This window comes from Ochotona princeps, chromosome 2 (genome assembly GCF_030435755.1).
Source record: "Ochotona princeps isolate mOchPri1 chromosome 2, mOchPri1.hap1, whole genome shotgun sequence".
NCBI classification, from domain to species: Eukaryota; Metazoa; Chordata; class Mammalia; order Lagomorpha; family Ochotonidae; genus Ochotona; species Ochotona princeps.
This window is the reverse complement of record NC_080833.1, coordinates 114,282,686-114,354,774: the sequence shown is the minus strand read 5'-3', so window position 1 is coordinate 114,354,774 and position 72,089 is coordinate 114,282,686. Positions and strand designations below refer to the sequence as shown.

The 72,089-nt window shown below is 40.6% G+C and overlaps 1 protein-coding gene across 1 annotated transcript; it reads left to right on the top strand.

Annotated features, from left to right (window-relative positions):
- Positions 1 to 32,260: 32,260 nt before the first annotated feature.
- Positions 32,261 to 70,882, top strand: SLAMF1 (signaling lymphocytic activation molecule family member 1). Its single transcript, XM_004589093.2, has 7 exons — positions 32,261 to 32,714; positions 41,544 to 41,882; positions 43,484 to 43,774; positions 53,621 to 53,719; positions 56,998 to 57,071; positions 68,348 to 68,440; positions 69,832 to 70,882. The coding sequence occupies exons 1-7, from the start codon at positions 32,639 to 32,641 to the stop codon at positions 69,880 to 69,882; spliced, it is 1,023 nt and encodes a 340-aa protein (XP_004589150.2). The 5' UTR covers positions 32,261 to 32,638; the 3' UTR covers positions 69,883 to 70,882.
- The last annotated feature ends 1,207 nt before the right edge of the window (positions 70,883 to 72,089 follow it).

Below are 72,089 nucleotides of genomic sequence, written 5' to 3'. Positions count from 1 at the left end.
CATTATTTCTTCTCATCAATCCATGTCTAGCTTCATCTATATCTCTGCTCTACTATGGGCAAACTAATTATTCTAAAGCTAAAGTATGAAGAGATTGCTAATCTGCTTAACATTTTCAGTGACTCCCACCAACTGAACCATTTTCCAAGAATGTGTAGAATAATTTGTAGGGAAAAAAGTTTTCATCTGATGGAGGAGAGAGTCTGACTTTTGCAGACAGGTCTTGGTTCACCAGTTTATTCTCTTTTTGGAATGAATTAAAACCAGGTAAAAAAAGAATCCAAGCAAGCGAGCAAATATTGAGTGCCCACAACATTCCAAACACTGTTTTACACACATTGTTGTTTTTATCATCAAAACCAATATGAGAGATTGTACAACAAGTTCCCCAAAGACAGAGATAGTGGGGATAATGAGGGAATTGGTTGGGGGAGGGGGTTCTCATGGAAGAAATCAATCCCTTTTGGGGTGTCAAAGAAGCAAGGCTGAGCGGAGAGGAATGGTATATGGGTGCATTTGCAATAACAGTACCCACCTGCCCTCAGGCAGAGCTCTGGAGCAAAGCTGACCTTCCAGAGCTGTTCCAACTGAAGCATGTGAGTTGGGATCTAAGCTTTCAAGCTTTTAAAACTTTTATTATGGTGAACAGCTACATATTCTTATGGAGTGCCAGACAATATTTCATCAGCCACATATAGCATAGACTCATCAATTATCATTTCCCTTTCCTTTCTTTATGTTTGGAGTCTACCAACCCTTCTCTTCTAGTTCTCTCTACAAAAATATACTGCATCATTTGTGAATTACAGTCAACCCACTGTGCTATGGATCATTAGAACCTATTGCTTCTATCTAAATGTGCTTGGCTGCCCATTATCGAATCTCCCTTCATCTTCTATCCCTCCTAAGTTTATCCTTTGCAGTCATTGACTTTTTAAACTTTGACGTATACGAGAAAACATGCAGGATTTGTTGCTCTGTGTCTGGTTTATTTCAGTTACGGAAGAGCCTCTGATTGCAGTCATTATGCTGAAAATGCCAGGGTTTACTTTCAGTGGTTGAGTACTATTTCACTGTGTGTGTGTGCATGCGCACATACACACACATGTGTTTTGCATTTGCTTTATTCAGTCATGCCTCAATATATGATTACATTACATTAAATTTTTTATATTATGAGCAGAAATGAATGTGGAGCTAAGGTACTCTTTGACAAATTAATATCATTTCTTTCACATTTATACTCAGGATTGGGATTTTTGGTTAAGTAACCTCCTTTCTCTATATAATGGCTATAATAATTTGAATTCCTATCAATAGTATGAAATGGTTCTCTTTTCTTCACGTATTTGACAGCATTTATTATTTTTATTTTGTTTCTGATAACACCCATTCTAACTAGAATAAGATAGTGTCTCATTGTAGTTTTGATCTGTTCACACATTCTAGGTGCTTTATTAAGTCTATTCTTTTGTGAAACAGCTGCTCATTTCCTCTATTTATTCTTAACCAAATTATTTTTGTTATTGCCGCTGTTATTTCTGACTTTTTTTAGTTGCTTATACATTCTAGATATTAATCCTTTGTCAGATGAATAGCTTGAACATATTTAATTTCATATTGTCTGCTGTCTCTTTGTATGTTGTTTGCTTTGTTGTACTGAAGGTTCTTACATTAGGCATAATTTCATTTGTCTAGTTTTGTTTGTTACCTATGTGTTTGGGGACTCATCTAAAACTTCATTGCCATATTGATGTCTCATTTTCTCTGTTTTCTTCTAGTCCAATGTGTAGGTTTATGATCTAACTTGAGTTGATTTTGAAGACTTACTTATTTCTTTGAAAGGCAGAGTTACAGAGCAGGGTGGGGAAACAAAGAGAGATATCTTCTCTCTGCTGCTCCACAATGACTGGAGCTAGACAAAGCCATAGCCAAGATCCTGGAACTTCCTTTGGATCCTGTACTTGAATCCAGTACTTGGATGATTTTTTTGGTGCTTTCCCAGACATATTGGCAGGAAGCTGGGTTGGAACTGGAGCAGCTAGGACATACTGGCATCACAGGTGGTGGCTTAACCGGCTGTGACTCAATGCCAATCTCAAGTTGATTTTTGTATATAAGAGGTGGAGGGGTTGCAAAGTTTAAACTTTCTGTATACTGAATCTTCAGCTTTGCTTGCACTATTTGTTAGAAACTTCCTTTTCTTCTACATATTTTTTGTCATCTCTGTTGAGAATCAGTAGATTATAAATGCATAGATTCTTCTCTGAGAACTCTTGTTGTGTTCCACTGACCCAATCATCTCTTTCTGTGGTGACAAGGTCATGTTATTCTGATTACAATACCTCTTGATTTCAGGTTTTGTGATGTCTCTTGCTTTGTTCCTTTTATTCAAGATTTCTTCAGTTATTTGTCTTCTTTTGTGATTCCATATGAACTTTAAGGTTTTTTTATATTATCTTTAGTTCATTATAGTTATAATTATCATTGCAAAGGTGTTTTGCAAATATGGCTTAATTTTCTTTTGATTTCTATTTATGAAAGAGAGACAGAGAAAGAGAGAGGGAAGCTCCCAACTGCTGATTCACTTTCCATGATGCCAGCAATGACTGGGACTGGGCTGGATTGAAGCCAGTAGATGAGCGTTCAATCCAGGCCTCCCTTGGGGATGGCAAGAGTTCAGTTACCTAGTCCATCACCACTGTCTGGCAGTGTCTTATCAGCAGGGAGCTGGAGAGAAAGGTATTGAACATAGGTAAACCCTCTTACTCTTACTGATATCACAACTGCTAAATTAAACACTAACCCTCTTATTTTAACTTATTTAACTTATTTCAGGACATCTTATTAATTCTGTAGTTACTGTGATTTAGATTTTCCTTATAGTTCCTTTTTCACTATTGGCATATAAAGTACTACTGATTTTTGTGTATTAATATTGTATCCCATAAATGTACTGAATTTATCACTTCTAATAGTGCTCCGTGAAGTCTTAATGTTGCTCTAACTATAAGTGGTATTACCTCCAAATAGGGTTAATTCGTCTTTAGCATTTATTTCTTCCCCCCTCCCCCCAATTTCTCTGGCAAGGATTTCCAGCACTTTATTGAATAAAAGTCATGAAAGTGAGCACCTTTGTTTGGTTCAGAAATTAGAGTAAACGCTTTCAACTTCTCATCGTTCAATAAGCCATGGGCTGTGGGTTTGCCATTCATAGCCTTTATTACATTGACATATATTCCTTCCTTGCTTAACTTGTTCAGGGATTTTTATTAATCATAAATGGGTTTTGAATTTTGTTGAATATTTTTCTGATTTTATTGAGCTGCTAATATGATTTTTATCTTTTATTCTGTTGATATAATTATCTTTTTATTATTTTATTTTGATAATCTTCACATAGTTTATTAGGACATAAAGGGTCAAGGGCTACAAGAAAGTGGGTAAAACCATTGTTTCTACATTATGTATCATTGTTTAAATTTTGCATATGTTAAACCATCGTTACACTTCTGTGATAAATTCTACTTGGTCATGAAGAATGATCTTTTTGATATGTTATTAAATTCAAGTTCCCATCATTTTGTTTGGAAGTTTTACATCTATATTCATCAGAAATATTGGTCTTCACTTTGTAAAACATTTATTTACGTATTTATTTACTTTTACTTACTTACATATTTGAAAGAGTTGCAGAGAAGGAGAAATGGAAACACAGAGATTTTCCATTGCTGATTCATTCCTCAAATGGCCACAACAGCCATGGCTGGACTAGGCCAATACTGGGAGCCAGGAAGTTCATCCAGGTGTCCCAGGTATGTGACAAGAGCCCAAATACTTGGGACATCTTCTGCTGATTTCCCAGGCATGTTAATAGGGAGCTGGATACGAAGTGGAGCAGTCAAAACCTGAACTGTTGCCTATTTGGGATGCTGGTGTTGCAGGCATCAGCTTAATCTGTTACACCACAGCACCAGGAGATCTATAGTTTTTGTAGTGGTTAGTGTTGTTGTGCCCTGGCTTGATTTTGGAATTAGGACAATTCAGGCATCATGGAAAGACGTTGGAATTGTTCTCTCCATTTTAGCTTTTTAGAATAACTTGAGGAAAGTAATGCTAATTCTTCTAAAGAAGTTTGGTAGAATTCAGCAGTGAAACTATCTGTTCCTGGGTTTTTCTTTATTGAGAGTTTTTGAGTATTGATTCATTCTCAGGCTTTTCTATGTCCACAGAGTGTAAGTTTGGCAAGTTATTTATTCCAGATAGCAATCCATCCCTTTTAGATTTTCAAATCTGCTGGAGTATTGTTATCCACAACAGTCCTTAATGATCCTCCGTATTTCTGTGACACCAATTTTAACAGTTCCTTGTTCATCTCTGGTTTCATTTATGTGAATCTTCTCTTTTTTTTTCTTGGTTAGTCCAGATACTGAAAGTCTTGGTTTTGTTTCTCTTTTCTGAAAAAAACCTCATCATTCTGTTGATCTTTCATGTTGTTTTTAGCACCTGTGTTATTTGCTTCTTCCATAATTTTTACTTGTTGTTCTCTTCTATTAACTTTCAATCTGATTTGTCTTCTGAATCTATTGTTCATTTGATATTTTCAATATTTTTGACATAGGCATCAGTGCTATAAATTTCTCTCTTAGTACTCATTTTGCTGTTTACCAAGTTTTGATATAGTGTTGACAGTTTTTGTTTCAAGGAATTACTTCATAAGCTTTTTGACAATCTTCAAAAATTGGATTTCTTCTGATTTCTTTGGGTTTCATCAGTAACTGCTTGTTCATTCAGAAGCAGATTGTTCAATCTCCAAGAATTTGTATTTGTATGTGTATGTATTTGTATGTGATTTCTAAAGTTTCTATCCTTGTGTATTTATATAATTGTTGGAAAATACCTATGATATAATGTTTCTTGATTTTTGGTTTGTTGAGACATTTGCAGTTTGGCCTATCAGAAGAATGTGCATCCTGTGACTTCATTTTCTGTAAATTCCTTTAAAGTCCACTTATTCTTTCTTGATTTTTTTGTCTGAACGACTTGTTCACTGATGAAGGTGAGATATCCACATCCCCACTTGTATTATACTAGGGCTTATCTTTCCCTTTAGTCTAACACTGTATCTTTTATAAATCTTGCTGTTCTAGATTAGGCACATGCAGATTTATAATACAACCTTTTGAACGGATCTCTTGATCATCACATGGTGACCTCTTTGTCTCTTTTTACACCCTTTGTCTTAAAGTCAATTTTGTCTAACATAGAGGTAGCTACACCAAATTATGTCAGGTTTCTGTTTGCATAAAATCTCTTTTTCTATCCTTTCATTTTCAGTCACTGTGAGGTGAGTTTCTTCTGGGAGTACATCACTGAAACTTTTATGAAAAATCTATTTAGCCAATCTATCTTTTTTATTGGGGAATTTAGTTTTGTTAAGGTTACTGTTCCTGTCATTTTAACAGTTTGTTCTGCTAATCTGAGCATGCTTTATGCTTTGTTCTTTTGCAGTGACCTTTATGCTTCCACATGTTTTCTGGATGTTAGCTATCTTCCTCTTTCCTCTCTGTGTAGCATCAGTTGTACGGCTGCCCTGATGGTGATGATCTCCTCAGGATCTGCTTGTCTTGCTTATTTCTGTGTCACTTCTGAAGAATAGGCTTCCTAGGCATAATTCCTTGGCATGGCTTTTTTCTTTCTGAACGTATAATCTATAATTTCATTTTATCCCAATCTGTAATGCTTCTAATAAGAAATCTGCTGTTAGGCCTGGCACAATGGTCAAGTGGATAATCCTTGCTTTGCACATGCTGGGATCACATGTTTATGCTGGTTCATGTCCCGGCTGCTCTTTTCATGCTACTCTCTGCTTATGGCCTGGGAAAGTACTGGAGGACCGCCCAATGCTTTGGGACCTCGAACCCAAATTGGAGACTGGGAAGAAGCTCCCAGCTCCTGGCTTCAAATCAGTTCAGCCCTAGCTATTGTGGCCATTTGTGGAGCAGATCAGCAGATGGAAAATCTTTCTGTCTCTCCTTTTCTCTATAAATCTGCCTTTCCAGTAAAAATGAATAAATCTTAAAAGAAGACAAATATACTGTTATTCCCATGGTGGCAGATGCAGAGAGGGGATGTTTCCTCTATTTCCTTTAGCTTGATTTAGCATTTTGTCTTACAAATTTTAGAATTTTCTGTTTGTGATGCACTTTTTTTAAGGTTTTTATTTTGAAAGTCAGATATACAGAGAAGAGACAGAGTAGAAGATCTTCCATCTGCTGACTCACTCTCCAAGTGACCACAATGGCCAGAGCTGAGCCAATTCGAAGCTAGGAGCCAGGAGCTTCTTCCAGGTCTCCCACACGGGTGCAGGGTCCCAAGGCTTTGGGCCACCCTCAACTGCTTTGCTAAGTCACAAACAGGGAGCTGAATGGGAAGTAGGGCCGCCAGAATTAGAACTGGTGCCCATATGGGATCCTGGTGCATGCAAGGAAAGGACTTCAGCCACTAGGCTACCATGCCGGACCCTGTGAAACACTTTTAGAAGTTGGATTATAGTGGTATCATAGTGAGGGTCTTTTTGTTCTTACCTGTTTGGAGGCCCATGTACTTTCTTTTTTTTTTTTTTTTAAGATTTATTTATTTGAATGGCAGAGTTACAGAAAGGAATGACAGAGAAAGCAAGAGAAACATAGAAAGATAGATCTTCCAGCCACTGTTTTTTCTCCAAAATGGCTACAATAGCCAGTGCTGGGCTGGACTGGTACAAAACCATGAGCCAAGAGCTTCTTCTGAGTCTGCCACATGGGGCCTAAGGTTGAACTATCTTTTTCTGATTTTCCTGGTGCATTATCAGGGAGCTGGATTGGAAGTGAAGCAGCCAGGATTAGAACTGACGCCCACATGGGATCCTGGTACTGCTGGCGGAAGCTTCACCTGTTATACCACAGCATTGGCTTCCTGTGTACTAACATTTTTATGACTTATTTATTTATATTGGAGAGGCAGACTTACAGAGGGGAGAAAATACAGAGACAAAAGCCATCCTTTGGTTCACTTCCCAAATGGCCACAACAGCTAGATGTGAGCCAGTCTAAAGTCAGGGGTCAGGAGGTTCTTCTGGCTCTCCCACACAGATGAAGGTTTCCAAGGATTTCCTAGGCCATAGGCAGGGAACTAGGTTGCAAGTGATGTAACTAGTACAGGAACTTGTGCTCATATGGGTTGTTGGTACTTGTAAGTGGAGGATTGACCATCTGAGCATCAAGCCAATACCACCCACGTAAACCCTTTACTAAGATACTTTTGTCTTTCTTGAAACTGAAGAAGTCTTCCTCTATTGTTTCTGTGAATAGGTTTTCTACACCTTTAATCCTCCATTCTCCCTCATGGCTCCTCACAATTGGGATCTTTTTTAATTTACTAATTTATTTTCTTATTTCATGATACAGTTCCATAAGCTCTGGGATTTCCCTACCTGCCCCCACAGTCTCTGCCTTTCCCCCAACCTCCCACCCACACTAATTTCCCCCATGTCATTTCAATAATAGACTCCTTCACAATCAGTCATAAGCCCATCATTCTATTTAAGTGTATCCTGACATTGTAGGCATGGACAATGGCAGACAGTCCAGCATCCTATTGCCAAGATTCAACAGTTTCATTGGGACTTCATCTTTGAAAGTAGAGATGCACAATGCATTGTATCTTCACATTCGTATGTGATAGTCTGTACTACACAGTTACGATACATCCCCTTGAATGAAAGTCCATAAAACAAAATCAACAACAGAGAGAAAAAATAGAAAATTTTAAATTACATAAAGTTAAATGCTACTGAATGACCAATGTGTCACTGAAGAAATGAAAAAGAAAACCAAAGACCTTCCTGAAGCAAATGATGCTATTGTGTGTCCTATGAGTCAGGGAAGAAATTAATAAGAAAAACAAAATCTTTTTTGAATGAATGAAAATAAAAACAAAAATATCAACCCCTCAGAGATGTAGCAAAAACAGTACTAAAAGGACTATTGATCTTGTGTTTTCCAAGGAGGTTGCCGTATATCAGAGAGAATATATGATAGTTGCCCTTTGGGGATTGACTTGTTTCACTCAACATAATGGTCTGTAGTTGGAATCATTTGGTTGCAAATTGTAGAATTTCACTCCTTTTAATGGCTGAGTAGTATTCTATGGAGTCAGTGTGCCACAGTTTCTTTATCCACTCTTGTTTTGATGGGCATCTGGGTTGTTTCGATGTCTTTGCTATTATAGATCGTGACACTGTAAATACAGGATTACAGGTCTCTTTCTTACATGCAGATTTCAGTTCTTTTGGATATTTCCCAAGAAGTCAGGTAGCTGGGTCATATGGCAGGTGAATTTTCAGTTCTCTTAGCACTCTCCAAACTGATTTACACAGTGGTTGTACTAACCTACACTGCCACCAGTAGTTAAGGAGGGTACTTTCTCTCCACATCCACACCAGCAGGTGTTTTTTTTTTTTTAACATATATTTTTATTGCATTTCCTTTTTGTTAAAACTAATTACATTGCATTATGTGATACATTTTTTTATGCACTGGGATTCCCCCCGCCCCTCCCCAAACCCTCCCCCCACGATGGATTGCTCCACCTTGTTGCATTTCCATAGTTCAAATTCAGTTGACATTCTTTCATTGGACGTATTTACCAAGCATAAAGTCCAGCATCTTATTGTCCTGGTAGGTTCAATGGTTTCTTGGTGAGACCATCTCTGGTCTGAAGGTAGAGCCGGCAGAGTATCATTCCAATCAATTAAAAGTCCCAACATAATATTTCCAACCATTCACAACATTATGGCATTAATTGACATGGTATTGATTAATCAATATTGTTAATAGGAAAATGCAGGTTCTCAACCACAATCTGTGACTTCTTCATAGACATTTCAATTTTGGTTTACATTCAACAGTATTCTATACACCTTAAAATGGCTTAGATTGCTATTCAGCTGTCTCATGCCTATTTTAATTTTAGTCTTTAGCAGTTTATAGCATTGAAGCATGATTTCGCTGAACCTGGCTGTTTTTCGGGTGGTCTAACTCTATAATTCTAACAGGATATATGTCAACAATTTAGGTGAGCATGTTTAGGAGGGGTGTGCAGAGAAATCTTCCATACCCAAGTTAGGAGTAACTAAACTTTGTGTCCCACCCAGTGAGGTATAAGTGCATCCCCAATGATCGTTTTCTGTCTGGTTCTAAGCTTTCCTTGTTCTCTGTCTATCTATTCTGGTTTTGTTTGTTTGTTTGTTTGTTTGTTTGTTTTGAGGGGTTTCTGGAGTGCTCCTGATGGTTATTACGAGAGCGGGTGGGGACCCAAAGTTGGAAGCAGGCAAGGACCAGAGAAAGCTCCTCTCCCTAGTCCCGAACGAAGTTTACTGTTTTTCTGTTTCTGCGGACCAGCAGGTGTTGTTAGTAGAATTCTGAATGTGGATCAATCTCACTGGAGTTGGTGGATTCTTAATATGATTTGCATTGTATTTCCCTGACAGCTAGGGAGCCAGAGCACTTTTTCATATGTCTATTAACCATTTGAATTTGTTCTTTAGAAAAATATCTATTCATTTCCTTTGCCCATTAATTCTGTTCACTTAATAGTATCCCCAAAATCTTGGGAGACAGTTTTCAGTCTTTGATACCCTTCTTTACTGTGACTCAGGCTTCAAAAGATCTGTCTTCAAGATCAGATATGTCTTCTTTATCTAGTCTTTGTTAAGGCTTTCAATTGTATTTTTTGTTTCTTTGTTGAATTTCCCATTCATAACATGAACTATTTTCCTGATTTCATCAGTTCTCTACATTGTTTTTATCTCTTTGCACATCTTCATTTTAATTTTTGAATACTTCGTCAGGACTTCCATCAGCTTCCTTTGTTTAGAGACTGTTAATAAGCATTATTTAAGACTTTTAAAGGTTCTGTTATTATACTGTCTTACTTTTTTGTGCTTCCTATCTTAACCTGCATTGATATTTGTGTGTCTTGTGTACTACTTATCATGTGTCGTTTTCACAGAAAAAAGACGTTTTCTAATGCTCTTTGTAGGTGCTCTTTTTCCAGGCTATTTTGGTGTTAGTTCAGTTTGATGCCATTGACAGTGGTATTGGGGACATGAGGTATGTCTCTCAGTCCAGGAGGGGTACATGTGTCTTGGTGGCATAGATTCTGGGATTTCAGGTGTACCAGCCCTTTTTTCTAAGTGGATGCTATCATGACATGCTGGTCCAGTGTACAAGAGGGGCAACTCAGGTATCTGCACTGACAGAATCATGTCCAAGTAGAAACTGCCAGCTTGAAACCTGGCAGAGATGTGTGAGTCGCTACAGTTCAGGCCCCAGGTTTCTATGCAACATTCTGGCACCCAGCCACCATTTCTTCCCCAAGCAGATAATTATTCTATCCCTGTTACAGTGGCTGGGATTTGTGGAGTAAGGAGGCCGACAGTCCTATGGCCACCTATGTCACAATACTGGATCACACCTGATACCAGTGCTCGCCTCTGCAGCACCACCTCATCACAGGATAGGACCAAGGCCCACTTGGTTGTGGGCTTCCTATTGCTGAGGCAGACTTGAAGGTCAAGGTAATGCTAGTCAGGATATAAAGCCAACTGTTAGACCATGTCTGTATTTTTGGGACCTGGCAGATCCAGAGTTTCCATTTGTAGGCAGTGCATAGGGAGTATTAGTTCAGTGGTGGTTTTATCAATTCCAAGAAGCAGTCCTATTCTCACTTCAGTGCCTACACATCATTAACTGAAATCTTGTTCTTTGTTATGTGCCCACAGTTGGGGGAAGGGTAGAAAAGGCAGTCCCTTGTTTTCCAAAGCTGACATTAAGGTAGATTGTACCTGAATCTTGCAGTCTTAGTGCTCTGTGCTGCCTTTCGACTTTACCTTAGGCCTGCACAAAGCTGGGGGTGTTAGAAGCACTACAGTTCAGCGAGGGTAAAGGTCTCTATCTGATGCTGGGGCAGGCCTAGGGGCTCTGTGTATCAGTATTAGCCTGGAAATAGAGGCCTTTCCCTCGTCTCTATGTTCTGTTGGATCTCACTGCAGTGGGACTGGCATTGAGCTTTAAGGTCCTATTGGTTAAAATCTGACTCCTCACTGTCTATGTAAGATTGAGGGAGAAGTAAAGGTAATCCCTTAGCCATTAGCCTGAAATGAAGCCATGTTAAATCTGAGTCACAAACATCTGGCGCAGCCCTTGGAGTGCACACCAGCCCACAGAGCCAGTAATAATGTAGACTGAAATGAGTCCACCCCACTAAAGATCTCTGCTTGACAACAGAAGAGATCTGGAGTCTGTGTATTCAAAGGCCTCAGGATGAAGGCCTTGGCTTTTTCTGTGCTGGATTTCATTACAGCAGTCTCGGCACTGAGCTCTAAGGTAGAGACTCCCCAGCAGATGGAGTCTTACTCCACTGCCTGCAGAGGTCTGGAGAGGGGTGATGGAGGCAGTTCTTCAACTTCCTTGCTAAGGAGAGATTGAAGCCTAAATTTTCAGGTACCAATGGAGGGCAGGGATTGTGGGGCCCTGATGGGCTCTAGGTTTCAAGGTAACAGGCACAGTATTGATTGGCAAGTCTGAAGTTTGGCCTTAATTCCCTCTCCTTCTTGCAGGCAGGGGACATCTCTCTCCACGACATAAGCTCCTTGCAGCTGGGGGAGGGGTGACATGAGCAGCTTTTTCCTTCCTGTTGTTCTTCAGCCTCTCTTCATTTCACAGAACCAGCCGATGTGACTCTTACTTGGTTCTTTTGATTCAAGATGGCTTGGTATCTGAATAGCTGTTTAAATTAATTTATCTGACAAGAGATCAATCGCTACATCATGTTGCCCAGCTATTATTTTGCTCCACCCCTGCAGAACTAGATTTTTATACCCTTTCAGTACCAATTAGATGTTGACCACATGCGGATAGGAACTGGCTGGGTGGTGGCAAGTCTGAGCAGCACACTACAGCATCTACTGCATGAGGAACTAGAAGTACACTATTTTATTGATAAGGAAACTAAGTTTCTCCAACACTGGGACTTGTCATAAGTCATATAAGTGAGTGAAATCCCTGTGCTTTTAATCAATGTATTTGCATACTTCTTTTACTATCTGTACCTTCTAAAAATGAAATTTCAATAATGTAAAAAATTTCATAGCAAGTCACACTTGAGCCCTTGGGTATTTTGAGTGACAACGTAAATTGTCATGCACGTTAATTATTTAGGGAGGAATTTGAGGTGAGCAATCCTAAGTCTAGCAACTAAACTTCCAAACAGAGATTTGTAAGGACAATGGGAGAAGCACCAAGGACTTGGTGGCAGTGGGTGGGTTCACTATATAACTCAGGAGAGGGAAAGCAGAAACATACCTGGGAAAGATCCAGTTTGAGCTTTTAAAAAGACTGATGGCTGAAAAAGTCATCAAGGCAGCAATATACACCTAGAATATAGGAGGGGAGAAAGAGAGCTGAAGGTCACGACCAGAGCAGTTCCTTAGAAACAGACAGGAATGATTAAAAGAAGTCCAGAGCTAAATGACCTTTAGTACTAAGCAGAATAGGATATAGGCACAGGGCTCCGAAAGAATTAGGTAAGATGAAAGCGTATGCTCACAGCCATTTCTTTTTCTCTGACTTCTCCTTATTCAGTCTTTCTGCCCACAGATACTAAAAGCTTTAATGATGACTTTGCTGGGCAGCATCCATCCCAGGTCAGTGTGCCAGAAAATGGTAGCGGTTAGATCCAAGTACTGCCTCTACTACATATTGGTTTCATGTGCCCAGGCAAGTTGCTTAATTCTCTTAGCCTGCATCCTTCTTTGTGAATTAGGGATAACCATAGTATTGCTCCACTCAGCACACAGCTCAAAGGAAAGATAAGCTGTTCTGCTGTAGAATTCTCCAGCTTTTCAACTCCTCTTCTCTGGCACAAGCTACTAAAATAAGGTTCCTACATTATCAGGAGGTGCAAAGAGTTACTTCTCCTTCTCCCAGCTCCTTTTAAAGTGTAAGTTCTTGATGTGAGAGTCTGCCTCAGAAGGGAAGTGGATGTTCCAGGTTATCAGGCTGGTATCTGTGCAGAAAGCCCTGCTACATGTTCTGGCTGGAGGGAAAGCCAAGAACAGTTGGGTCTCAGGGTGTATCTGAGCACACCTGATTTAATAGCCCAGATACTTGGGGTCCACATGAAACGAGGGCTCAACACTGTGATGGGCTTCATTTAGATTCTATCATCAGAACTGACAACCATGAGTCACCGTTTTTAAACTCTCTGTAACAGAAATAAAGAACTCCTCTTAATTGACTGATTCACTCCTAAAAAATATTCTTAGGATGAGACCAACGTTTTATTGTTTTAACTTTACCATCTTGCTCTCTAAGCAAAACTTAGAAACAAACAACTTTAAAAAAAATATTCTATGAATTAAATGCCTTCCAAAATTTGACCTTTTAACAGTCTCATGATTTCCATTTTGTTTCTGAGATAATGAACATAATATTTTTGAAAAACTAAGCAACAACCTGTAACACATTTTATATATTTTGTTAAATATACAAGAAAATAAAACTGTAAATGTACATCTGGAATGAGTAGCCTCCTGATGCAGGAATAGTTTCAGTTTAAACCACTGCACTGTAAGAAACACTTCTTCCACCATCTCCACCGCCGGAACCTGCAGCTTGGCTATTGTTATTATTTGGGAGTAGCCAAACTATCAATAACTCCCAATGTATTTTGCTTGGAAATTTCATAACATAGAAAAAGGATAAATTGAAGTGACCAACCCTGTCCTACAAAATCAGAACTCCAAGTGTCATACATCACTAAAAACAAACTGAACTTGTAGTCAGTATTCCATGTGATTGTAGTGTTGACTTCAAATCTTTCCACACGGAAATTTTATAAATCAAGGCAGGTGTAGCTAAGGGTTCAGCACATATTTTCATTCTGTTTCACATTTTCTGTTCTGATTCATATTTTATTTTACTATTCCTGCACTTTGTTACATACTGTTATTTTCTAAGAAAGGCAATAATCTTTGCTGAGAATTTTCAACTCATTTATAATAGGATTTAAAATACTTCCTCTTTGAAATTCACCTTTTTATTTTTTAATTTTTATTAATCTAAAGAAAACATTTCATATATTTTATAAGTATAATATTTTTGTAAAAATATTGATTTATTTATTTGAAAGTGAGATCTTCCATCTTCTGGTTCACTCCCCAGATGTCCACAAATGCTTCATCTGAACAGGTCTGCAGACAGGAGCCTGGAGATTCCTCTGGATCTCCCATGTGGGTGCAGGGACTCAAGTACTTGGGTCATCCTCTGTTGCTTTCCCAGGCACATTAGCAGGTAGATGGACTGGAAATGGAGCATCTGGGAGGCATAAATAATGTTTTCATATGCTGATTTCACTTTATCCTGGTAAATTCCCAGCAGTGGGATGGTTGGATTATCTGGTAGACCTATTTTGAGAGCTCTGAAGAAGCTCTATTCTGTCTTTCATAATGGTCCTGCTAGTTGGTCCACATTCCTACTAACAGTGTACTTGCCCCCACTTCCTCACCACTGTCTATTATTTTATTTTCCGATGACAGCCATTCTATTTGGGGACAAAGGAAACCTCATTGTGGGTTTTATTTGCATTTCTCTGTTGGCTAATGATCCTGAGCTTTTTTCATGTACTCATCATACATTTGTATTTATCCTTTGAAAACTGTTCGTGTCCTTTGTCCATTGTTAACTGGATTGTTCGTTTCGTTGTTGTTGGGTTTTAAAGTTCTTTATAGATCCTGGATATTAACCCCTTCCCAGTTACATAGCTTACAAGTATTTTCCTCCTATTCTGTCAGTTGCCATTTCCTTTTGTTGATTGTTTTCCTTTGCAGTGTGGAAACTTCTTATCTTAATATAATCCCGTTCATCTATTTTTGCTTTTATTGCCTATGCATCTTGGGTCTTTTCCAGGAAACCTTTAACTGTACCAATGCTTTTCAGAGTATCCCTGAGGATTTTTCGCTAGTAATTTGATGGTTTCAGAACATATATTTAGAACTTTAATTCATTGTGAGTTGGTTGATTTGTATAAGTGGTCATCTTGCTTCACATTTCTGCATGCACAGGCTGGTTTTCCCAACACCATTTGTTGAAGAGGGTCATTTGTCAAAGATAAGTTGGTTGTGCATGTGTGGTTTCATTTCTGTGGTTTCAATTCTGTTTCATTGACTTGCATATCTAATCTCCATGTCTATTTTTGTGCCAGTACCAGTCTGTTTTTATTATAACTATTTCATAGCATGTGTTTTTTTTTTTTTTTAAAAGGTTTATTTTCTTTGTATTGGAAAGGCAGATTTACAGAAAGAAGGAGAGACAGAGATCTTCTGTCTGCTGCTGGTTCACTCTCCAAGTGGCCACATTGCCCAGAGCAGAGCTAATCTGAAGCCAGGAGCCAAGAGCTTCTTCCAGGTCTCCTGTGCCAAGTACAAAGTCCCAAGGCTTTGGTCCATTCTCTACTGTTTTCCCAAATCACAAACAAGGAGCTGGCTGGGAAATGGAGCAGCTAGTACATGAAATGGCCCTCAGATGGTATCCTGCCACATGCAAGTCACTGAGTCATCACACCAGGCCTGGTAGTATATCTTTAAGAAGTTATTGTGATGTCTCTGTCTTTGCTTTTGTTGTTTAAAGCTGCTTTAGCTGGGGCCATTCAGGTGGCATAGCCTGCTGATATTCACCTGAGGCACCGACGTCACATAAAGGCATAGGTTCATATCGCAGCTGCTCTACTTCTGATCCAGCTCCGGCTAATAGCCTAGGAAAGCAGCAGAAAATGCACCAAGTACTTGGACCTCTGCACCCACGTGAGAGACCTGGAAAAAGCTCCTAGATTCCAGCTTTGGATTAGCCCATCTCTGGCTGTGACACCCATTTGAGGAGTTAACGAACAGATGGAATATCTCTTTTCTCTCTCTCTCTCTCTCTCTGGGTAATTATAACAAATAAATAATATTTTTTAAAAAAGACTGCTTTAGCAATCAGAGTTTCTTATGTTTCTACTGTAATTTGAGCGTTTTTATAGATATGAGAAGAATATTTTGGTATTTTGATTAGGATTACATTAAACCTATAAATTGTTTTGAGTAATATGGACATTATGATGATACTGATTTGTTTAATCCACAAAGAGGAAAAACTTTCTGTTTTTTTAATGTATTTTAATTTTGAATTTTGAATTATGTGGTACAATTTTGTATAGACTGGGATTCCCACCCCAACTCCCACCCCCCGTCAGATTTTTCCCATTTTGTTAATAGTGTAATCCTTCATAAGGAATCGTAATTCTATCAGTCTCTTATTTAAGTGTACCCCAACATTGTTCATACAGACAATGCCAGACAGTCCAGCATCCCATTGTCTATACATGTCCATCAGTTTCATTGGGAATCCGTCTTTCGTCTGGATGCAGGGATGCATGTTCCATTATACCCCCATGTCTGTATATGATAGACCCCAGTACTCCCTCACTATACATTACCATATGTGAGATGCCATGAAACAAGGTCAACAACTGGTATGAGTTAGAACAGCCACATCAACAACAACAACAACATCAACAAGTTACAGCACCATGAGTTTTCCCTTTTTGTGTGCTATTTCTTTCTTTAATATTTAGTATTTTTTGTAGAGATCTTTCACATTTTTTGCTAAATTTACCCCAATGCATTTAATATTTTTGCTGTTATTGTGAGTAGTACTACCTTACAAATTTCTCAGCAATTTCAGTGTTTGTATATGCGATAGCTATTGATTTCTGTATGTTGACTATACATCCTACTACTTTATTAAACTCTCTTATTAATTCCAATAATCTCTTTTTTAAAAACATATTTTATTTTGTTTTATGATATAGTTCCATAGCCTCTGGGGTTGTCCATGACCTTCCCCAAGTCTAATAATCTCTTTTTTTTTTTTTAAAGATTTTATTATTATTGGAAAGCCGGATATACAGAGAGGAGGAGAGACAGAGAGGAAGATCTTCCATCCGATGTTTCACTCCCCAAGTGAGCTGCAACGGGCCGGTGCGCGCCGATCCAATGCCGGGAACCCAGGAACCTCTTTTGGGTCTCCCACACAGGTGCAGGGTCCCAATGCATTGGGCCGTCCTCAACTGCTTTCCCAGGCCACAAGCAGGGAGCTGGATGGGAAGCGAAGCTGCCGGGATTAGAACCGGCTCCCGTATGGGATCCCGGGGCGTTCAAGGCGAGGACTTTAGCCGCTAGGCCACGCCGCCAGGCCCTAATAATCTCTTAATAGAGTGTTTGGGTCTCTTACATACGGGGTTGTGTCATCAGAAAATAGGGACAGTTTGATTACTCCTTTCCAATTTGCATCTTTTTAATTTCTTTTTCTTACCTAATTGCGCTGGCTAAAAATTCCAGAACTATACTGAACAACAGTCATGGAAGTGAGTGTCCTTGTCTGATTTTACTGGAAATGCTTTCAGTTTTTCCCTGTTCAATATGATAATATCTGTGGGGGTCATTATATATTGCCTTGATTGTGTTGAGGAATATTTCTTCAATACTGAATTTTCAAAAGCTTTCTCATCATTTGTTGAGATAGTTACATGGTTTTTATTCTTCAGCTTGTTAATTCGACGTATAACATTTTTTAATTGTGAATATTGAATCATCCCTGCGTACCATGGATAAATCTCACTTGATTCTGGTGAGTGATGTTTCTGAAGTATTCTATCAGTTAATATTTTGTTGAATATTTTTTCATCCTGTTGATCAGGAATATTGGTCTATAGTTCTCTTTCTTTGTTGCATATTTTTCTGGTTCTTGAATTAAGGTAATGCTAGCCTTACACAAAGACGTTGGGAAGATTCTCTCCATATAAATTGTTTCAAATAGTAAAAGAAGAATTGAAATTAGTTCTTAATTCATTGCTTGGTGGAATTCATCAGTGAAGGCATCAATTTTGGGCTTTGCTTTATCAGGATGGTCTTTATTACTGAATAAATCTCGATACTGATTATTAGTTTATTTAAGCTTTCTATGTCTTCATGACTTAATTTTCTAGATTATATTTCTATTATTTTCTAGATTATATGTATCCAGAAACGTACCCATTTTTTCTAGATTTTGCAGTTTGTTGTCACATGGCTGGCTTTGTTAATTCTTGTTGGTCTTTTTCTTCAGTATTTATTGTAACATCTTTTCATCTCTGGTTTTATTAGTTTGAATCTTCTCCTTTTTTTTTTTTTGATTAATTGAGCCAATAGCATATAATTTTTTTTCAAAAAAGCAGCTCTTTACCTCACTGGTCATTTGTATAATTTTGCTTAAATTTGCTTGCTTATTTCTTTTTTGTTTTTAATTATTTCCTTTTTTCCTATGAACTTTGGATTTGACTTATTATTGTTTTCTAGGTCCTTGAGATGCATTGTCCAATCATTTATTTACTACTGATTTCTTGATGTGGGCAGTAGTTGCTATAAATTTTCCACTGAACACTGCTTTTTTGTGTGTGTGTCCTGAAAGTTTTGACATTTTGTGTTGTCATCTTCACTCATTTCCAGAGTTTTTAGATTTTCTTTTTTATTTCTTGTCTGAGCCATTATCAATTCAGGAGCATATTATTCTCTCTCCATGTGTTTGTACATTTTCTAGAGTTGCTTATGTTGTTAATTTGCAGCCTCATTCCTTTGTGGTCAAAAAGGTATATAGATTGATTTCTTTTAAAAAGAGTTGCTGAGGCTAATTTTATGGCATAACACACTGTCTTGTGGAATAAGTTTCATGCACTAATGAAAAGAATGTGTATTCTGCTGCTGTGAGATGCAATGTTCCGTACTTACCAACTAGGTCAACTAGGTCCATTTGATCCAATGTATAGCTAGCTCTGTTGTTTCTTTGCTGATTTTTTTTGTCTATTTGATTCATTCTTTAATGTAAGTATGATGTTAAAGTCCCTTGCTATCATTATATTGAATTAAGCTTTAGCTCCATTAACCTCTTCTATAAAGAACTGGGTTCCACCATTAAATTATTAGAGGAAAACATCAAAAACTTTATGCAAGATGTAGATGTAAGCAGAGACATCATGGAAAAGACTCCCAAATTAAAGCAAAAGCAAATAAATGGAATTATATCAAACTAAGAAGCTTCTGCACTTCTAAGAAAATTGCCTATAAAGTGAAGAGGCAGTCAATAGAATGGGAGAAAGTATTCACAGCTTACAAAACAGACAGAGGATCTACAGAGGACTCCCAAAACTCAACAACAACAAAACAAAAAAATCCAGTTGAGACATGGGCAAAGGACATGAACAATCACTTTTCAAAAGATGAAATCCAAATGGCTAGTGGTCATATGAAAAAAAATGCTCAAGTTATCTAGCTATCAGGGAAATGCAAATAAAAACCACAGTGAGGTTCCACCTAACCCCAGTGGGAATGGCTATCACAGAAATTAAAAAAAGAAAAAAATGAATGGGGCCTGGTGCGATAGCCTAGTGGCTAAAAGTCCTCACCTTGAATGAAAAAGGATCCCATATGGGTGCTGGTTCATGTCCTGGCTGCTCCACTTCCAAGCCAGCTTTCTGCATATGGCCTGGGAAAGCGATAGAGGATAACCCAAAGCCTTGGAGTCCCTGCTCCAACGTGGAAGACCCAGAAGAGGCTCTGAGCTGCTGAATTTGGATCAGCTCAACTCTATCTGTTGTGGCCACTTGGGGAGTGAGCCAGTGGATGGAAAATCTTTCTCTCTGACTCTCCTTCTCTCTGTAAATCTGTGTTTCCAATCAAAACAAATATTTTTTTTAAATGAGTGTTGGTGAGGATGTGGGGGAAAAGATACTCTAACTCACTGTGGGAATATAAACTAGTGCAACCTCTATGGAAGACAATATGAAGATTCTTTAGATACCAGAAAATAGATCTACCATGTAGACCAAGCCATCGCACTCCTGGGAATATATCCAAAAGAAATTGAATCTGCATGAGAGAGCTACCTATAACACCATGCTTATAGCAGCACAATGTACCATAGCTAAACTGTGAAATTCTCCCAGATGCCCATCAACTGATGACTAGATAAAGTAAATGTGGCACATAAACACTATGGAATACTACTCAGCCATAAAAAAATGAAGTCTCATTGTCTGTAGCAAAAATGGACCCAGATGGAATCCATTATTATTAGTGAAGCAAGCCAACTCCCAAAAAGCAAATATCCAATGTTTTTTTCTGATCTGTGAGAACTAATCCACTGAGCACAAAAATGTAATCTCTGCGAGGTTTGCATACTGGAAAGTAACTGCTGTATATTACAAATGCCTATATTCATGAGCAATAGTAGAATTCTCATTTTTGTTTTAATTAGCTTTAATAACAGGTAATTTATCTTCTTTTTCTTCTTCCTCTGCTTAGTATGTCAGGATAATTTTAAATATGAGAAAAGTAAGTTTGTTACTGTGAATTAAGTGAATACACTATCATAATAATTTGGAAAAACAATAAGGGGGAATTAAGGAGTTAGGAGAAATGGAACCCCTATAATTCTAAATTTGTGTTGTGAAAATTCTGAAATCCATTCATTTATATAAATTTAAAATAAGAATAATTATTAAGAAGAGTTGGGTGTTCTAACAGTGGGTAAGTATGCAGTTGTTACAGTCACATCTTCCTTTGACTTGATCTCTTAATCATTAACTAATGACCTTATTTGTCTCTTTGGACAGTTTTTATCTTAAAAACTGCCTGATATTAGGATAGCCACTCCTGCTCATTCTGATTTTTGTTCGTATAGAATATCTTTTTTTTCTACCCTTACACTTTAATTGGTTTGTACTATGGTGGCGAGGTTTGTTTTTTATAGACAACATATACACGGATCTTGCCTTTTAATCCATTTAGCCAAATTTGAATATTTTAACTGAAGAACTTAGTCCATTTCCTTCAAGGTTATTATTGATAAGTAATGATTTGGTCATTTCATTTTTACATAAATAATCCTATTGTTTACTTTGTGTCTCCTTTGTACTACCGTTAGGAGGTTTTCTGCCTTAATGTTAATTCATGATGCTGGTTATTGTCTTGTTTCTGTGTTTAGTACAACCTTAAGTATCATACGTAAAGCAAGCAGGATGCTGACAAAGTATTTTCATTTTTGCTTGTTTTGGAAACTATTTCATGTTCATTTATAAGAGAGATGTACTGGGCACTGTATTCTGGCATGATAGTTGCTTGCTTTAAGGACTTGTCTCCATTCTCTCCTCATTTGCGGGGTTTCTGATGAGAAATCTGTGGTCAGTTTGATTGGAGTTCTTTTAAAGGTGATCTGGTGTTTCTCTTTTGCATGTTGTGGGATCTTCATGTTTCACTTTTGAAAATTTGAGCATAATATGTCATGGTGAGGTTGTCTCTGATCATGTTTATTTGGGTTTCTTGCTTGCCTATACTTGTATATCTGTATCTTTATCTAAATTTGAAACATTTTCTATTACTTCACTGAATAATTTTTCAAAGTTGTTCTGCTCTTGTATTCTTTCAGGAATTCTTACGTTGTGTGTATTTTGCCATTTGATGATATTCCATGGATTCTGAACACGGTTTGCTTCTTTTCCTCTGTGATATTTAAAAGCTCTGTCTTCTAGACCAGATATTCTTTCTTTAACATCACTGAGTCTGTTTTTCAGACTTTCCACTCTATTTTCATTTGACATATTGAATTCTTCACTTCTAATATTTCAATTTGATTATTCATTAATATTTAAATTTCCTGACAGAATTTCTCATCCATATCACTCATCATTTTGTTTAACTCGTAAAATTGCTTCTCTATAATTTAGAGCAATGTTATAATTAACCTTATGAATTCTTTTTAGGCATTTTTTTTGTTAGCTTATGTTTTATCTTCACAGCCTAAAACTGAAGTATCATTATGTCTCTTTTGAGAAATAATTGTCTTCCCTGCTCATATTTCTTATTTTTCTGTGATTTTATGTATTTGAAGAAACACTTGCTGATATTATGTCTCTTTGCCATGCTTACAGGTAATATCCAAAGGTGTGTGCTGTGTAAGACCAGGGAGATCTGGTCAGCATTTGTGGGTCTGATGAAAGTCCAGAGTTCTCCCTCACAAATTCCTCAGGGGGCACTGGCCAGCCCCTTACTCTGGGAAGATGAAAGCTCTCCTCACCATTGTAAGGGAAGGGTGTGCCTTCTGTTCACAGACAAGCATTCCCCTCCTCCACACCAATTCTTCTGCTTGGACTCAAAGGCAACAGGGGCTGTGAGCCTCTCCCCAGACAAGACAGCGATTTGAAACATGGATTTCTGTAAAATTTTATTACCTCACTCTGAGAAGATGGCATCCAGGCCAGCTATAAGTGGTAGGAGTCACCAGCCTGGGTTGTTGCCCATGGTGTCCCCTGAACTATTTTATGTACAATCCTTGCTACTTCATGGACTCTCTCTTCTTCCTGTGCATTTCTGAGAAACATCTCCAACTATCTCTCCAGAACACAGACCCTCTTGTTTTGCTGATATTTTCCCATGATCAACATCATCTCATCTTTCCCCTACCCAGTCATCTTGGAATCTATCTCCTTGTCTTAAAATGCTAAGCATCCGACAAAGCAGGTAACATGCTGCTATCTGATTTACGCTGCAAAATTTTTGCTGTCTTTTTGCAATTTCTTTTATTCCCGATTTCACTCATGTACAATTACTTTTTTGAAATAATCACATATCATGCTTGGTGATGACAGGGCAGCACTGTGGCAAAACCCATGCGTCACCAGGGCCACCTCACCTGAGCCAGCAAGTCTAGGAAGGAGGAGTGATTTAATCCTAGAGTTACAGATGTTGTGATCATGCCCTATGCATGTGCTTCGATAATACATGATTCCCTGGGATCTGCTGGAGCTGGACTTGGACATTTTCTGTTAACTAGTAGAATTGGATCATGTAATGTTAGAGTAGGAAGATTTATTGTAGGATGCTGGCTTTAGGATGCTGGCTCCACTGTAGATACAATTATGCAAAGCAAAGAATCCAGAGAAGGAACTAAAAATAAGGTTTTGCATGAAATCATTCACCTTTCTCCCGATAGAATACAAACCAATAGCAATAGCAGCAACTGAGAAATTTTAAGCATAGACAACAGAAACACGCTCTCTAAAGACTTGAGATCAATCCCAACAAACATTTTATACACAATAAGACATCTTTAAGCAAGTAAATCAAATTCTTAAAAAAAATCATGCATCACTAAAACTGTAACAGTATGCAATTCAAAATTCATTTTTTAAAAGAGTTTTTATTTATTTTACTTGGAAGGTAAAAGATACAGAGAGAGAGATGATGCTTCATCCTCTGATTCACTCCCCAAATGGCTGCAACAGCCAGAGCTTGTCTGAAGCCAGGAGCCAGGAGCTTTTTCCAGGTCTCCCATGTAGTTGCAGGAACCCAAAGACTTGACCATCCACTTGCAGCTCTCTAAGGCCTAAAGCAGGAAAATGGATTGTGAAGTGGAGCAGCTGGGACCCAGGGGCATACTGCAAAGCTTGGTTGGGAGAATTGTCCAACCTATTCTGCTCTCCCTCCTTTGATGAGGCAGGCAGCATCTTCTGCTGGCCCAGATGAGCTGGGTGTCACGTTCCAAGTGTGCTTCTGGGCTTACTGTCCTCTGCACAAGTATCAGCAACTGTAAAGGTTCAGTACCAATATATATACTCCAAGGTCAGACAGCATATATTGTGATTGTCCCAGGGCCAGGGTTTGAGTCCATTAATCCAGTTGGGAGTCCCCTAAGAAACCTTGTCTGGGGTGATCCCAGACTTCACTCTTGTGTGCACTAGCCAGTGCAGGGTCAGGTTTTGTCCATTATCTGCACCAGCCAACACACATACTAGTGAATGTTGCTGCCTGGCCAGTTCCATCCCCAGCTGCATCTCTCACACAAACTGATGGGTGTTGCAGCCTAGCCCAGCCAAGTTTGCCATGGGCTGGTTTTGACGCACACCAATGAGTGCTGCAGCCTAGTTGGAACAATACCAAATAAATTCCACTAGGCCTTCTGTTAGCCCTGGTTTTTGGGTGTACTGGCTGCAGCTAGCCCAGCCTGTCCTGTAACCCATCCAGCTCTGCTGCATACCTATGGGTACTGCAGCTTAGTTCAGCTCGATCCTCCCCAAGACCCACCCACATATATGCCAAAGGATGCTGCCTTTTTAATCAATCTGACCTACACCACATCCTAGCTCATACTCGTGACACTGTGTGCCATGGACTGACCTAGCCTGCTGAGTGTTGGAGCCTTGCCTGGCTCACCACCAGCCCTAATTCTTTGCTCCCCAGTGACAGCTTCAGTCTAGCAGAGGAGTTTCCCAAGTTCCCCTACCAGGCCCACTCCCAGTCCCAGATGTCACATGTGTCAGTGGGTGGCACAGCCGTTCTCGGCATGGTCTGCCCTTAGTCCCGGTCTTTGAATGTGCTAGCGTAGCTGCAGCCTAACCCAGCCAGGCCTCCTCTCACCCAAGCACCTGTGATCTTTCCATCCACTGGTTCACTCCTGAAAGGGCCGCAATAGCCGGAGCTGAGCTTGTCCAAAGCCAGGAACCAAGAACTTCTTCCAGGTCTCCCATGTGGGTACAGGGTCTAAAGCTTTGGGACATCCTTTTCTACTTTCCCAGACCACAAGCAGGGAGCTAAATTGAACGTGCAGCAGACAGGACATGAACTGTCACCCATATAGGATCCTGATATGTGTAAGATAAGGATTTAGCCACTGAACCATTGCCCCAGACCCAAACCATTGTATTTTTTTTTAAAGATTTATTTATCTTATTGGAAAGGCAGATGTACAAAGAGGAGGAGAGACATGATGATTCATTCCCCAAGTGGCCACAACAGCTGGTGCTGCACCAATCCGAAGCCAGGAACCAGGAACCTCTTTCTTGGTCTACCACGCAGGTGCAGGGTCCCAATGCATTGGACCATCCTTGACTGCTTTCCCAGGCCACAAGCAGGAAGCTGGATAGGAAGTGGCGCTGCCGGGATTAGAACCGGTGCCCATAAGGGATCCCGGCGCATTCAAGGTGAAGACCTTAGCCATTACGCTATCACACCGGGCCCCAAACCAATGTATTTTAAAATCATGATTTCTTTAAGCCAACTGTTGAAGAAGGCCAGTGGATGGAGAAGAAGAAGCTATTGGACTCATACCACCAAATGTCAACTGGGGTTACTCCTCACAATTCATTTCTGTCTTTGGTTATCCCATTTAGAATTCCTCACTCTAACTTTGTGGCCTACAGCTAAGTTTTCCTAGGTGCCTCCACTGTCCAAGCTTTTCCCTCCAGATTGGACTCACTGAAAGTCATCTCATCTTGTTGGTGTGATAGTGTAGCAAAATCTGCTTTGGACTCCTACTATATGTTCCATGGACATCTTGGATGATCTTTGAGTACCTCAAGGAGCAGGCAGTGCCCATTTAGCCAGCCTCTTCATCTGTCAGGGACCAGATCTGTTCAGAGAAAAAGGAAACATGGACCTCATCCCTTTTGTAGGAAGAGTGTTCAGTGGACCTGTGCAGAGCCTTCTAGAATGCCCAAAGAGAAGACTTTAGGCTGTGTATGGAGGAAATAGCAAGGCTAGTTACTGGGGTGCCTTAGGGTGCTTTGAAACTTTTTGTCATATCTGACACTGAGTCTATGAAAGCAGATCAGAATAAAGGGTAGGCAGCCATAGTGTACAAACAGATCTGAGCTAGGCTAGTAATGCAACAGTCACCATCGCTGGTTCCTGAATCCTGTTCCTTCCTAGAAGGAGCACAGAAGCATGGGCATTTCCCTCTCTCTAGCAACTTAAACCAGCCAAAGGCAGACAGCAACCTAAATGGCTTCCATGTATGGAATTTGAGAGGTAGTGGGGAGCACCCCAACCCTACCAAGAATGCTTTTAAAACTAGCCTATCTTTGAGTTCCATGGAGTATGAGGAATTCAAGGCCAGTCCAGGTGGACTTCATGAGGAAAATGTGATTGGCTAGCACTCAGGTAAGAAGGTGAGGGCAACTGGGCCTGGATCTTACCCAGAGCCACCTCACAGTCAGTTTCCCTCTCCCTCTCCTCTCACCACTCCCCACAGCCCTGGTTCCACATAGGGCTATCTGGTCTACTGGTCTGCTCAAACCCCATAGCAGACACCTGCCTCGTGGGCTTCCTCCTCTTACCCAGCAGGGCTGACCCCATGGTGTTTTTCCCAGTGCTTTCCCCAGGCCAGTTTTAGACTCTTCGATCAGGTCTACTAGGAGATGTTTGAGAGTTTAGGGGAATTTTGTATTTTCATTTTGTTTTTGTGGGTTTTTTTCTTTACTTGTCCAGATAAATGTGCTCATCACTGTGGGCTCTGTGTGGCCAGATGGTTTGGTCTCCTAGCAACCCTTCTTTATGGGGCTTGGCTCATGTTATAGGGGACCTTTCTGGTCACAAACTGCAATAAGGACAAATGTCAGCTGGGAAGTCAAGTTGTTGTGGAACAGCCAAGTCCAGAGAGATCCAGACCTGTTGGCATAAAGGGTCACTCACATAAAAGGTAACTCACCACCTGTTGGCATAAAGTGTCAGGAGAAAGATAAATAAGTCATGGAGAGAGATATTTTTCTCTTCAGTTTAAAAATAAGAGATGGGCTCATTGTGTAGAACACTGAGGTTGTTTGAGAAAGGCTGCTTTCCACAGAAATATGATGCTCCTTCCTTTTAGGGTAAGACTGCCCATCGCTAAAGGGAAGGAGCTGATGCTGCATCTTGAGTTCTGGAGAATAGAGACAGAAATGAGAATAGAGACCATTTTCCTACTGCCCGTACTTTTGCCTAAGCTGGAGGAAATGTTCCATAGATAAGAACCTGTTAGTCAGCAAGAATCTGAACATGTGCTCAGGTTCTTGCTCAGCACAATGGGAACAGCATGGTGAGTGACTAGAACAAATACTGGGACCATTTGGAGGATATTTAGCAGCTCTGCACCTCAAGCTGTAGAATGGGATTACTGTACCCATACCTTTCTGCTTATGACGCGATTAGTGGAATAACAGAATATGGAAGTCCCAGGCAGCTAGGAAGTACAGTCAGTGGATGTCCTCTTGAGTGTTCAAGAGGGCAGCGCATACACTGCTGGAAAAGGGAACGGTGAAGAGCTCTTGACCCTGAGTGAGGATTCCCAGGGTGATCCAGGTCCTGCCTCACTGTACTCCCCAGCACTGCCTCTTTCATAAGACCATTACAGGAATCACATAAATAGTGAATGTGAGGGCTTTTGAAAATGGCTTTGTCAATACAAGAGATAGACACAATTCTCTGTGTATCTTTTGCTGTTGGTCTGATGACATCTGATCTTTATAGCTGAAGAAAAATCTTTCTGTAATAAGTGCACTAACTGTGAAAGCCTCAAGTTAGTCACGTTGTCCCTCAGGTCTCATATTAGTTTCCTGTTACTGCTGTCATAAATTACCATAAACTTGCTGATTCAAAACAACAGAAATTGACTCTCACAGTTCAGACAGTCAAAAATCCAAAATTAAGCTTCCCTGCGAATTCACATTCGCTATGAAGATCTGAGAAACGATTCCCTCCTGGACTTTTCTCAGGTGTTCTTTGGAATGCACAGCTCCAGGCTCTGCCTTCTTTGTTTGTTTGTTTGTTTTTTCTGCACCCTTTGTCTCTTATAAAGGCACTTGCATTGAATTTAAGGACCACTCTAATCCACTCAATGAGATTTTTTTTTTTTTTTATAATCCATTTTATTGTATTGTTGTTGACAATCTTTACATAGTTAACTATAGTTGAAGGAAAAACAAGAAAGAGAGAGAAAAAAAAAAAAAGGTTCAGGGGGATAGGGAGGTGGGCAATGCTATTATGTCCATATTGTTTCCATCATGTATCTGAGGTAACACTCAATGAGATTTTATATTGATCCTTACTTGAGTTGCATCAAAGAGAATTTTAATTTCAAATAAGACCACAATATAGAATTCCAGGTAGCCAAATTTTGGGTATAAGGGACAGTTCATTTGAAATGGCACCTGATAACCTCCATAAAGCAGCTTTCTGACTCTCACTCAATGTGTACTTTTGTTGAATTTTAGATGAAAATGAACAGCAAAATCCTTCAGGCGAGTGCCTGGCATTAATTCAGTGTGTGCCTATGCAGAAGGGAGGGTGGGGAACAGCGTGGAACATTCCTTAGGCAAGCTGGAGAGGGTTTCATTCTAAAGGTGATAGGAGGAATAAAAAACACAAGCATCACTGAATATCTTCGGGAGAGAGGAACTTGACCTAAATAAACTTCCGCACACATTCCTGTATCTGTGGCTTGAGAAAAGGGCACTTGTCTTGAAATCAAACTCAATCACCGGTTTTGCAAAAATGGGGTTAATACTAAGATCTCCCCTCAAGATTTCAAATATGAAACTTCATTAACATAAAAAGCATATTATGCTCTTGTCTAACCAAGTGTATTTTCGAAAGCTAGAATGAGCATGTATCAACATCAGGAGTCTACTCTCTTTTCATGTGGACCTTTTGCGAAGTGGTTGTGTGGTCTATACAAAAGCCTTATGGAACAAGATGTGTGGGAATTCAGGATTGCAATAGTCTCACATCAAATAGTTAAATTCCAAATGACTATGCCTTTCAGTTCACCCATTTGTATTTTCAGTTATTGTCTCCTAGCAAATGGTTAATAATCTGGTCTCTGAAAAATATTGTATGTATATGCATATATACATATATATATGCATATGCATGAAACTTAGTTTATCTTCAATTTTAATTATATAAAGATATATAATACATAGCACATTATTTATAAAATAAACCTTTTTCTGTTTTTTTTAAGATTTATTTATTTTTATGTTAAAGGCAGATATACAGAAAGAAGAGAAAATATCTTCTATCTGCTGACTTACTCCCCAAGCTGAGCCAATCCAAAGCCAAGAGCTAGGAGCTTCTTCCAGGATTCCCGCTTGGGTGCAGGGTCCCAAAGCTTAGGGCCATCTTCTACTGCTTTCCCAGGCTACTGGTAGGGATCTGAATGGGTCGTGGAGCAACCAGGACATGAACTGGCATCCATATGGGATCCCAGCACATGTAACAGGATTTAGCCACAAGATTATCACGCCGGGCCTACTTCTTGTTGTTGTTGTTTAAGATTTATTTATTTTTATTGGAAAGTCAGATACACAGAGAGGAGGAGAGACAGAGGGGAAGATCTTCCATTCGATGATTCACTCCCCAAGCGGCCGCAATGGCTGGAGTTGAACCAATCCAAAGCCAGGAGCCAGGAGCTCTTCCAGGTCTCCCATGCGGGTGCAGGGTCCCAAAGCCTTGGGCCGTCCTTGACTGCTTTCCCAGGCCACACGCAGGGAGATGGATGGGAAGCGGGGCCGGCTGGATTAGAACCAGCGCCCATATGGGATCCTGGCGCGTGCAAGGCAAGGACTTCAACCACTACGCTATCGCACAGGGCCCTGTTTTTTAAGATTTATTTCTTTATTTGAAACTTATAGAGGGAGAAACATCACTCTTCATGTGCTGAACTAGCCAGAACCAGACCACATGAAATCCAGGAACCTGGAATTTCACCCTAAGTGGGTAGCCAGAACCTGGCCGGGCCATCATAAGCTGCCTCTCAGGTATATTAACAGGAAGCTGGATGGGAAGCACAAGGTAACCAGTACTTCAATGAGGCACTCTGATAGAGAGGATGGGTACCCCAGGTAGCAGCTTCATTCTTTGTACCACAATGCCTCTCTCCAGCTTGGGCTTTTTTTGTTTGTTTGTTTTTTAAAGATTTATTTTTATTACAAAGTCAGATATACAGAGAGAGGAGGAGAGACAGAGAGGAAGCTCTTCCGTCCGATGATTCACTCCCCAAGTGAGTCGCAACGGGCCGGTGTGCGCCGATCCGAAGCCGGGAACCTGGAACCTCTTCCAGGTCTCCCACGTGGGTGCAGGGTCCCAATGCATTGGGCCGTCCTCAACTGCTTTCCCAGGCCACAAGCAGGGAGCTGGATGGGAAGTGGAGCTGCCGGGATTAGAACCGGCGCCTATATGGGATCCCGGGGTGTTCAAGGCGAGGACTTTAGCCGCTAAGCCACGCCGCCAGGCCCTTGTTTGTTTTCTTATGATGTTTACATAGTTGATCAGAGTGGGAAGGATCAAGGGTTAGGGAAAAGTGGGTGTGCTCACTGTTTCCAAATTTTACTTTCTCCTCCTATATCTACAGGAAGGGAGGAGATAAGGGAATGAGCCATGGTCAGCCTCTCAACCGGCTCAGTACCCAGGGATGGAGAGAGACCACCCAATATTAATCCAGGGTCCCAATACGGCGCAAGGATTCTACTACGTGGTTTCAATAGTTCTGAAGTGCTCTCAATCTCGCCAATCCAAGGATGAGGAAACCCTTCCAATGCCCACTTAAGAGTCTTCATTTGCCCAGATTTTTGCTGTCACTGTTCAACTGGAGTAGTTGTCCAATTTTGTCTGTTCTCTTTCTTCTGCTATGGTACCAGATGTCCTCTGCAGGCTTCAATGAGCTGTGATATCCTCCATCTGCATCAGGGTCTGCCATCCACTGCTGCATCTTTTCCATTGAGGAGGACAGGTCTCACAAACAGACCCAAGGGCCCGGCCAGGTGACCCAGGCCCCATCAGACTCCCCACTCCTGGGGCTCACAGACCCAACATTCAACACACTTGCAGGCCCAAGGACCTGGGTCAGGAGACTCCAGCTTGTTTTAAGAAATGAACAACATTATTAATTGTAAATTGCATATATTCTATTGGTTTTCATAGCATGTCTGTACTTGATGCTGGCTTATTTCATACTCGAGTCAATCTGTGACAATTCACAAATATAGGTAGTTATAATGTGAGTACTGATCCATGTCCTTTTTAAAGTCAAATATGAAACAATAAAGACATATGTTGGAATTCCACTTGCTTATCTGTGACACTGGCAAATCAAATGACAATTTTTGAATGCCAAGAAAACGTTTTCTTTGTTCTGCTGTTTTCAACATAAGGGCTATAGTCACAAGACATGTTTTCTGTATCACTTTTGCGCATCTAGACAACAGTATAACAGTAAACTGAAACTCTATTTTGTGTGCTGATTTCCATGGTATAAATTCCCGTGGCCAGTTCCAATCTCCCAACATGATGCCACTGAATGAAAAGCTGGGAAGAGAGTTGCAACAGCACCCATGATACAGTAACTTATTTTCATCATAAAGGACAATAGCATTACTAATAATCACCTAATAAAGTAATTCAGAAGTATTTAATAAGGAAAGGGTTTTAGTCCCTCCATTTTAAATACAATGCTTAAAACCTAAAAATGGCGGTGTTTGTCAATCAGTTCATTGTTCCCCGAAAATATGATTGACTTTAATGTATTGATATGTACTGCTGTATCCCAAGACTGCACGATGGTGTGGGGAGAATGGTCATCAGCTATTTTTTTTCTGTGTGTTTTATTTTTTATTTATTTATTTATTTATTTATTTATTATTTTTAATTCATTAATTACATTGTATTATGTGACACAGTTTCATAGGTACTTGGATTCTCCCCAGGTCATCAGCTATTGAGTGAAGAAGTGAGGGAAACAGCAAGGATATAAAGCAAGTTCACACATAGTACCAGCTCTCTTTATCCTGATCCCCTTGAGGAAACCCATAAGAGATTGCCTCTGACCTGTGAAAGTGGACTCATTATGCTAATTGGCCTTCTAAAGCTTCCATGTGAGCACTGGTGCTAACAGTACCTTCCCAGTGTTCCAGTATCATGGTTCAACTAACAGAAAAGTATGGGGTTTCTCTGCCAATTCTGACTACTTCTCTTAAATGAAGAAAGACAACTCCTCCAACTACAGCACACTATATTCCAACATGCTGCACCCAGCAAGGAAACTGGATTTCTGCCCAGAGATCCGCACTCTTCCACCCCAGCTCTCTGTGAATGCGGCACTAGGACCCACCTGCATGTAGAGGTGCTCTCTGAAATTATGGGACAAATCAGAAGGAAGAGTTCCATGAATTCATTAAAATTCAGTCATTTAAGTTCAGCTGACAGCTAGCAAATTTGAAGATTGGCTTGATAAAACTCTCTCATTTTTCTGCACTCTTAGAAGAGTTACCAAAGAGAACTACTCAAAGAAATCATGCCACTCATTTCCTGGAGACAGTGAAGGAAAGAAGGAAGGGAGCTCATTTCAGCCCCAAACGGGGCTTTGGCCAGGATGACTACACAGCCCTTTTCCCATCTCCAATAATGTAAGTAAGCGCCTGACTTGTTTCTTGAGAACAAAAGTGACTTAAGGCCCGAAGAGAGATGAGCAATCCTCGAGACACAGGCAGAAAAAGTCCCAAGCGAGACAGGAAGCTAGTTCAGGAACCTGCTGGTTCCTGATGTGTAGACTAGACAGCACGGCAGCACTGCTGACACACAGCTCGCCTCTGCCGTGGTGCCTCTGAGCAGCTGCCGGGCTCCCGGCTGGGCTCCTTGCTCTCTCTTCCCTGGCTGATGGATACCAACAGACCACTCTCCTGGAGCCTCCTGCTGGTCCTGTCCCTGGTTTTCGGATTGAGCTATGGATCAGGTGAGTGTTCTTCTATTTGAGAGTTTGAGTGTTACAGCTAGCTGCCAGGAACCTGCTTAGCCTCGTGGATGGAGAGAAGGCACAGGGGCTGGGGACTGTGGGTTGGCTGCCTCTTCCTTAAGGACTGGCTCTGAGTTTCAACTGCCTCTTTCAAGAAGGAAGGAACATTGTGAGTTCTTGCGCCCTTGGGTTTCCAGGCTCAATGCCACCAATCCTGGTTTCCATGGGAACCAGGGGCTCTTAGACAAAGATACCTGTCACACTGCTAATCAGCCTCTCACCATGAGAAGTTCTTACTATAGTTCTGATCAAGCAGTTGGTTGTGTTTGGTTGAGCTCTGGGACATGATTTGGCCTGTGCACCTCCTTATCCTAGAGGTCATGTTTATACATAGAGGCAAACAAACCAGAACCTGGACCAACAAAAAGCAAAAGCTACAGCGGGAAGAAAGAGTAGAAGTAAAAACAGCCAGCCTTTGGTTGAAAACAGAAACAGTGGCCACAGCGTGGTCATATCAGTGGCTACTTTCTTGGAAGAGAAGATTCCAAAGCAATGGGAGGGGGAACAATTGGGATTTCTGAGTGCAAGGCTGGTTACAGTATATGGGAAATGCAAATAGAAAACTCTGGTGTCAGAGTGGCTTCAGCAATGAAGCCAGATGACAACAGAACTTTGGAGCCTGGCTTATCTACTTCTCAAGGTAAGCTGCGATTTTCTAGTTAGCAGCTTCAGGACTTGAGAAAACAAAAGCCAAATATGGATTAACCGTTGAGTTGATGGCATGAGGAAGACGGGACTCTCCTGCTTAAATGCCTTGGAACTTTGCTTAGACTTTGGGAAGCAACCTGGGATGGGCACAGCCTTAGGGAAAGGGAAAACCCTCAGGCCCAGGGTGTTTTGAGTTTGGGGTTTTCAAGACCACAAATCCATGATGGACTTTGGCAGGAAAAGCCCCAGGAGCTACTAGGAACATAAGAAAGGTATGTATGGATCTATCTTGTGCCAGACTCCCAAATGAAGAGGCGCTTGCTTGGCCGCGATTACCTGTAGAATCAACAAGTCCAGAGCTCTTGCTAACTGGAGTCTACGAAAGAACAACTGATCACTTAGTGCAATCACAGGGAGAGGCGAGCCTTTCAGTGGCACCTCATTTGTTGGCATACGGGCTTGTGACTATAAGGAGGGACAGATTGTTCTGCTGGCTGGATTTTTCTGTCTTTGTGCTTATTTGAATGGTCAAATAAGCCAGACTTACCAGCCAGGCTCAGGGAACCTCTGATACAGCTGACAGCTGCTCAGCTTGAGGCTTTGGAGGTGGCTGGTGAATAAGACACAACCCAGCCCCAGAAGGTGTGTCTGCCCAATCGTCTCCTGCTCTCTTCCTTGTGTGCCAGCTTCTGAAATGCATACAAAATCTGTTCAGTCTTTATTTTTAAATACATACCATTTTTGCAAAAGTCTAGTAAAACCCAGATGGAAACACTTTGCAAATGGGCCAGGTCAGTCATGACAGAATTCAGCCAACCAAGAAATTTAATTCTTGTAAAATAAGTACCATTCTCCTTCCCATCTCTATTCAACTCAATTTCCAATTTCCAGTCAGGACTTGGGAAATAAAAAAATCTACATGTCCCCATCCCCCAGCAAAGTGAATTTTCCTTTTCCACTGATGAGTTTTCTAAACAGATTTTATGTTTTAGAGCAATTTTAGCAAATTAAGCAGAAATTAGAGACTTCTTTACATCCTCTGTCCACACAGAGTGTATCCCCTACTGTCTATATGTCCCACTGTGGGAGATATAAACTTGATGAACTCCTGTAAGATTTTATTTCCCATGCAGATCTTCCTCACCCCTTTCACATACATGAGAAAAGAGGTGAGAAACAACTGCATGGAGTCTAGACTTGATCCCAAGTGATGTGTCTACTGGTCCTTGTATGTCAAAATATTTATCTGAGCATTTGAATTTTCCAAAAGCTTTCCTACTGTAACATCTAAGCTGTCTCCATACTGGACTAGGAATCAGAGCATAGGGACTATTTGGTTTCATTCATAGATTGACTTTTAGCAGTTATCTATTAAGAGCACCTGATATGACATTGTGTCTAATGTGTGGAAAACAAATTGAACTATCACAGCCATGCCTAGACCCTAAGAGTCCATCCAGAACAATCTGTTCAATGGAGAATGATGGCACACACTTCATGCTCGCTATGTACCAAGCAGAGTTCTAAGTGTTTTATATATATCTGTCAGTTAAGTCTCACCTATGAGATATGTACTATTATTACCATTAAAATTTTATGAATGAGGGAGGAGAGATACAGAGTTATTTAGCAAATTCTTTGTACTTACACATGCTGACTCTAGAGTCCTCAATGAATGAAACAGGATGAGCCAATGTCTGAAAGGTGGGGATGATGCTAACATTTGTGTTCAGCTCTCATGGATTAGAATTATCTGTCACACAGATCAAGGGTGACTAAAGACTTTCAGACTGGAGAATAATAAGTGCAAATAATCTAAGAAGAGGACCAGTATTTCTAGTAACATCACGAAATATGAATAGGAGTTTGATTGGGAGGCTTTAGTTTTGATTTTTTCAACCATTTTTATTTATTTGAAAATCAGAGACAGAGCGGGAGAGAAAGAGCTCTTCCATTTAACCATGTGAATTGAAGTGACTTGAACTAAACTGAGATAAACTGAACTATAGACTTTTCAAAAAAAAATTAAAACCCTGCTAATGACTTTAGAATGTAGACGACATGTAAGTATTTTATCTGAAAATTGGAAACAGGGCAGAAACTGTTTTCATCATGCCAGTTTTCACTTGATTTTTTTAAAATGAATCTTTTTATTTTATGAGCATTGTGTTCATCTATAAAACTCCAACAATCTGCAAAGTAAGAACTCATCTCCCTTTCATGCTTCTTTGTGAAGGCAACCACTGTTACAAGTGTCTTTTGTGTCTTTCTAGGTGTGCAAGGGCTGGCAGATTGGGTGTTTTTTTTAAATGGGACTTGCAAATAGGATTCTGATTGGAGGCACAAAAGCAGAAATAACATTGCAAGAGTTGAGGGAGGAATGAGTTGTGTTGTACTAGAAACTTGGGGATCATAACTAATACCTTTTCATCTCTTCACCTGGCAAGGGTAGAAAAGGACTCTCATTATTTCCTCCCATCTTATGCCTTTTAGGGGTTTTTTAAAGACAAATTCAAATATGTAGTTATTGTGAAGAGAGAAGAATTGTGATTCCATATTGTCACTTATCCCCTTCTTTAATCATCCATCCTATTTTGCCTTGTTCATTCACTTGGACAACAGGATTTACTGAACCCACATCAAGTCCCAGATGAATATTATGCATATATCAGTGAATAAAACAGACACAGCCCTTACTCTTAGAAGCTTATAAAATGGAGTAAGGGTGACAGACTTGAAACACTGTTAGAAGAGTGACAAATGACCTTAAGTGCTTAGGAAGCACGTGGCAGGAAAACTTATCCTATCCTAGCAATCAGGGGAGTCTTCCCTAATAAAGGTATGGAGGTTCAAGGAACCAATCAGACAGATAAAGGGTGGTTATTGGCTTTCAGGCTGGGGTTAATATGTACAAATAATCTAAGAAAAGACTCAGCATTCTTAGTAACATCAAAGAATATGAATAGGAGTTTGATGGGCTTTAGTTTGGGGCTTTCTAACCATTTTTATTCACTTATCTGAAAAGCAGAGAGACAAAGGAGATCCACTAGGTCACTCCTCAGATGTGCACAGTAGCCAGGGCTGGGCCAGACCCAAGCTGGGAGTCTCCCACACAGGCAGCTGGGAGCAGTGTGTTTGAGGCATTGTTGGCTGCCTCCTGACTTGTGCATCAATAACAGGAATTGGAAGTGGAGTCAGGACTGGAACCCAGGACTCTGTTATGGGATGTGGGCACCACAAGAGGCATCTTAATCACTGCTCCAAACATCCATCCTGGGCTCTAGTTAAAAAAACTCTAGTGTTTTTCCTTTTTGGGCCTAAATTTTGCAAAACAAAATTGTGGATCCAGTAAGTGCTAACTCTTCTCTGCCTAAAATAAGGGTCATAGCAAGTTTATCTAAAGCATGTACAATAACAGAACCATACCTCTTTCCCTGTCCCCAAGACATTAACATTAGGTAGAATCCCACCTTGTTAAAAAGGTAGCTAAATTCTACTACCATCGGGCCAATATCCATGGGCCCGTGTGAATCACTCTACTTTCGAAGCAGAATTACCCATGAAGGAAAGTGAGTTGGTGGCAACAGTTCTAAATGTTTCCTCCCCAACTCTTAGTAAACAGGGGCTGACTGAATCACAGGGCCCCTGGAAAACACTTATCAGTCAGACGTTTCAGGAGTAAGAACTCCTCTTGAAGAAGATGAGCCACTTTCAAACCCCCCGTTTTATTTTTCCACTTGTGCTTACTTTGGGATGATCTCAAATCCCGCCTTCAGACCTAGCCACTCACACACTCTGCTGTGACATCACTGTTTCTGATGTGGGTTGTGAGGTGTCAGGGTCTCTAGTCCTGCTCAAGTTTTGATTCCAGTCCTCATGTGCACAAACCACTCACCTATCCTGTCCCGTTTCTTTTCCTGTTTCTCCAACTTCTTTTTTTTTTTTTTTTTTTTTGGCTTTCTTGTATTTATTTATTTTGGCCACATCATACCTCGTCTTATACCCTCTTCTCCACTTCCTCCAATTCCAAGTTCATAAAACAACTGTGGTGTAAAGAGTCTGAATGATTATGTAGGAGAAAGACATAGGGGACACATGGAGAATGTGTGAGAAGGTGAAGGGTTATAATCTGAGAGTAGAATAATTATCATCCTTTTTTTCTCCATAAAAAATAGTTTCTAAAAAAATAAGTGCTACTAAAGGGATTCTTAATCTTGTTTTGGATCTCCGATCCCTTTGAGAGGTAACACTGACAGCTGTGCTCCCAGAAAAGAAAAATGTGGCTTTGCTGATCTATACAATTTTTTCTTTACTAATTCAGAGATCCATATGGGTGTGAGTGACTCTAAATCTTCTCACACTCCTTTAGAGATGTAAGTTTAAGTTCAGAATTCAAGAAATTACTCTTTCGGATACTGTGCCTATAGTTCATACACATGACAGCCAAGGAGTCTCATCACTAATGTTCAGACGTTCAAAATGTGGCTTACAAAGTCCAACACCTTCCCAGCTATCTGTGTAAAAGCAATAATCACTACTGATTCCTCAACTAACCAAACCACAGAGAACACTGCAAGGGTGATATCTCATATATATACATGTGTGTGTCATATAATATATATCGCATATATACTATACGTTGTATAATGTATGTCATATAATATATTGTATAATAAGTATATAATATATGGATTACTTTTACAGATTTATACATATATATAAATTTTATTTTTGATGCTGTTTACCTAGTTGATTAGGGTGAGAAGGGTCGAGGAGTAGGAGAAAGTGGGTGAGACCATTGTTTCCAAATTTTCTTTTTCCTGTATCTGGGGAAAGGCAGGTAAGAGGGAAACTGCACCCAGCCTCCCAACTACCTCAGTACCTGGGGATGAGAAACCGTCACCTGATGTCATCCCAGGATTCCTGATGTGGAGCATGCTGTGTGGGTTCTACGCAAGTAGTTTCAATAGTTGTGAAATGCTGTCAATCACACCAATCCAAGAATGAGGAAAGCTTTCCAAGGTCCATTGGCTGACACAGTCCACCTTAGAGTCTCCATTCACCCAGATATTTGCTGTCAACACTTGTCTGGGGTGGTTGACCAATTTGTTCTGCCTTCTATCCTCTGCTGTGGTACCAGATGTCCTCTTCAGGCCTCAATGTACTGCTATATCCTCCATGTGCATCAGGGCCTGCCATCCACTGCTCCATCTAAGCCACTGAGGAGACCCAGTTCTGACAACAGTATCTAACAGAACAACTGTTTCTTTAGTAATTATCCATTTCCTCAGTTTAACCCAAACAAATTGTTTTTTTCCCTTTTCCCCAGCCACTGAACATCATAGGAACTGGGCTTTCAACTAAATGGTGTTTGGATTTTAGGGCATTATGGCATCAAGAACATTTTTGCCAGCTTAGCCACATTCCCCTTAGCCTATCTTAGACCCAAGGAGAATGTGGAAGGGTCTTTTCTCAGCAGCCATGTTACATAAGCAGGTTGTTTAACTCTTCTGCTTTCTTATCATCTAGAACAATCTATGCTCTTTCTCTCTGAGTCATGGGTCCCTTTTTTTATGAACGCTAGACTATGGTTAAGTTCAGTTATATATATATATATATATATAATAGGCAAAACTAAGTAAAATTTTAGTGTAGTAATACAGCTTTCAGCATTCATAGACTGAAAAGATAATTATATTAAAAGCCTCCTATGTGCCAACTTCTATCATGGGTCCTAAAGATGAAACAAAAGATGAAAAGAAGTTCTTGAGAGATTGGCATTCTAGTGGCAGAGACAAAAATGATACTCAATATCACATTAGGCAGTGATTAATGGAATAATTGGGAGGCTATTTTGAATTGAGGATTAGAGAAAGCGGATCAGAGGGTGTAAACTCTCAGAGGAAACCAGAAATGAAGCTGGGAATGAACCACTCAAGACACTGAGGGAAGAAGTTTCCAAAGACAGGAATAGCAAATTGCAATGATTTGAAATACTAGTGTTCGTGGTAGGACTTAGGAATCAATGTTACCACGGGGCAGTGAGAAAGGAAGAAAATAGGAATCAGAATTCGAGCAGCCGCTAGGGTTGGAGTGTGCAAGGTTTTTAAATCTGTATCTGTTGAGGACAGTGGAGTTTATTGTATGGGAACTAAAAGCTCCTGGGAGTTGAAAACCAAAGCAAGACAAAAATTGGGCAAAGTGTACAGGTTACAGATGCAATGAGATCACTTGAAAGACAATTCCCATCCCCCCACTTGCAATGATCTGAGAGAAAAGGAGTTGCATAGTGCTCTGATGCCAGACTCATGCCTCTGTTCAGGGCCAAACAAGACTACTGTCAGACAGAGTCTGGAACAGCTGAATTCTAATGTTTGCCAAAAGAGTTACAGAATGAAGAGTTTATTTGCTAGATTTTGGAAGCCATCAGACCTCCAAGTATTGAGCTATGTTGGCAGTTGGGAATAATGTGAAGCTTCGGGTGCAATATATAACTCGGTAAACATTCTAGAATATGTAGAACCATGCAACTGAATGAGAACCAAGACAAGTATAAAGGCAGAAAAAAGTGTAACTTCTGTGCCTGGGTTGCTCCAATATTTAGAGACCTGGAGGAGCAAAAAGCCTTCATCAAGGAAACTGAAAAGGGAAACAATGAAAACGGAGGAAAACCAGGAGAGTCTAGTATTTCAGGAGCTACGTGAGGACCTTGCTGAGCATGGCCCTAGCAAGTAGCAGAGAACACCTGTTTGGAGCAGAGTTGAGAAAAAAAAAATGGGTCAGAAACAGGGGATGGAAAATAGAAACAAACATTAAAGAACTTTCTACAAAGAAAAAAACAGAGAGGATGAGCATCTGGTACAGTAGTTACAACTCCTTTTGGGATGCCCACATTTCACCCTGACAGGCAATAGTTGATGGCTGAGGCAGTTGGGTCCCTGCCATGCACTTGAGAGATCCCAGCTGAATTCCTGATTTGCATGGCTCAGTCGTGGCTATTGCATCTGAGAAGTAAACCAGTAAATGGATGATCTCTGCCTCTGGCCATCTGTGTGTTCGTGCACCTTTCAAATAAATCAAAAATAAAGGAAAAATAGAGAAGATCACTGGGGAAGCAGCTGGAACAAGGCTGGTATTTTTAAGAGAGGGAAATTACATGCTTTGTGATGGAAATACCAGTAGGAATGATATAATACAAGAAAAGGGGGAGATTGCAGAATCTAAGCCTTGAGCTAGGGAAGGGCTCCAAGAAGGAACAGGCTGGCATTCCATGGAGACAAAGATCATCCATCCCATTAGGTCGGTTGATTTGGGGTAGTAACAAATGGAAGCACTCTTTTTGTATCTTCTATTTTTTTTTTTTCAGTTACATGAAAAAGCAAGATCATCAGCTGAGAGAGGTGGGAGTAATGCAGGTTGTGGGTTTGAGCAGACGAGAGGTGTTAAATGATCAGCAGCAGCAGGATTCCTTCTAGTGGTTTGAAGGGTATTTGGGCTGGGGTGTCTTTTACTTTGTTGGCTCAGCTTTTTTGAAAAGGAGAAATAAAATAGTCTCACCCTCAATATTATGCATTCTCTCAGGAATTTTTGGAGAGCTAGAATTCCACACCTTGGAAACACTGAGCTCAGCATTTCCCGGATCACTTCCCTCCGAGTGTGTTTTTCTCATCTTCTGAAATGATGCTGCTAGCACCTTAGTCCTCTGGGCTTATACATTCAGAGTCGTTCTCAGTTGCTCTAAATCTTCATTCTGCACACCCAGTGGTGGTGAAAACCCTGGAAAAGGCACAAACAGGCCTGGGTTCTGCTCCTGAATCTGGCACTTAGTATCTACATGACTTTAAGGCAGTCATTCGACTGTAGAAATCCTGTATTCTAGTTAGTCTACATAGCCCTGTGTTAGGTCATTTTGAGATTTTTGTTGATACTTTTAAAATATACATAATGCAGTCAAGAGCCTCCAGGGAATCCTTATCAACCCCTAAGAACCTGGCTATCCCAGGGATAGCCCAAGAGGAAGTGGGAGACTGAGATACCTTAGTTTGTCATTCCTGATTCAGACATGATGTTGTCCTCAAAGATGTCCATGTTAAAGATCTTTCTCTCTCTTCTGTCACACAGGTGGGGGTGTGATAAACTGCCCAAAGAATGTCCAGCAGTTGGGAAGCAGTGTGTGGCTGCCCTTGACAAATGAGTGGATAAATAAGAGCACGAATAAAAGCATCCGCATTGTTGTCACCATGGCAAAATCACCAGAAAGCAGTGTCAAGAAGAAAATAGTATCTTTGGATCTTTCTGAGGGGGGCTCTTCACGATACATCGAGCAAGGCTATAAGTTTCACTTGGACGACCTGAACCTGGAACTCTTGGAAAGCAGGAAGGAACATGAGGGATGGTACTTTATAACCCTGGAAGAAAATACTGCCGTCCAGCAATTTTGCGTTCAGCTCAATCTTTATGGTAATGATGGGGACTTCTCCACTCCAGACTGGATGGTCAACATAGTTCCCTGTCCAAGAAGTTAGGCTTTTCTCAGAAGCAAAGGGTATTCAGAATTGAAAGAAGCTTAAAAGACCATCCAGTCTGGGGATGTCAAAACTGTGTTTCATGGAAGAGGTTTCAGAGTTGATTTTTTTCTAATTTATGTGGATGGCAGCTCCCTAGCATTAGTTATCCCTCTTCATACTTCCCAAAATAAAGAGGCCCTGCTGCCTGAGGGCAGAAGGACCCAGAGTCCCAGGAGTCTTGGCTTGCAAGTAAGATTTAGTAAGACTTTATTTGACAAAAAAAAAGTTCTTTCCAGTTTGAATACAACTGAGGAGACCCAAACTTTCTTTCCTACTTGATGCCACTGAAAGCCAGAGAACAGTGGTTATCACATACTTACACACCCTTGTGTAGGAGGTTCACTGTACTAAGAGTTTTTGGAGAAAAGAGACAAAATTCAGTCCACCCACATCACTCACCAAGCCATGCCCTTTGGCATAGGACCATACCTAGTTGGAAAAGTAAAGCACCTTGTTCTTAGTTAAATGTGGGTTCTGATTATAACATCATTTAGTGGCAATGCACAAAGTAGAACTCATGCCCACTTAATCCAAAACCAGTGGATTTTTGTGAACCCCTTTAACTGCCAAGCGCTCTTAAAAGCACCTAGAGTTTGTGTCTCTGAAAGCTAGAGAGTCACTGGGATTCACAGGAATTCTGATGGTCACATGGGACTTTATCACTTGTTCAAAGCAACTTCCTTGTCTCGGATGCTCGTATACAAGGGACCCCACCCATCTCTCATGTGTTTAAAATCCTCAGGAAACTAAAGCAAGGATGGTATCACCTCTGCCGTCCCAGCACTTTTTTCCCTTCAGATAGTACATTCAGAATATCCCTAGACCACCAACAGGTGAAGAATATGTTCTACCTCTCTGGAACCCAGTTTCCTCATCTATAAAATGGGAATATTATCATAAAGTAAAATGGTTAAGAGTATTTAATAAGATGATGAATGTGAAACACGGGCACCATGCTTGTCCTATAGTAGATCTTAAATAAATAGGATTTTCCCTTTTCCATGGGTTACTTTATGGTGTTAAAGAGCAATAGGTTTAACAAAGCTGTTAAACCTCAAATAGAAGTGGTTGCTACACACACACACACACACACACACATATTGTAGATGAAATATCACTATAAAGCATCCTTTGGATCTAGGAGATAATGTTTTAAGTCAGTGAAAACCCCGAGGTGATTATTTGGCAGAAAAGTCCACTGATAGCATGCAGGAGAACAACCTAAATCAAGAGCACCAGGAAGTACAAGCAGATCTTTAATGGCATTGGTAGAAGGGGGCTAAAGCTACATTATCCTCTATTTCATCCCAAGGTGGTGGTGGAAAGGCTGTAGCGGGGAGTGAGAGATGGGGTGAAGTGGTTATTTCCACTGAGATGACCACACTAGAGCCCCTCAGGGAGGGACAAGTGCTGCAATGCCTTCTGAAAAAGAAATCCAGCGAGGACCCAGGGGGTTCATGTCAGTGATGGCTCCCTTCCTCCCCCTTCTGACAGAGCAGGTCTCCACTCCAGAAATTAAAGTGCTAAACAGGTCCCAGGAGAGTGAGAATGGGACCTGCAACTTGATGCTGGTGTGCACAGTAGAGAAAGGGGACCATGTGGTTTACAACTGGAGTAAGAAAGAAGGCCTCCACCCATTCAGCTCAGCCAACAGCTCCCAGCTTCTGCACCTCACCCTTGGCCCCCAGCATGCTGACAATATCTACAACTGCACCGTGAGCAACCCCATCAGCACCAGCTTTCAGGCCTTCAACCCATGGTCCATGTGCAGGTCAGACTCGTCAGGTGAGTATGCCAGTGGCGGCTAATGTGCCACAATAATGAGTAAAGGCTCAGTCCCTGCTGGGTCGATTTCTCTCTTATTTGGTTATGACCTTTACATTGGTTACAACCCTTGTCATTTTCTTTAGGTTCTGCAAAAGTCTCCTCCAGTGCTCTCAGGGAGGACATGATCACCATGGTCAGGGTGACATTGTACTGTTTAGGGCAGAGTTGAAGAAACCCATGGGAAATGATGGAGCCAGATCCAGAATCTAGGTCTGCAAGGAGTGATCCTGCCCTAGCCCCAACTTGCAAGGATGACTGGGGAAAAACAGTGCAAGTGGTAGAGCCTGACTCTCAAGTCCATCTCTCATTAATGATGTGACAGCTCCAAACCACCAATACATATTAGGTTGTAGGAAATCAGCAATAGATGTGCTGTGTGATCTCTGCTATCATACAGTAATTTATAGAGATATGGCTGGATAAAGAAAACAATGTAATACTACTCAGGCACAAAAAAGAATGAAATTCTGTCTTTTGCAATGAAATGGATGGAACTGTGCAACTGGAGACCATTATGATTAGTGAAATAAGCCAATCAAAAACTAAGATAAATATACAAAAATTATGTAAGACTTATTTAAGAACGTGTAAGAATTAAGTGTGTGATCATAAGATAAATTGAAAGTACACTATTGTAAAAACTAAAAGAAAGAAAGCAGGGAATAAGAGTGTTCTGAAGAAGGGAGGGATGAAAGGAAATATTGTCACCTTACAAGTGTGTCCAGGATATGTAGTTTCTCTTTATATTAATATATGATAAGAAATGAAAAAATAAAGAGACCTAGAAATAAGAAAACTGATAAAGGAAATAATTATTTTAATAAAACTGTTATAAATGTTAGCAAAGATAGGATCTGAAACATTCGCTCAGCAATAAAGCACAGGATAGAATGAACAACCTCATTTTATGGCATAAAGTGAATTGCATGGCAGGAGAGGGAGCCAGAGAAATCAGAGAGAGGTAAGAATCAAGTTTGAATAACAATGATAAATTGTATTGTGCTTTATGATTGAAAAAAAAAAACATTTTCCATTGTGTAATCTCTTTTGACTCCTATAGTGCCTTTGTCAGATGGGCAGTATCTCAACCTCACTTTAAAGAGGTGGAAATTGACATCCATGATGTTTTAGTCCCTCCTCAAGTTTATTCATTTTAGGAATAGTGGAGTTAGCACTGAAAGCTAGCTCTTTTATTCTTTCTCTAGAACAGAAAAAAAAAAGCATCATTATTCTGTCACTGAAACGAAGAGAGAACTAAATAAGTTGGTCCATCTAATACTTAGAAACAGGGCTGAGCATGTATACTGACAGATCCTGGATCCCTGCCTCAGGCAGGTTCAGGGACAGCAGGACATGGTACTGATGGCTTGGTTATGCTCTGGAATTCTCTTCTGGGTCCACTTAGAGGAGACAGGAATCACCACAAGGGCTAGTATGACAGTAGGCCTGGTGTCCATGTGGAAGGCTTTCCCAGGTTTTCTGGGATAGGGAGATGAGGAATCTAGCCGGCTTATGTTCTCAACAAAGCACCTGCTGCCATGAGACTCCCCTGGATTGTTACCAGGTGGATGACTGGGAACATCCTTCTTTCGTGAATCTGATGCACTGAATGGCCCCTCTCCCAACCATTATAGGGCAAGTCAGTTTGTTCTGTATGCCCACTGGATACATCTGGCTGCTTGCAGACAAACCATATTCAGAGGTTATCTCTTCAGATCACTCTCCCTTCACAGTCTTTCAGAACATGCTAGTGGGACCAAGAGAGTGGTATTGCACAATAGGAAGTTTACAGAATGTGGCCCCTGAGGTTCTAGATCCAAGCTCTTCCACACACAAGAGGAAGTCATTCAGCTTCTCTGAGACTTAGTTTCTTCATCTAGGAATATTGACAACCAGCATGACTGTGACAAATCATCTCATTCTCCCAGCAACACAATGACCTTGATAGGTCAAGTAAAGCCATACATAGAAAGCAATGGAGGTGGGCTGTCTGATCATTGGATCCTTGTTGATGTTAGTGTAAGAGACAATGCACCTGAAACTTTATAAATCATAATGAAAATGTAGGTTTTATTCCTTGGGGGCAGGGGCAGTGGGTGAGGAGGTGGTAGCCATGTCTCTAGCTACTGCAGCCCTATTGAAGACAGGACACCCAGTGCTTTGCCCTGACCTATTCCTTACAAGGAGGAGAGCTCTTGTCATGCTTCTCAATGTGGTTTCACCAGCATTGGGCTGGTGCACACCAAAGCCTTGATGAACTATCAAGCTCATTACTAGGCGCACATGACTTAAGACAGTCCTAGGAAACGTGAAGATGTTCTTCCCACCTAAGCCTCTTTGAGGAGTAAGCATCCACTGGTGGGAGGCAGATTTTCTGACTTTGAGGCAGAACTATGACTATGTTATGAGATATAAAAGTACAAGAAGTGGCAGTGATATAGCACCATGGGAAGAGGCCTGTCACAATCTCAACTCCATCACTAGAACTCCGTGCCATGAGGCGGCTATGTCCATCCCTCAAGGCTGCTTAATAACCTTGAAGATGAAAAGGGTGACCTAGTGAAGTTTCTACCAGATTGAGAAGTTTATGAATAGTTCCTTGTGTGTGTCACAAAAAACTACTAATAAGGGATTGCCAAGATACATTAGCTGCTAGGATTGTTACCACAAAGCACTGAAAAGTGGATGGATTAAACAATTTATTGCCTAATAGTTTGGAGGTTAGAAGTCCAAGATCAACGTGTTAGATGATTTTCTTTCTCCTGAGCCCGCTCTCCCTGACGCGCAGGTGCCGCCTGCTCACTTTGTGTTCACATGACCTTTTCTTTCCTGTTCTTATAAAGATACCAGTCAAAATAGATTAGGGCCACCCTCGTGACCTAGTCTTAACTTATTCTAAAAAATCTCTATCTCCAAATATAGTCACATTCTGAATTACTGGAAGTGAGAGCTTCAACTTATTAGTTTGGAGGAAGGGGCACGGTTAAGCTCCTAACACTACCCTAATGGCTTCATTTTAACTTGTCTACTTCTGTGAAGTCCCTATTTCCCAATCAGGCCACATTCTGAAGGCTTCCACCTGTGGATTTGGGGGAAACACAATTCAACCTGGAACAAAACTAGAAATTCCCTGCCCTGTGGGGATGGAAGACCACACCATATGTAAACCAGATCACACAGCTACTTCACAACATATCCTTCCCAGTTCCTCATGTTGTCTAAATTACTGAAAAAACTGAGGCTTTTTTACTACACTTATTTGTGTTTGCCAATGAATCCCACTAATTCTTAAGGCACAGCTCTTAGTTTGATATTTATTGAGGTTCTACGTTTTAGTATGGTGCTCAGTGCTGTTATTTATACCCAAGTATAAAGAAGGCGTGATTCTTGTCCTTAGGAATGAGATAGCTCTTTTAATGACTAATTATCCTAGATTACAACACTGAGACAGTGGCAAAGCAGAAATGTGAGCAAGGTAACAAAGAGGGGGACATTATTATCACTCCATCAAGGAATCAAGGAGATTATCATATAAACTAGGCTTGAGACATGAAATCGCAATTGTCCAAGGTGACAAAGACTTTTAAGCAAAAGGAAAAGCAGAGCTAGCAGGGTCTTGCTCTGTAGTATCTTTTAAGTGATAGAGACTAACAGTTTTAAATAAGATAACCCCATCAACTTTGTATTTCAAATCAGTAATTTGATGGTGAGAGAACAGATTGAAGTAGGAAAGAAGCAGAAAAAAGGGAAGCTAGGGGCTTGGCATGGTAGTCCAGCAACTAAAGTCCTTGCCTTGCACACACCAAGATCCCATACATGTGCCGGTTCTAATTCCAGTGGCCCCACTTCCCACCCAGCTCCCTGCTTGTGGCCTGGGAAAGTAGTCGAGGATGGCCCAAAGCTTTTGGACCCTGTACCTATGTGGGAGACCAGGAAGAGGCTTGGGGCTCTTGGCTTCGGACTAGAGCAGCTCCAGACCTTGCGGCCACTTGGGGAGTGAATCATCGGACGGAAGATCTTCTCTGTCTCTCCTCCTCTCTGTATATCTGACTTTCTAATAAAAATAAAATAAATCTTAAGAAAATAAAAGAAAGAGAAGCTAGTCGTGGAGGAACTTGGTTACAGTAATCCATCAAGAGATTATGAGGCCTAAAAAAGAGAACTGGCTGTTAATCTGAAGCAGACTTCATTTTTTTTTATTATTGGAAGCCAGGAGCTTCTTCTGGGTCTCCTACATGTGACAGATTCCCAAGGCTTTGGGTCATCCTTGACTGCTTTCTCAGGCTACAATAAGGGAGCTGGAAGGGAAGTGGAGCAGCAGGGACATGAACTGGTGCCCAAATGTGATGCCTGTGCCTGCAGGGTGAGGACGTAAGCCACTAGACTACCACATGGGGCTCTGGAGCAGACTTCTTTCATAGGGCCCTCAGCCTCCAGGAACCTTAAAGGGAATCACTAGTCTGCGGATGAAATGGTGGGATCCAGGAGCTTCTTGGAGTCTGCAATACATAATCAGGACAATCATTTCAGGACATTTATTGTCTTCATTAATGAAAACCTCATGATGTGATGAGACCAAATGTAATGCAGTGTCAGCACTTTGGCACAACTCACTTAAGCTAAACCACAGAAAAACATATTTTTTTTCTTGAAATTTTTTTCATTTAAAGGTCCCTTTTCCAGGCCATTGGTCACATAGTCATCCTTGTTCCAAATGCCATTTTGGTGTGTTCAGTGAGAAATACATGATTGGGTTGACCAATGAAGCTTCTTTACTACAAAATCCAAATCTTAGGACACTGCAAAATCCCATGACTGGGTTATGTGAAGATTGTTGATGTGGAACAATGATGGACAATGTGGGACTTGCTGTTGTCCTTAATTGCAGCGTTCTGAAATACTTGTGTCTATGCTAGGATAGTTCATGTAAAACCTGTCATATTCAACTAGAAGGGAATGCCCCGGGAAGCTCATCTTGAAAAGGAGACCTCTTTCAGTACATTAGCAAAAAGCCAGCTCAGCAAGTCTGAGTTAACTCAGGGGAAGGAAAGGTTGACACCTGCCAGTCAGCTATAGGGGCTCCCCCTTGCTAACAAAGCCGTTTCCTCAACCAGGGAGCTCCCACTGTTAGAGTCACCCAATGTCCCAGGCACGGTGAGCAGCCTCAATCCACATCTTCCCGGTTTAGCAAGAGTGGAAGGATGGAACCTGGGCACTTCTTCATAAGCCAGAGGAGCCTTGTCACATGTGGTCACACCTGCTAAAGGCAACTTGGGAAATATGGTTTAGTTGGGCCACAATGTGCTTGGACGAGACTTGTGTGACTGTGAAAGAATGAGAGAAAAACGGCCTTAGGGCACAGACTGTAGCCCCCTGCAACACAAGGCAATAAAGGCAGATGTAATGGATTTTTTTTTTTCTGAAGCTATGAACACCATAAAAATATCTACTTGGATGGTTCCAGACCTTAAATGAGTACGTAGCTCATGAGCATCCTTTCCCCACCCCCAATCTGAGTGGAAACCGCCACCAACAAGACGACATGTCTTAAAGATGGCCGACTTCAAGGAGATGCGTTCCATGCCGGCGGAACCACATGAAAGGCAGGAAAGAGATCCGGTACTCTCAGACCGTTACGTGAGCGTCTCAGTGTCTCCTGGGGGTGAACTGCATTTGTTTCTCAAGTTCTTTTTCCCCCTTTAAAAATGAGGTTTGAAGACCAGAGGACAGGGAGGGAAGCTTTTATGTTTCTAGGGCAACAGACTTGCAGAGAAGGGCCTCTGGCGTTTTGAGTGTTTTCTTTTTTAAAGGAGGCGGGGCTACGTATTTAATTGTCCCTTTAAACCACCACCAATTGAGGAGAGGACCATAGGGTGGAGTCTGACGTAAAGCATTCTTGGGAAGCCTCACAGGAGTTCTCAATCAGCCCACACCTCTGAGAGACTCCAGTGGGCAGAAGTCCAAATCTGTAGTTCCAGAGGGTTCAGGCACATTTTCTTTGTGAATGAAGCACAATGCCCCTCGAGACCTCACCACCCGACCGAACAAAAAAAGAAGTAACGGAGCTTCTGCCCCCAGGAAATGGTGGTTTGAAAACAGGAGCACATGTGATGTGTTGTGGGCACAGACACACACTTTCCTCTTGGCTCCATTTTTCTTCTTATAAAGTGTATGCCGAGTAGGCCCTTGCTGCTTGTCTTTGACTCATGCCTTTCACCTGGAGTCCCCTAAGATTTGCATTTTTCCTAAGATTCTTCTTCATACAGGGTATATGGTAGTCTTCTACCGTATCTATTCAAATGACCTCTAATTTAATTTTGTTAATCAAGTGTATAGTCTATTGTGTGGGATGGATGAGTGGATAGTGCTACAAGTTAAGAATAAGATACAATAGCTTCACTCTTTAGGTGGGGATTCCATGCCTTATCAGGCAGCAAAATGTTAGGCAAATCAAGAAGCTGCTACTAGAATTCCTCTTTGGAAGAGAATAGTATTTGTCTTAGGAGAGTACTTTAATGAGTGCTTACAGGCTGAAGGTGAGACCCTCCCTCGGCTCCCCCACCTGCCAAGGAACCTGAGGGTGTGGGCTGTGTTGCTTATACAGAAAAGGAGGAAGGGAAGATCTGATCCTGGTAGATGATTTGGGCTCCCTGGCACACAGTGAACTCTGTCCCCAGGACCTGGACACCTTCAGCACAGCATTTCATCTCACGGAGTTCTTGGTGCAGGCGTCTTCTGGTTTTTGTTGTTTGTGGGAACTGGTGAAGGGACTGAACCTTGAACTCAGGTTAACACCAAGTAGGGTAGGCAGATCTAGAGAGTCCCCAAGAAATTATCTGTAGAAACGATAGGTGGAAGTCACCAGCATCCTAGCCCCCACAAGCTGTGAAAGTAGTATTTTGCCCATGTTTATGTGGATTCCTAAAGCTTGGAGTACCTGACACATGGTTCCCGTATAAACACCATAGTCACATTGGAGCACCAAGTGGGTGAGCACTGTGAATGAAAAAAACTGGGCCTGCTACACAGGTAGGGAAATTAAGTCTTAAGCAAAAGATAGAACAGCACTGATGCCTCTCTGGATATCAGTCAAGAGACTTTGGACCTGAAATCAAATTCATCTTACTGTCTTTCGCTCAAGCAATAGAATTTACTGAAGACCCGTTACGTGTCAAGTAATAGGAAAGCCTCCCAAGAAGGGCTGTGGCCTCCAAGGAGGTGGGGAACTGAGTCCAGCAGAAAGCGTTGACGCCTATGGAGCACAGGGCAGGTTCCAGGCCTTTCCCTGGAAGTTTTCTGGGTGTTACTACGATGCTTCGTCAAAACAACTGCTCCGCTCATTTTCCAGATGAGGGTGCATGGACGAGCAGTCTACCTACCTGGTTTGCATATTGCCTTTGCATATTTTTAATCTTAAATGAAATTTGAGAGAAATATTATCTTTTAAAATGATATTCATGGTTGAATTACTTATCTTCAAATGCTTGTGAATGAAGTTCAAATTATTTGATATTTTAGAAGTTTCCAAAATTCATGTGATTAAAAACAGAAATAGTTTCAAAGACTAAGTGCTACCACAAGAGGTTCTTCAAAAAGTTTGTGGAAGAGGATTAATTATAAAACTAAGCTTGGGTTTCAAAAATTTTGGCACCAAAATAGACCTGTTGTTTAATTCCATTTTTCCATTTTAGAGTCCCCTCCCATATCATTTGTGGGGTCAATTCCAGGAACTGAAGAAATGCTAAGACAGCTGCAGCTGCTGGGTCTGCTTATTCTTATCATATTTGAAAGATTTTTCCTGAGCCCTTGATATTGACTTATAAGCCTCTGTTCAGTCTCCCCCTCAGGCCCACACGACAAAGCACAGTGGATGTTCAGCCACCATAAACCAATCAAAGTGGTCAGAGCATGCACCGTTCACAGAGCACCTCATCAAGGTCACGGGCAGCCTCCGCAGTCACCCAAATCTCGTGCTTTGTTCCCATCTGAAAGTATTTTAGAGCTCTCTGCTTGCCTCCTGAGATTTGTTTATTTATTTGAAAAGCAGAGTTATAGAGGAAAAGGGTGAGAAAGAAAGGGAAAGATAGAGAGATCTTCCATCCATTGGTTCACTCCCCAAATGGCTGCAACAGCTGAAGCTGAGCTGATCAAATCCAGGAGTCAGGAGCTTCTTTCACATCTCCCATGTGGATGCAGGGTCCCAAGGCTTTAGGACATCCTCTGCTGCTTCCCCAGACCATAATCTGGAAGCTGGATGGGACGTGAAGCAGCCAGAACATAATTTGGCACTGTTACAGGATGCCAGCTCTTGAAGGTGGAGAATCAGCCAATTGAGCCATCACACTGACCCTTCTTACTCTTTAATTTGATTATACATTTACCAAGACTATTATCTGGCAAAATTAAAGCTTCTTTAATTTAGGAAAGAGAATATATAATCATAGCTTAACTAGAAAAAGAATCCTTTCAAACCTAGAAAGAAACTTTCAGTTAGTTAAGATAGAATCCCACCCAGATGGATTGCCTTTCATCAGAGAGATTTCAGTCTATATGTTGGTCAGTTTTGTAAATATCTGAATTGTGTTGTGGCCATTACTCTGTTCCTTTGTAATCTACCTTTACCTTCCTTTCAGCTTCTTCCCAGCATAGTCATCACAACCTCAAGTTTATTCTTACTAGATAAAGTTCATATTATCATTTCATTCTATTTTTCCTTGAGCTTTTTGAAGCCACTTCCATAAGTAACTCTTACACATTAACACATTAATACATACTCTGCCATTATACTACTTAAAATCCTCATGCTATTGATTCATTTAGATTGGTAGTGCTTCACATTGGCTTCCAGGATCTCTTACCCAGGAATAACTCCCAAATCCATGTGTCTTTCTGACTCTGAGAAGTCTGTCTCTGGAATTCATCTATGTTCCTACTCCTAGATCAAACTCCGGTTCTTGAAGTTCTCTACTTCCTTGCCCACAACATGAGAGCACTGACTACATATTGTAGGACTCTTGAGATTGGAGTGTATTAGTGTGCATTCAACCCTTAAAAATAATGACCCATTGTAAGCACATAATAATCATCTACTATTATCTTATCAAGTCAAATGTCTCCACTAGGGCAAGAGATCTCATTCACTGTTTTTCATTGAGCTCCTGGTTCAATGGGGCTTGGTAAAGTGAGGGAAGGAGAGAGGCAATAAAAGTTGGCTCTAGTGTTTCAACCTGAGTGAGCCTGGTTAATTTTAAACATGAGGAAGATTGACAGGAAAGGCTACATACTTTCCTCTAAGTTCAGGTCTGGTGGGTTTAACAGTTATTTGCATGAAAGAACAATAATAGCATGATTACATTTATTTTTCAAAAGAAAACTGGGTCTTTCTTCCTCCCAGGGTCTCATGAGAATTGTACAGTAGCATAGGGAGAGCATGTGGAGCCCTCACATTCTTTTTCACCAACATGAATGCAAGACAAATTAGAAACTGAAAGATAGAGAGAAGCTAGGTGGAGATATTGACTTAGGATAGGAGAAGGCTTATTTGAAAGTGGTGTTGAGGTGAAAATAAATGGATTGCCCAGAAATGGCTTTATTGAAAGTAAAGAATATGAAAGTCAAGAACATTAAGCAAAATTAGGATAGGAAAACAGATATGGAAGTCTTGGAAGATCTAGAGCTGGCCAATAGATGTCTCCCTGGGGAGTGAAACCAGAACCAGAACACAGGACTCAGTCTTCCCACTTGTGTGCACAATTTTTCTAAACTTGCTGTGTTTTTGAAATTGTTCTCTGACCTTTTTTTCAGATACAAGACGATGGGGACTGTATATTGGACTGTTCTTAGGGGGCGTCGTTGTGGCAATCATGGCTCTCGAGGTGATCATACTATTGTTCAGAAAAAAAGGTAGGTTCCTAACAGTAAAGAAATTCATGTCAGACTTGCTATGGTAAACAGGGGCTCTTACCCCACGAGTATAAACTTGCTGTTAACCATTTTGGATTTCTGCATAAGCCTGCCTTTCAAAAATGAATAACCATATCTTAAAGACCATGCTTAATTTGTTCTAATTCAATATTCCTTTAACCCCTATACTAGACCAAGGTGATAGTGAGAAGAGCTAAACACATCTAATATCAGTGGCATTGCACAGATAGAGTCAGTTCAATATGTCTAGCACTCCACTAGAGGTATGTACAAATGCTGAAGGGGTCCGGTGAAGAATCTTGACAGTACTCACTAGGGAGCAAAAATACAAAAATTCTTTGATTTTCTTAAACAAGATTCATCAAGGTAACCCCAAACCATTAAGGCCCAATGATTCCCTAGCAATTGAACTGCTTAGAGGCAATACCTCATGCCTTGTCCTCCAGATTACCCTCTACTTCTATATCTCAGGGAAAAACTCCCTCTGACCATATGGGCTATTCTCAACTGCCACTGGAGTCAGAATGTCCTGTCTCAAACCAGGTCAGGTCCCTGACTTGTCTTCACACGGTAAAGATAGAACTTGATCCTTACTGATAACTGCTCTCATTCTCAAGTAGAGCAATGTTGTCTGCACACAACCTTCTTAGAAAAGCCCTTATCTCAGCACCCTGATGTTGGTTTCACTTATATAAGAAAATCTAGATCATAGCACAGCTACCTACTTTTGTCTCATTTCCTTCATCTAAGAGCTGGGGAGGAGCTAGAGGGAAGGGTTTGTGATTCAGATAGAAATTATGTTGAGAGCCTAAGGGTATGGGGGTGGAGCAACCACATTTGGCTTATGTTGTAAGGAAACTGAGACACCAAGGTTGAGAAAATAGATTAACTCACTCACAGTAACATTCCTATCAAATTTGCTGGGATCTCAACCACACTGTGCTCAAGGACAGTCCTCTCGTCACCTGGTTGCTCCCTAAAGGGAATATTCCTCCCCATCCTACAGTCCTTTAACCTCTTCCCCAACACACAGACCCATCTTCACTTCCAGCACTCTCTATTCCTTGTCCATCAGTAACATGCAAAACTCTGCCTCAAACCTATATTTAGTTTCTATACCATCCATAAAACCTTATTCAAGAGATTCTATTAGCAGCTTCTAGTAGTATCCACTCTAGAATGTGGCCTGACTCTAATGGTCTTCAAACAGACTCCTTTGGCAATGCCATGGCCAGAATACACTGGTTAAGAACTTGGCTATAGCATTAATCAGATTTCTATTCAAATGTATACTTCGCCACTAATGAGCTATACGGCCAAATGATTTCCCCAGTCATCTGCAAAGTGAGGTAGTATCATTCCATGCAGTGCTGCTCCAGGGATTGACTGAATCAATACATAGAAAGCATTGCACACCGTGGCTTCCCAGAATGGATGGATCACAACACACACATGCCCACACACCTCTTAATATGAATGAGCTACAACACCAAGGTTTAAGTTCTATGGTCAGCAGGGGTTTTCCTGGAAGCATCTGGGAATAGTACCTAGAGCAGATTTCAAGTACTTGTAGCCACAACTTTCATGCTTCGTCTGGAAGGATGTTAGTCAGGCTACACCCTCACTAAGCTGAAATTGCCCAATGTCACACATGTGATGGATGACACAAGCTAGGATATAGATGCCCTAATCATGAAGCTCAGTCCTTTTTCCATTGGGACTCAAGACATTGCTGATTTTGAACTGAGTTGAACCAGCCCCTGAAAACCTGTTCTTGCACTGGGAAAAATAATCTGATACTATATTGCCTTGATGTAATGGTACTTTAGAACTACAGTGATCAGCCTCGCTTGTCCATCTGTCTAACCATTTCAGATGTCCTCCTTTATCCTAAATGACCCAAAATAATCTGCAAGACCAAAAAAGTTTCTAAGGACTGGAGTCTGTTCTCGACTCATTTGAATCCGTTGCAACACCTGATAGAGTGCTAGACAGATAATTCTACCTTTGAAAACACTCACAGATTTGAACTTGAAGGGTTCATTTCACAGAACTAATGTATATTCCTTTTATTTTTAAACGAGCCTCCTTGAACTACACTGTCCAATATGTTAGTCACTATTCACACGCTACTATGTTTTTAGAATTTATATATTTATTTGAAAGCCAGAACTATAGAGGGAAAATCAGAGTGAGAAACAGAAAAACAGAGAAAGTAAGAGAGAGAGAATCTTTTATCTCTGATTCACTCTCTGATGACCAAAATCACTGGGGCAATGCCAGGATGAAGCCAGAAGCGAGTCAGAAGCCAGGATCCTCCTCCAGGTCTTCTACATGCATGGAGAGATCCAGCTGAGCCAGGCTGAAGCCAGAAGCCAGGAGCCTCCTTCAGGTTTCCCACATGCATGGAGGGGTCCAGGCATTCAGGCCCTATCTGCCACCTCTCCTGGACCACCAAGAGGGAGCTGGATCAAACTTTCAAAGTGTTTACTTATGAGAATGAAATTGGGGTGGTAAATAGAGAAGCATAATTTTTACATCATGTACTCCTAAATGTATTTTATCATCAGATTGATTATTTTTAACACTTAAAAAGAAAAAATTTTTAAACTGGCTAAAATTTAAAATGTGCAAGCTTACTAGTTGCCAGAGATGCAGACTCTGAGAAAAGTCTCCAGATGATGGATTATAGAGCAACTTTGTAATTTTCCCTTCCAAATAGTCGCTTGTGGATCAATGCTTCTCTGCGCATGCACCATCCCAGATATATACCATGTCCCCAAGATACAGGAAGATGAGAAAGCTGTGAGTGAAGCAGTGTGCCACTAGCTACAGAGTACAAAACAGATCTAAACACCAAGGCCTACCTCCAAAGAACTTACAGCCGTTTTTGAAGAGCAGTGCCACACATAAAGCAATAATTGAATGAAATACCAATGAAAATAGAATCTAACACATTTTGATCATTTTCTATGTTGCAGATACTATTCTAAACACTTCACAAGTAGCATTTCATTTAATTACAACAGACCCTTGAGGCAGGTATTTCAAGTCCCATTTCAAAAATAAGGAACTAGGCCAACAGAGATCAAGAAACTAAACCCAATGTTAAATGTCAAATATGCAGGGGGCTTTGGGCTCAGGATTTGTTTCCATGGTACTCTTGGAAATAGTGGTTATTCAATAAGGTTTTGAGATCCAAATGACTGAGCACAGAATTCATACTGAAGATAACCACCGAGGTTTCTCTCTTCCAGGCAAAGCTAACCATTATCAATCTACAACGGGAGAGAAGAGCCTTACTATCTATGCACAAGTCCAGAAACCAGGTGTAAGTTTTATACTTTCTTTGGGACAAATCAGTCATGCTTCCTGTGGGGTTCCTGGCTCGTCTAACTTTCATGGTTCAGCGTGGGTTCCAGAGCAGAAGAAATTAGAGAAGTCAGACCAAGAGATCTACTAAAAGTCTCAAAACTTCAGTGTCATGAGGGACTGTTTATTATTTGAAATAATGGGAAACACTGAATAAACTTGTGTTTCTTCTGAGGAACAAAATGAGGAAGCCGCCAACACATGATGTATGAGTCTTTCCAGCTGTTTCCTGGACATCCACAGTTTCGTGCCACCAAACCCATCACGTAGTGTGTTTGCCAGCTTCATTTCATGTTTAAGTACTTGCAAAGTGCAAAAAAGGACAAGGAAGGGGGTAGTGGAGCTTGAGAATTCTGAGTACAGTGAGGCTGGATGATGGAAGTTACTATGCAAAGTGGAGATGGGAGACAGCAAAATGATGACAGTCATTAGACAAAGACCAGAAAGATGGGGAAACTGAAGACATGATGAGATTGAGGAGTGGATGTGTTGCAAGCAAGAGTAGGAAGACTTAAGGAACTGCTGCTAGATATAGCTTTTCAGACATGAGAGTAATTCCGGATGAATGTAAAGGCCAGAATCTGGCAATTTGGAATGTGAGAAGTGAATTCTAGAATAAAGGTTTTGAAGCGAAACATAGCTATGATAAGTACCTTGTAAAATCGAATCAGACAACCAAAAAAATGGAGCATTTCCAAGCACCAAGACTTGGACTCAGAAAAAGCTTTTATTTATGCTGCTCTCTAGTGGACTGGAGGGTTTATTACACAATCCATTTTCCCCTGCTAAAAAACAAACTTTATTTAAACATCTGAGTGTTTGAAGAGTAACATTCTCACTCTTGCACTTTTGAATTTATGTTAGCATTTTTTGATAACATAAAAATTCATTTTTATTATAATGTTTGGCTATCTACTTGCTTATTATGACATATGTGCAAAAATAACACAACTTGTAAATGTCAGCTCATTTGTCTTCAAGGGTCTTGAAACTGTTCTTACCCGTTTGTGTTTTCATGTGTATTACAGCTTCTCAAGTACTACAGAAAGGGAAAAGTCCTATTAAGATTTTATTGAACTCACAGATCTATTTCAGAAAAAAATTATACCTTTCAAAAAAATGAGTCTTCCAATTTAATATAACTGCCATCCAGATTAAGAGAAAGTGTTGCAGTAGCTCTAGAAGAATTCCTGTGCTGCCTCCCAACCATTATTCGCTCTCTTCTCTCCAAGGATGAGCACAATCTTGACTTCTATATAGTATATTTTCTCTCCCTCTTATTTTTTTAACTATAAAAATGGGATTCTTTTTTATTTTCATCTCGTATCTGGCTTCTTGTGCTCAATATTACCCTTAGGAGAGTCATCCATGTTTTTGAACTTAGATGTAATTCGTTCATTTTCATTGCTTTGTAGATCAGCAATGTTTGACTATACGAAGGTTTACATAGGTGTCTATCTTATTTGAAAGACGCACACATACGGTGGGGGCGGGCGGAGATCTTCATCTGCTGCAGGGACTGGAGCTGGGTTGATCTGAAGCCAGGGACCAGAAGCCTCTTTCGGATTTCTCATGTGAACTGCATGGGCCCAAGCAGATGGGCCATCCTACGCTGCTTTCCCAGGCACATTAGCATGGAACTAGATTGGAAATGGGACAACCAGGACTCAAACCAGAACCAATATGAGATTCTGGTGCCACAGATAGTGGCTTTACTCACTGTGCCACAATGCCAGCCCCTGCAGGTGACTACTGAGGCATTTGGGATATTTCCAGTTGGGATAATTATTAAAGTTGAGTTATGAAAATTCATATTCATGTCCTTGTTAGACACATGCATATATTTTTATAATTTTGTTGTGTATACACAGTAGGACCAGAACTGACAAATCATAGACTATGCATAGCTTCAAACTGATTAGGTAAGGATAAAAGTTTTAAAAATGGGTCTACAAACTTACTTTTCAATCAGCTACATGCAAGGGGTTCATTCACTATGCATCCTAACCAAAACTTGGTATTATCGGTAGGATGTTCTCGTGTGATTTTATTTTGCATCTCCCTATTTATTAATAAAATTCAACAACTTTTCATCTGTTATTTCATCATATTAAAATATTTTCTTATAATGTCTGTTAAATCTCTTACCCATTTGCCTTTGAGTTTAATATTTTTAAACGGGTCAGTATAAACTTTCAAGTTTTGAATATGAGACCTTCGTGAATTGCATAGCTAGGAAATACCTGCACCCATCTGTGAGTTGCTTTTGAAATTTCTCAATGATATTCATAAAGAGAAGTTTATAAGAAGTATATGGCAATGTTTTAGTTTCTCCCTTTATTATTACTGTTTTCTTCGAGAAATCTTTCCTTTTTCTTACCTAATGAAAATATTCTATGGTCTTTTTTGTAAGATGCATTTGATTTGTTTGAAAGGCAGAGAGAGAGAAACATCTTCCATCCACTGATTCACTCTTCAAAGGGCCACAATGACTGGGACTGGGCCAGCCTGAAGTCGGGAGCCAGGATCTTATTCTAGGTCTCCCACACAGGTACAGGTGCCCGAATACTTATACCATCCTGTGATGCTTTCCTTAAGCACACTAACAGGGAGCTGGATCAGAAGTGGAGTATCTGGGTCACATACCAGTACTTACATGGGATGCCAGCACCACATAGCACGTGCTTAGCCTGCTATTTCACATTGATCCTTACTATATCATCTAAAAGTTGTATGATTTTTTGAGAGTGTAAAAGGTATCAAATTTCATGTTTTTCCATGTGAATATCCAATTGATAATTTATTGAAAATCTTGTCCTTACCCTATATGCAGAATCATCTTTTTAAAAAAAAGATTTATTTATTTTCATTTGATAAATCATATTTTTTTACAGAGAGAGGGGACATAGAGGCGAGATCTTTCATCTGCTGACTCACTCCACAAATGGCTGCAACAGCTAGAGCTGAGCTAAGCTGAAACTAAGATACAGGAGCTTCTGGGTATCCCACATGGGTACAGGGTCCCAAGGACTTGGGCCACCCTCCTCTGTATTCCCAGGCCATAACCAGGCCGCTGGATCAGGACATGAAGCAGCACCCACATGGGATTCCAGCACCATATGGTGGAGGATTACTGTTCAGTGTCATTGCGCCAGCTCCCAGAACCATCTTTTTCATAATTCTTCAAGTGTCCACTTTCCTGTGTATCTCTGTGCTATCACATTGACATACTTCTTTGTTTCGTTTGCACATAGTGTCATGCTATCTTCATTACAGATATATTGTGAATTTTAATATCTGAAAAACGAACCTTTACATTGGTCCTTGTCTCCGAGAGTTCTTGGCTCCTCAGGTCTTCTGTATTTTCATATGTATTTTAGAATAAGTTTGTCAAGTCCTCACTCACTCAATCCTGCTAGAATTTTTAGACTATTTTGAGGAAAACAAACATCTTTGTAATATTGAGTCTTTCAATTCACAAAACATAATATATCCTTTACTTAGATCAACTTTAGTTTGTCAAAATTGTATTTTATAGTTTTACATATGAGGACTTGTACATAGTACATAATTCTTGAATTTAATATTGGAAGACACTATCATCCATATTACTTTTTTAAGACATTTAGAAAGACAATTATTTTCATATTAGCATTAAATCTGCTGAACTTATTTATAAGATCTCGTCATTTATCTACAGATGATTTGGATATTCTCTCTACACAACTATACCATCTGTTTATAAAGATAGTTTCATGTGTTCATTTGCAATTCGTATAGCTTCATATGTTTTTGCTTGTCCTATGTTATTGGCTGAGAAGCCCCACATAGTGGTGAATGGACGTGATGATAACTGGCATCCTTGCATACTTACAAAATCAAAAAGCAAATTTTTATACCCTACCACTAAGCATGAAATTTGCTAAAGTTTTTGTTGTGACCCTCTCTATCATGTTAAGGGAAAGTATCTTCTATTCCTAACTTGCTAAAGCATTTTCTCATTACTTAAGGTTGAATTTTATCAACACTCTTTCAGCAACTGTAAAAATAATCCGGTGCTTCATTTTGCTACTGTTGCCAGCTACTGCAATTTGCAAAAGTTAAACCACCTTTACATTCTTGGCATTGAAGATTGAGTGATTCTTTGCAACACTGTTGGATTTTACATGCTAATGTTTTAGGGCTTTTTTAAAAAACCTTGCATTCTTGAACTAAATTGGCCTCTAATCATGTAATGCCTTTGTGAGATTTTTGACTAGATTATACTAAACTCACAAAATGAGTTGAGATACATGTTAATTTCCTAGAGCTGCCATCACCAATCTATCCTTTAACCATGGAGCTCAGAAGTCATACTCAGTGTTAGGCTAGCAGACCAATCCCTCCTTTTAGGCACTAGGGAAGAGTCCTCTGCCGCTTGCAGCTCTTTGGCATGCTTCAGCTCATCCGGCGTGTCTTGTTTCTGCTTTTCTCTTCATGGATGCCACACTTCAATCCACTGTCAGGTATGGTTTCTTCTTGTTATTCTTTTTTATGCTAATAATGCATAACTCAAGAAAGCTGCCTTTATTTTTTTCAATGTTACATCTTTTTATTATTATCATTAGATGCAACAGTTCCATAGGACCTGGGATTTCCCTTTGCCCCTCTCCAATTCCTTCACCACTGAGTTCCCCTATATCTTTACTATAGTACAGTTCTTCATACACAGTCATATGTCCTTCATTGCGGGCATGGACAATGGCAGAGAGTCCAGCATCCTATTGTCAAGATATAGTAAACAATTTAACTGGGAGCCCATCTTTGTCTGGAAGTAGAGATGCATACTGCATTGTATCCTCACATCTGTTTAGGATAGTCTCCATTTCACAGTTACTACACATCCTCTTAAATGAAAAGCCACAATACAAAAATCAACAACAACAAGAAAAATATAAATTTTTAACTCCATGTAGTAACACGATACCGAATGCCGAATGAGTTGCTGAAGAAATGAAAAAGAAAAAACCTTCTAGAAGAAAATGATGCTTCTGTATGATCTATAGTTCTTTGAAGAATTTAACCAGAAGAAAAGTGTTTTTAAGAGATGAAACTAAAAAAAATTAAAATCTGTGACACACAGTTTACGCTGATCTTTGTTGGTGAAATGTGTCTCCTGCAGGCAACAAATAGATGGGTTTTGTTTTTTAATCCAGTCTACTCATCTAAGACTTTTGATTGAAGCATTTAAGCTGTTTACATTCAGGACTAATACAAAGAAGTGGTAATTTGGTTCTGTCAATTTAGCAATGGGTTGTTCATTTAGTCTTTTGTTGTTATTTTATTGGGATGTTCTTCGCTTTGGGTTTTGGTGGGCACTATTCCTTTTCTCTGTTGAGAGAACTTTTTTTAAATATCTGTAGTGCAGGTTTGGAAGAGGCATATTCTTGTAACTTTTCTTTCTTTATTGTGGAAGAATTTTATTTCATTTTCAAAGACAAAGGAAAGTTTTGCTGGATACATTATCCTGCCCCAACAGTTTTTTGCTTTTAGAATCTGGAATATGCCACCCCATCCTCTTCTGGCCTGTAGAGTTTCCTATCAGAGGTCGCCTGTGAGTTTAATTGGCATTCCTTTATATGTCAGTTGATTTTTTTCACATGCACATTTAAGAATTTTTTCCTTTTGACTGAGGAGAGCTTGATTAGCATGTGTCATTGTGTCGTGGTGAAGATCGCCTTTGGTCAACCCTGCTGGGAGTTCTGTGCCCCTCCTGCATGTGGTTTCCCAATTCTTTCTCTAGATTAGGAAAATTTTTCCTTATTATTTCATTATATGCACTTTTAAACCCAATTTTTATTTCTGCAACTTCTGGCACTCCCACAACTCTTTTATTTGGCCTTTTAATAGAGTCTCTCAATTCTTGAATGCTTTTTTGGGCCTGATCCAGCACTGCTTCCAGCTTTTTGTTTGTTTCCTCCTGGTGACAGGAAATAGCTTCTAATTTTGAGATTCTTCTTCTGCCTCCTTCACTCTATTTTGGAGACTCTCCACTGTAGTTTTGATTGAATCCACCGTATTCTTCATTTCTGATAGATCAGCTTTCATTCCATTCATTTCAAGTATGAGATATTCCTTAAATACTTTGAATGCCTGCTTTATGTGTGAAAGCTTGACTTCTTCGTTTCCCACTTGGATTCCTTTGATTTCTTTTTCTTGTCTTATGGGCTCAGCGAGTACCTCTAGGACTATGTTGAATAGTAGTGGAGAAAGCGGACATCCTTGTCTTGTTCCAAATTTCAGTGGGAAGGGTTCCAGTTTTTCTCCATTCAGTATGATGCTGGCGTTGGGTTTTTCATATATTGCTTTGATTATGTTGTGGATTTTTCCATCTATGCCTACCTTGGTTAGGGTTTTTAGCAGGAAATTGTGTTGGATTTTGTCGAAACCTTTTTCTGCGTCTATTGATACTATCATGTGGTTCTTGTTTTTCAGTTTTTGGATGTGGTGTATCACATTTATGGATTTCCAAATGTTGAACCATCCCTGCATTCCAGGGATGAATCCTACTTGATCTGGATGAATGATCTGTCGGATGATTTTTTGAATTCTATTGGCTAGGATTTTGTTGAGAATCTTAGCGTCGATGTTCATCAGAGAAATAAGTCTGTAGTTTTCCTTCTCTGTTGGTTCTCTGTCTGGTTTTGTGATTAAGGTAATGTTGGCTTCATAGAATGAGTTTGGAAGGGTTGCTTCCTTTTCAATTGTTTTGAAGAGTTTGTAGAGGATTGGGGTTAGCTCTGTTCGGAATGTTTTGTAGAATTCTGCAGTGAAGCCGTCTGGGCCTGGGCTTTTCTTTGTTGGGAGATCTTTAATCACTGATTCAATCTCTGCTTCAGTTATGGGTTTGTTCAGGTTGTTTGTTGCCTCTGGGCTAAGTTTTGGCAGGTGGTAGAAGTCTAAGAACTTTTCCATTTCTTGGTGATCTTCTGATTTGTTGGAGTATAGTGCTTTGTAGTAATTTCTGATTATGTTCTTAATGGTTGCAGTGTCTGTTGTTATGTTGCCTTTTTCATCTTTGATGCTGTTAATTCTTGCTTTCTCTTGTTTTTTCTTTGTCAGTCGGACCAGTGAGGTGTTTATTTTGTTTATCTTCTCAAAAAACCAGCTTTTTGATTCATTGATTTTGTGTATAGTTTTTTTTTGTTTCTATCTGATTAATTTTCTCCCATGTTTTGATGATTTCTTATTTCCTGTTGTGTGTGGGGCTCTTCTGCTGCTATAACAAGTGTTTTCAATTCTGTATCCTCATTTTCTCAATGTCTTCCTTAGTTAACTCTGAAGTTGGCAAAGGGTTTTGCTCCTTTGCAGGGGAGTCTTCAGTAATATTCCTTGTGCCCTGTCTCTTCTTTCACTCTTGGTCATTGTACTTCTGGTTAGCAGATTCTTCTCCTTGGGGCTGGTTTCTAAGCTGTGTCACCCAAAGGCCTACAGTTTGATTTTACTTATTGCAGTTGGTACCAGGTTCTTCGCTTGCAGTCACTTGTGCCATTCCCTCCAGCGAGTTCCAGGTCTGGGCTCTTATGTTCAAGTTCCACCATGGTCTCTGTAGCCCCAACTCCTGGCTCTCCACTCTCCACCTCCTGTGATATCGTGCTGAGGCTGCACTATTGCCTGTACAGCCTTTCTCCCACTTCCAGTTGGAGCAGGTCCCAGGATTAGGGAGACATCAGGTGCCCTATATAGCTAGGTTGTTGGTGATATTGGTCTTGGCAGAACCTGTTGGCTGGTAAGCCTGAGGGCCACACAGACCTATTTTGGCCATATAATGCAAAGTCAGTATTATTTTCCTGGGGGACCAGTGCAACACACTGAGCTCAGTGAGTTCTCTCCAAGCTCAGCAAATGTGCAGCTCAATGTTGTCCCCTGCAGCCTTAACTTCTTTCCACATGCACAAAATGTCACCTGATGTGCCACTACTAGAGTTCTTGATCTGATGGCTGTCAGGTCTGAGGGCTACCCAGACCTGTCTTGGGTGGAACCTGTGGGATTCCACGTTGTTGCAGTTCACTGAGTCAAATATGAGTTCACTCCCAGCTCAGTGCTTGTGCAGTCCTGCCCCATAGCCCTGGCCTCCTTAAACAAAGTGGCACCAAATTCAGCTGTAGGAGACAGATTGAGCTGTGAAATCCATCCTGTCCCTGCACTGCCTGTCTGGGATCTTCCTCTCTGCCTTGCTCTTGGTCAAATCACACAGACCAGCAGGACGGGCTCTTCTTTGTCTGGGTTCACCTCCAGAGCTCCTGGTAAATGTCCCTTCCCACCTTATCACTGGTGGAGTTCTGGCTGCTGGCAGAGTTCAGACTGATGTTTGCTGAATGCAGCTGGGTTATCAGTCACTGCAACACCACTCCGTTGTGTCTGCTGCTTTCCTGTGTCTGTCAGTCTCCAGGTACCCCTCTGCTGTTGTTCTGTCTTCTCCTATTTCCTGGAATGTGCTCTTTCTGTTTCACACTGGCTAATATTTGTCTGTTTGTTTAAACGTGCCCTAACTCTATTCTGCCATCTTGATTCTCCTCCTTCTTGTTATTCTATAACAGTACATGAATCAGATGGATCTTATTTTTCCCCCTTACACACTCTTAGAAATCACTAGTGCAGGTGAGACTGAGGGGTTTTGGGGAGAGAGTGGTATTTTGTTTTATTTTTATTATACCATCTTTGCAATCAGTAATTGATCAGCTCTTCTCTATTCTGTCCTTGAAATTTAAAAATGCATCATAGACTTAGCAGTTTATTATTCATTCTTTCTTAGACAGCACTTTAACCCTGTTATCATTTTATTTCCTAATTTCTGTACCATTTGGGGATTTATTATTTTAATTTCACATGTACTTAAGCAGACAATACATATTACTATTTTTCGCTACATCAGTATGCGCTTAGACTTACCCACTTGCTTACAATTTCATTTGTTAATACATATAGCCTTCATTTATACTTTCAAGGAGCAACAGGGTTTTTCCCCTACTTTCTAGTTGTTGAATTCTTTACCTTATGGAATGTTAACTTGTGATTTCAGAGTGAACTGAAAGTATGTCATTGTAAAAACTTCAAAGGAAAAATAAGAAGGGCAATGGGTAGGGAACTCAGGTAGAAGGGAAGGTAGGGTAGAAAATAATACTATGCCCTTAATCTGTATTGTGAAATACATGAAACTTGCTGACTTTATATAAACAACATAAGTTATCAGAGTGCCTGGTTTAAGTCCTAGTTCCTCTACTTCCCTAAGAGGCAGCAGGCAATGGTGCAAGTACTTGGGTCCCTCTCACTCATATGGGAAACCTAGAGTGAGTCCTTCAGCCTAACCCAACTCTGGCTAATGCAGACATTTGGGTCATGAGCCAGCAGCAGGAGGATTCTTTCTTTCTCTCTCTCTCACTCACTCTCTCTCTCTCTCTCTCCTTCCCTCCCTCCCTCTGCTTCACCCTTCCTATTCCTCTCTCCCTTTCAAATAAAAAGTTGAAAGATACTTTTAGAAATTAGAAAAACAAACATTTGAAAAGCATGATTTCTCCCATTAGGAAGGCTGAAGAAAGTCTCTTAATGAATTGTTTTCATATTCTCCTTATACATGTCATTGCTGCAAAACTTCTTCCTTTAATTCAAGTATTTTTTAAAATGTGATATTTAAAAAAATTTTATGAGGTTTTGAAAGTCATCCATTTGAATCTCCAAGTTATTGCTTGAATCATCTACAACATTTCTCCAAAGTGCTAGCAAGTGTTTTTTTTTCTAAAACAGTCAGAATAAGCAACATCATTGTCACCTGGAATCATAGAAGTGTAGACCAAGGTCCCACTTCAGAGCCAATCTTTCAACAAGATCCACAGATATTGCCGATGCACAATGAAAGCATGACAAGCACTTCCGGTAATACGGAGCTCACTACATTTCAAGGAATTTCACCTCACCCTTGAACATATTTTCACTATTGGAAGGATTCTCATATCAATCAAAATATTACCCCAAATTCCACTGCCTGAAACACCCTGCAAACAAATTTAAATTCATCAAACACATGAAGAGAGAATGCATCTCCTATAATTCTTTCCAACAATAAAGTTTTCTTGTTCCTTAATTCCTGCAACAGATGATGAGATTCCAAGCTCTCTCCCTTTTAAACACATATGCTGTGCTTTCAAGTCATGCTGTATATGCAGAGATAGTGAAAAGAAGCATTAGCCAATCAATAATGTGTTGAAATGAAGATTTACTCATCATAAGTTTTACTATTCCCATCTTGCACGAATACTGACTTTATTCTGGTACTGTATATTTTAATTTGTTCAAAATAATATCATCATATATTAACTGAAAGTTTTTGAAATTGCACCCAACACAGTGTGTGTGTGTGTGTGTGTGTGTGTGTGTGTGTCTGAAAGAGAGAGAGAAAAAGAGAGAGAGAAAGAGAGAGAGAGAGAATACAAATATATCTCTATGTGATGCTATTCCTCAAGGAATTTAGTCCAATTGGAGAAATAGTACATAGATATATCATGGTGTTTTAGGTAAACACTTACCAGAATGTATGAATTATCTTTAAACACCTGATGGATTTAGGTACAGAATAGGTCACTATAAGCTTAGGTAACCAAAAGATTGTGCTGGAAATAGCATGCTCTTTAAGTTAAAGGACATTGTTGGGATTCCTGACAGTGGCACTTCTTGCTTTGTACATTAGGAAAGTACTTGCTCTTTTTGAGCTTCCTCCTGTTCTTCTGTCAAATGTGAGTGGGAACTGTGTTGAACATACAGAACGGTTGTTGCACAAAGGCGAGGACAAGAGTTAGAGTGAGTAATAGCAGGAACAGCGGCTGGAATGAGCTCTTCACGTAGAGGGAGACATGAGAGCATGACAGATTTGGTTCTGCTAAAATTCTGGCCATCTAGCTGCTCCTGGAAGAACCGCATCATTTTGGTTTTCTATGACGAAAACCTTTAAAATATCTGGAAAGCACTAAAGAGCTCTACCTTGGGAGGTTCTGGGTTCTAAGACATGACATGAGGAGTTCAGGCAAAGACTGGAGAACTGAGTTCCAGAGGCGCCACAGAATTCATACAGGGATGGAGCTGACCCAGTTGAATCTAAGGTGCTTTCTACCTTAAGACTTCATGAATCTGTTTCTTCATGGGAGAGTAGGGTGGGAATTATCCATCTGATCAGCTAATCTTCCTTCTTTGCTTCTCTTATAGCCTCCTGAGAAGACACCTGAGACCCTACCAACCCAGGACCCCTGTACCACCATTTATGTGGCTGCCTCAGATCCTGTGCCAGAGTCTGTTCAGGTTAGGCATCTGTCTGTGTCTCCTCTCTGCAGGATGTGAATCAATGGATAAAAAGACAAAGAGGAAAGTTTTATTTTGTGGTGATGATGAAGTCAGACAACTTGATGAGTCCTAAACTGGGAAAGGCAGACCACAGCAATCAGACAGCAAGCAGTACCTGTAGCTTTGTCGTGCTCCTATAAGAGCCTTTGCACCTGCTGACATAGGGAAAGCCATAGCTCTCTCCCTTTTGGCTGGTGTTTCTCTGAGAGTCATCCAAGGAACACATCAGAATTAGCTGCGATAATTGCTCAAAGACCCCCTAGAGCCCTCCACCTAAAAGGACATGGTTAAATCACAGTGTCTGTGGTGAGTACCCAGGGAACTAACTACACACTAAAAAAAATACACCAGGTAGTGTTGATACACTTCAATCCAGAAATTGCTGCTTCAGACCAGGAATTCTGAGTCCAGCTGAAGAACTGAATCATCATGGGAGCTCTATAAAAAGGCCTGTACCAAGACTCCATCCAGTCAATTTACTGAGGATATTTGAGGTGGGGCTCGCATAAGGGTCCCCAGAGATATGTACAACTCAGAAAACTCACTTCTCCTCCCTTGTCGAAAAATTGCTATGTACCAGGTATTTCTAACTGAGTGAACAGGAATATGTCTGAGCTGAAATGTTCATCTAACACAGACTCCACTAAACAAAGCGATTTAGAAGTGAGCCCGAGATGCCTACATTCTTCTTCTTCTTCAAAGCTCTTTGTGCACACACGCTCAGATATGCCTGGGTGGATGACCTAGATGAAACAGACCTGCTGAGAGAGAACTAAATTATAAATCTGACTTCAAAACTTCTATCAAAAAATCATAGATCATTAATATGATTTACTTGAGATGGAAATCTCTATTTCACATTGTACACTAAAACCTCCAAATTCCCCCATTCCCTGTCCTTCTTTCTCTTACTGTCCTTGCTCTGTGAGAGATGTCTGCCCAGGGCCCTCTTCTCCCCTGCCTCCTGCTCTCCTGCTGGTCCCAACCCCCCTTTGGAGCTTGCTAGCCAGATTTAAATATCAATAGTTTAAAATTTTCTTGGCTTCTCTGGATTATGCTCCATGTTTAACAACAACAGAAATCGTCCTTGCAAGGGAAAGGGAATGAGGAAGTTCTCCCAGACAGCCTGCTTCTGCTCAGAAGAGACTGAGCCCATTGTCCAGGTGGGACAGAAGAAGCTGGGGACCCAAGTGTTGCCTCAGCAATGGACAGATCCTAAAGAAGTCACTCTGAGACTTGCTTGCTAAGACCCTTTCGTTTCTCTAGGCAGTGCTGTTTCCACTGATCATCTGTCTATAAAGCCAAGGCTCCATCCCTCCACTCACAAACTTATTCTGCTTTACCCACAGGAACCCAATCCCATCACAGTCTATGCCAGTGTGACACTTCCAGAGAGCTGACACCATAGACTCGGTAAAAGGACTCTCTAAAGGAACATGGAAGAATTAATTCAAACACTGAGCCTGGGCTCACGCTCCAAACTCCTCATGACACTCTACATGTCTCCACCCTTCTTGGACCAACCTCCAGGTGGCGTTTCTTCCATGGACACTATGAAATGGACAAGGAAGTGAGGCATTTCTCACACTCTGCTATGGACCTGGACACAAGACAAAGCTACTAGTAAGCTTTCGATCTTTGCAATGTAGCAGATAGAATGGATAATGTGAGTCCAGACTTGTGGACATTTTATTCTCTGATAAGACTGGATAACAAAAACTAACATCAGAACACAGAGACAGCTAGTATTTATTTCAGAAAGCTGACGCCCCTTCTCAAAGTGGAAGAGTTTATGGTTTGACTGTTTCTACTTTGTTCTGGAAGCTGGTCTTCATCACCTGCACACCTGATCAAAGCTCTGTGCCTCAGTTTCACTCTCAGGATGAAGGATGCATGAAGAATAAAAGGGGAATGCCTTAGGATACATAAAACACTCCAAGGTTATTCTGTACAAGAAGCTAATAGAATCAGTATTTTATTTGCAAGATCCAGAAACTCAAAAAATCAATAAACGGAACAAAAGACTTTGAGGTTTTTGGAAGCCACCTAAGACTCGAAAGAATAGTCCTGCACAAACAGTATGTTCTTGTAAGGAAAAGAGGAAAAGTGGCAAGTGCTTGGTAATGCTGTTACAAAGGAACTTGGCATACTCAACTTGTCCCAGGGTGATTTTTCACTTCCCCAAAAATGAGCTTTAAATACTGGTTATTTGTTTACTTCCTTGAGCAACAAACCTGGAGTCTGAGCTAAGACTTTCTGCACCCTAGTTCTGAACCCACTTCACATTCTGGACCTTGTGCAGGTCTGGGTGTCTACAAGGCGCTTCCTACTCCCAGAATACCTCTCTTTGCACTAAATTTGTCTTTGAGTAATAATTAAATTATTTTGGCCCAACCTCAACTGACTGCTTACTCATTCACTTCGATTACAGGCTGCAGAAGGGGAGGTGTTCTTTTCAGTAAAGTCCCATTTTCTTGCAACTCTCTCCTTTCATGTGAGTTGTCTTTATTTAAGCTCTTCTTTTTCTTGGCTTCCATATAACTTTGATAGCCAACTGCAGTACCACTGTGTAACTTGAGGAAACAGTTTCCCAGCTCAATTCTCAGAGGGTCCCCATAGCCTTCAATCTCCCCTTTCCCACTCAGTCCACTTACCGTCTGGATTCTTTTCCTTAGTAGTACCATGCCATTCTCTCACCCAAACTTCTGATGTAGGGATTTTAATTGTAACCAGCAGAAGCTAAGCTTGTTTTACATTTAAAAAAAGAAAAAGAACCTGTTGAAAAGACACTGGTTATGTAAGTGAGAGACTTAAAGAAAAATCATGGCTTGAAAGTAAACAGAGAGAATGGGAGACCAGGTTGTGGCTAGAACCACTGCTAAAATTACAAAACTAATTTAAGTACTACTCAGGACACCTCAGTGGACTGGCCACTGGCCACAGTGCTAGATATGGACTCCCTGCCTGGGCTAGACTGGAAAGCCCGCCTCACTGCTGTGGCTACGCTGTCGCCAGGGTCCTCTTAGCCTCTTTGCATCTCTAGCTTTTAAAGCAAATATGGACTTGAGATACTAATCCTAGTTGCACGTCCAAGTACAAACTGCAAGAAAGACTGGGAATTGAATATATAGTGGTTGGTGGGCTCTGCCTTTGAGCTAACAGGATTCATACAAATAGAAGAAACGGGGTTCAGGTGGTTTTCAAGAAAAATGTCCACCACACCAGCCTTGGGTAACCTTAGACTGTGAAACATGTGTTCTCAAAGCATGGAGCCTGTGAACCTGAGAGTGTGAGCATTCAACTACCTACCACAGCTCAGGTTGCTAAAGGCTCAACTCTTACCACTGGGCTTTTCCCGTGACTAAGTTCTACCAGATGGAAAGGTAGAAACAAAAAAAGATGAAATCCTGCAAAACTGCCTGAATACCTGGGCTCAAGGCTTCACAGCAGACCTAACTGTGTCTCGGTAGAGAGACTTTCTGGTCTCCACCAAACAGCACTTGACATTATGGCCCATGCCTCCCCAGGCCACTGAGGTTCGATGCAGTGAAGCAGAGAAACCCTGCCGAGACACCACTCTGCGGTGTTCTCACATGGTGCAGTGTGA

Excerpts from the sequence above, each read along its gene's own strand:
- SLAMF1 (XM_004589093.2), top strand. The coding sequence starts at position 32,639 with ATGGATACCAACAGACCACTCTCCTGGAGCCTCCTGCTGGTCCTGTCC. Across the intron at positions 32,715-41,543 it reads CGGATTGAGCTATGGATCAG|GTGGGGGTGTGATAAACTGC; the intron begins GTGAGTGTTCTT and ends TCTGTCACACAG. Across the intron at positions 53,720-56,997 it reads ACTATTGTTCAGAAAAAAAG|GCAAAGCTAACCATTATCAA; the intron begins GTAGGTTCCTAA and ends TCTCTCTTCCAG.